The sequence below is a fragment of the Oryzias latipes genome, chromosome 10 (genome assembly GCF_002234675.1).
Source record: "Oryzias latipes chromosome 10, ASM223467v1".
In the NCBI taxonomy this organism is placed as follows: domain Eukaryota; kingdom Metazoa; phylum Chordata; class Actinopteri; order Beloniformes; family Adrianichthyidae; genus Oryzias; species Oryzias latipes.
The window spans coordinates 20407611-20479699 of NC_019868.2; the positions used below are offsets into that span (position 1 = coordinate 20407611).

Consider the following 72089-nt stretch of genomic DNA (forward strand, 5'->3'; position numbering starts at 1 on the left):
ATGGCTACATGTTTAGAGGTTTAGCTCAAATATTAACTCAGGTCTTAATTGGTTACAATGGTTTTGTGTGAAGTTTTTGGGTTTCCTGTTCATGCTTCCTCGTGCTCTCACCTGTTTTCAGTTTTTCTACAATCTCAGTCAATTGTTCATGGTTTCAACTGCTTCTTAGTCAAATATAGTTTTTACTGACGTATGTCTGTTTGGTTACATTTTAGTTAATTTACTAAATCAAATGTAATAAAACAAACAAACAAAAAAAAAATCACCTCGATTAACCTCTTTCCTGACTCCTTTATCCAACAACAGGCCACCTCTGCCACGCCTGTTATTTTAATCCAACTCTGGATCCAAAGTTGCCTTAACATTTTTAATGTTGTAAATATATAGGTATTAGTGCCAATATTAAAATAATATGTATTAAAATTATTAGGAAAAACAAAATATTGCAGCAGTGTTTATATTTTGCTTCTGCTTTACAGTAGCATTATGGTGTTATTGTCTTTTGAAAGTGAATTCCTCTTTTCTTCTCAAATATAGTGTCAATGGATAATAATTAACAGACAGTTATGATGGTGATGCCTGTAATGTTTACCTTGTGACAAAAAGGGAAGACACTCATGTCATAATATAACAGGTTCTTTGCAAGTGAATGCCAATACAAAATTAGGCTGGCATAGAGAGGAAAACTGTTAGCTAGGTCAACTTTCCTGTACCAAACCAAAGCAAAATAATGAAAGGGAAAAATAGGTGTAAGCAGTTTAATATTATGATGTTAATCAACTTTTTTTTGTAGGAAATTTGAGATTGAAGAAATCAGTTTTAAGTGGTTAAACATGCTGAGAGCAGGTTGAAAAGAGTCTGGTATTTGCAGCAGCAGTTAAAAATTACTTATGTATGTGATTCATAAAAATAAAGATACAAATGAGGATGAAATACGAAATATGATTTTTTTAAATCATATTCTAGATATGAATTTATTGGAAAAGAAAGTGATAATAGTGTAAAATGTGATGTATTTACTTTGTGATATGTAATTGCATCTTTTCCTGCCAGCTGTCCTTAACATGATAACATTTCCTTTCAGAATGGAGGACAATTTTTTGTGTTTTTTTAAACACATTTCTTCAGAACTGACAGTGATATGCCTACAAATTGCTGTTCTCCAGTGTTTCTTTGATAACATTGCTGTGAATTAAACCAAGAGGCCAGCCTTCTGCGACCCAGCGTTAGAGCTAAAGCACTGCCGGCAATGTAAATGAATTGTGTGGGAGTAAAGGCTAGCTGGCTGCCCTCAGTGGTTCTGGCTCTTGGCAGAGCAGAAAAGGATAATGGGATTGTTTCATTCTTTAAAAAGCCTTAAAGTTACATCAACTAGAAAAACATCTTGTTTTCAGTTTAAAAAAAAAATGGAAACATACTACATCGAAAAAAATAGTAATGCAAAGTCTTGAAAATAGAATTTGCAATTTGCAATAGAATTGTATTTCAATTAAATTTAGGTAAATGAATAGATTTTTTTCAATCTTTTTCTTGTTTAAAATATTCACTGTAATTATTATCCATTATTATCCATTATTATCCAATTATTATCCATCCATCCAAGCATTTGTGATTCAGGATCAGCCTTTTGCTGATAACAAAACTTGAGAGTAGTTGTGTTTAATGATGTCACTTCTAAGTGCATTTCTATGCAATGACATCCAGGTGCAACCCATTGACTGTATAAAAAACTGGACCAAGTGACTCTTAGATAATGGCATCCTTCTGGCTCTAACAAAATCAAGTCAATTCAGTTGCCTTTTTTTGTATGGACGCTGCCATGTTGGAATCAGATATCATCTGTGAGCAGTGCTTGATCCAAGTCGGTCTAAGGCAACATTTGGATGGAAACCACTCTCACCAATCAGGAGTGAGTTTGTTTGAAGGCCACAGCCCTACCACCTGAAAGCGGTCTTGGGAGAATCTGTCAATCAAACGTTTGACATGGGGACCAGCGGGTACCACATACTTTTTATTGAGGCATCTGATTGGCTAGTTAATAACTTGAAAAAAAATATCGTGAAAAAAATAAATGATTTTAGCAAGAAAACATTTGAAAAGGTATTAGAGCAAGAATGCATACTCTGACAAAAATAATGACTGAGTAATAGCTGTTTATTTCTCGATAGAAGTCTATAGGATTTCGGCTTCTTGGAACCAGCAGCTACTTCCAGTTTGGAATATGAGGAGGAAGGGGTGACTCAGTCCAGTTCCCATGTACAAATAATGTTTCAGCCCTATGAAAAGAAGGGAATCCAATGAATAACTGACTTTTAGAGACTACTGCAGGCAAAACCCATCCAACTGCTTTTATATAAGGATTGTTTGTTGTGTTGGATGTGAAATGCTGAATCACAGAGTTACACTGTAATCTGTGAAACCTTCTGCTGACTCACATTATAACCAAGACTCATGTGACACTACAGTTTGAAAATTTTCCCCAATGAGATAAAACAATTCAATTCTTACTCATCTAGGTTTGCACTGTAACGAAAGGACCGTCGTTCTTTTTATGAAGGTCTTTTCACCCATATTTTAAATACTAAACATGACCAGACCTTGTTAAAAAGCAATAAAACACGAAGGTGAATCTATAATCAGCCAGTTGCAAATTAGATCAAAGGTTGAACAGCGTCTTCAATGGGGGCGATGCCTGATGCAGTCGGGCTCCCTGTTTAGCTGAAGAGACGTGCTTTCTGGCAGAGACGGCTCACAGTGGAGAGCGTGCAATTAATGATGCCAGTGTTGATGTTCGTGCTGGTAGGATGCCCCTTAGGTGAATTGGGATGATGCTAATGCTTATCAGCTAGCCCAGTCTCTTTAGGAGGACAACATCATCAGCAGGAACTGACAGAGAAACAGATGCAAGAAAACTAGGAGATAGTTGTTCCCTAAACATGGGCTTAAAATAGACGTCGGCTGCTGTTTGCCTGGCCTGAGCGAGCCAGTAAACAGTGCTGACTGTGTGAGAACTTGAAATGACGATTATGCGTGCTGAAGCTTGTCTGGGCAGCGTTTATGCTCTTTGAAAACGTTGAACTGTTATAGTTTATGGTTCTGGCAGCACTTGTGTTACAACTACTCCTTAAAATTTACTAAAATATTTGAATAAAACTCACAAATACATCACTGGGAATGTGTTCTTTTGCATCATCATTGAGCATCATAGCTCAATTTTTGAACAAAACAATTACACAATGGAGTGTTTTGTGTCGTCATGTGATTAGAAATAAAATATCATCCATTTAAACATGATGTCACGCCCTACTTTTATCTTTGTCTTGTTTAATTTCAGTTTAAAGTTATCACAAAAAGCCTTTTGCATTTTTTTTGTAAAAAAAAAAAAGCTGATTGGAAATACTGTGGCCTGAAATTTTATGAGAATAAAAAAAATGTTTTCTTTACTTATCCTTTTTTTTATAGGACAGTAAAACCAACTTCTTATTTTATTTACTGACATAAAAGCTATATATAAAACCATAAATAGCCCATCATGTCTATAAAACCTCACAGTGCCATTTTCTCCAAAAAGAACCCAATACTTTTTGACTTTTTCTGGTTGTTTCTATGTTGTCCAAAGTAGAATTAGGAACCTTCGGCTATCAGGCTGCTCTCTAGTGGAACCAATTCCCCATTCCATCAGCTTGGAAGGTCGACACCATCTCTGTCTCTAAAACTTCAAGATGAAGCTTAAAGTTGCCCCGTGTCACTCCAAGAAAAATCTTTATTCCTTCTACTAGACAGTTATTTTCAGTCAAATTTAAATTATTTGCATTGAAATAACAGTCTTGTAGAGTAGTTTGTAGTGTATTCACGTAACATGCATGATGGGTCTGAGGAGCAAAAAAGATAAATCTGGCCAATTTTTTGGCATCCCTAAACGAACAAAACAAACCGATTAGACCTCTCTGTGTGATTCTATCAAAATGTAGTTTTCAGTTGGTCTGGAAATATGTGGTAGGGTAAAGTTCTGTTTGAGCAAATCTACTTTCAATTTCAAAAGCCCTTACTTTTCTTGTAGTGTAAACTGAAGCAGCCCATCTTGTCACCTGCTGTCTTGAGAGTCAACGCACAGTGTGCTCCGACTGTCAAGCTGGAGGTGGGAGCTGGTCTCCCTTTGCTTCACATGCACCAAATTACCCACAAAACTAGGAGCATTAGGCTAAAGTTTAGTAATGTATGACTTTAGCAAACAATAAACAATCAAAGTTAATCCTTTGAATAATTCAGCAGGGTCAATTCTATTGAAAATGGGCTAAAAATGATCACTTCTACATTTAAAAGATGCATTTACAATGCACTAAAGTACAATGTAAAAGTCAAAATATATAAAAACTGTAAAAACTAAATTATGTCCTGGTTTTCTTTGAGTTAATTTAATTGGATTCCTTACAAAGGTAAATTATATTTAATATAAATAATGTTGTAATCTTCTATATCTAAGAAAAACTTTGCTCTCGACAAAAAATTAAACAAAAAAATTAATCATTGGTTGACCCAGAATCACAGATTAATTATATATTCAGCTGAAAATAAAGAATGCTGAGGTTACAAAAAAGCTACACCAACTGATGGCAGAAAGAAAGGTGTAAACGGCTGATTTCTTTCTTATGTTTCTCTCTGCACATTGGAAAATAGGATTAACGGAGCAGGAGGCCAGCGCAGAGGACCACTCGAGACAGTGACAAGCTGAACAAACATCCCCAGCAGAGACAGAAAGAACATGAGACAAGAGTGGGGAGGGAGATAAGGATGATGGGATGGAGAAAAAGTCTGCTTGACTTTACAGACAAACTGAGCAGACTGTGACCAAAAGAAATGAGACTTTGAAGCTGCTGCATGCTTCTATCTGCTGGCAGGAACGCAAGGAAACGCTTGTTTTGGCCGTATGTGCTGCCACGATAATAAGAATTCATGGGAACTTAAGTGTATTAGCACCTTTAGATATTTTTGAGAAGTAAAGTGGTTTGTGTTTAATGAAAACAATGGTTTTGGCAAAACTGGGTTATTCTTAGTTTTTATCAATCTATGTGAGATGTGCAAAAAGCAGATGAAAAATGATGAGGATGGGCTAAGAAAGTTCACAATGAATATGATTTGGTCTATTTTTGGAGGAACCTGTCAAACAGGACCACAGCAGAAGCCTCTTCTCTAGAAAGTTCAGCTGGGACCACAGGAACTTGCACAAATGAGCTCTCGCACACATGATGCACACAGGGGAGATCACGGGGCTTAAGCCTTTCATGTGAGACTCCAAAAAACACATTAGCAGTTTCAAATTACTGTTATCGTCAGCCTAACACTCAAACGCTTAGAACAGGTATTCCTCCTACTTTCCCTGACATGAATTAAATGAGAGAGTAAAAATAAAAATTGCATTTTGTCCCTGGACGACTCTTCTTGGTGGCTAAAGAGCAAAACAGACACACGTTACGATGCAGATGTCAATTTACTGAACTTTCAAACAGTTGCTCCATTAAAAAAAAAACATAACGTAATATGGTTAGAAATACACTTCAGCATGTAAGACCCCACTGTGTACAATTTTGCAAGCAGCTGCTCCATATTTTCTATGCTGAACTTTTTACCATCAGCCACCATAATGTATTCATTCGGGGACAAATGTCTCTCCCCAGATGCATTGTTGTGTCATGTTACAGCATTTTTGGTCTCTACTTTTGTACCAGTCTGGTACAAAAGAGTTTGCAAGAGTTCAAATTTCTTCACTATCATTCCAAAGAGGAGTAGCTGTGTACTGTGTGTTTCCAAAAACCTCATTACTTTTCTAGCAACATTTACTTTTTTCCATCTAAACTCTCGTATCTTAAAAATGACTAGTTTTTGGGTTATCCGGGCCCATGGAGGGTTGTAGACACGTGAGCGCATGTGTGTCTTGTAGTTCCCTCGAGGTTCATCCGGCCACCTTAAGGTAGAGGGACTTACGATTGTTGTGAAGTATTGTAAGGATAATGTAGGGTACATGCACTTTTGACATACAGGTGATGCTGTCGTACAGTGTCCTTATGCTGAACTCTTGCCTCTAGTAAGGTGCGCGTACTAGCTCCTTACCCACAAATGCTGCACCCACGGAGTCTGCAAGTGATGGATGCATAGGTGCCCATAAGATGCTTGTAGGATGCTGACACAAACTACGCTCTGATTTTCTAACTTCCTGCACGTACGCAACAAGCAAGGGGCTTGTACTTATCACTTGAACACTACAACCAGGCCCCATGCACAGTGTTCAGGGTTCAAGGGCATTGAAAAAGTGAAAAATCCGTACATACCCTTAAGTGTTAAGTGTTTATGACCTGTCGCCTGCAAGAAAATAAAATAGGGCTAACTGACAGCCTGCATCTTCCAATAAGCGCAGTTGTGACTAAGGCATAAGCTATGCTAGCTTGTGACTAGTTGGTGGCATAAAATTGCAAGAAAATAGACCAACCTGCAAACATTTTCCACCTAGATTAACTCAACGACAATCTGCCACAGTTTTGTGAACATGTATGAAATTCCAGTGACACAAGTAATAATTATTTATGCAAGGAAATAATGAAGCTTATGAATCTACATCCTAGTAGAGCAGGGTAGATCTGCTTTTCTTTTTAGTGTTTGGAAACTTATCATCCTTTCAAATGACCAAAATAGAAATCATTTGACCAAAAAGTGAACTGCTAAAACAATTAACTCAAGTCAGGCTGCTAAATTGGAAACCAGTGTTTTGAGGTAAAATACTTTTTCAATACAAAATGTATATTTAGTTAAAAAGAAGGTCACTATTATTATTTTCAACTCAAATATAATGTACCACAACAATCCTTCAAATTTGATAAGCAGTCATCTTGAGTCATGTTTCAATTGGTTGTCAAAAACATTACAATTCTCATTGGCCTTTGGAAATAATGTCACCTTTTTCTGAGCCGTGGGGAGACGGAAGGTCTGACAGGAAGTCAACCTGGGAGGTTTTTCCGAGGACCATATTAATCTTCTTTAATTTTTCTAAATGGAAGTGTGCTTTTTGCCCCGACCTCCCACTGTTCATTAGAAGTTCAATATTTGACACATCACAGGCACAAAGCATGATGGGATGCATTACATGCCTCACATGACTGACCATTGAAGGAAAGATTTTCTTCATATTTAACCGCTCTACATGTTTCATTAGAATACAAGGAGGAAAAAAACGCTAAGTATCCTGTACAGATGCTTATATGTCTATAAAGTTTGCTATTGTGATAAGTGCAATAAATTATTTCTTTCCTCCAGACAATCTGGAAAAAAGACATTTTTCAAGTATTGTTTTTAGAAAATAAATCAATTTTAATCAATGTTTACTTTTTATATGCCCCTTTTATAGGCTGCTATCTATACCATTTCTGTAGCTTTCGTTAAAAGAATAACAACAAACTTTACAGATAAACCCAGTTATGAGTTTGATTGAAAGTTATGACCCCTAATAAAAACAGAAATGTCATCGCATACAAACAAAAATGAGTTATTTTTCAGATCGGCTGGTGTGTATCCAAACACACATAATATCTCGCGTCAGCAAGTGTGTTATTAAAATACCAGAAAGAGTCGAGCGATCTGGCTCTTTTAGTGGAGGGGGGGGGGGGGGGGGAAGCCGCGGGGAAGATAATTGAGTCATTGGATCTCAGTAGACCGCGCAGACCTGTGAAGAAATGCACACAGTGGAGAGGCCTAAAGATGCACTGCTCTGAAAAGGATAGGACATGGGGTATTACCCTGCCAGAGTACAATGTATGGATGTCACTGCCAGGAGCTAACTCAGCTGACACTGATGTGTTTGAGCTAAAGAGTTAGTTTGTAGGATTGTAGGATTTAAGCCGATCAAGGCAAGCCCAGAGTACATTGTTACAAACTGGAATAAAATAAAATTAAAACAACATAATTTGATGCTCTTTAGTTTAAATAACAACAGGACTGAGATGTGCTCCTCCGCCTCAAAGGAGCGCCGGAGCTTCCGTGCATGTCAGTGGAAAACAGCACCAGACTGTTGCTTTGTACAGCAAGTGATGTTCCCAGGAGAAATAGGGGGGAAAAAAGAAAATGTGGAGAGACAACAACAACAAAAGAAGTGAGAATGGACTAGTTTTAAACTTTAGACATAAAAAAAAAGTCATTTCTCTCCAACATCCTCAGGTTGAAGCGTTCAGAGCCACAGATTGTCATTATGAAAGGGAAAAAGCTGTAACCCAAGAGAAGCTTTCATTCACCCAACCTCTAAGCCAAAGCTTTTAGGTGTGTCTTTTTATGTTTAAATAGGTCACGTTGTTTGGCCCACAGGCTTGAGGGAAATGTCTCTTGAAAACCGACTGAAAGACAAAAAAAGACAAAAGACAAAGGAGGATAACACAAAGTATGTCCATGTGTGTGAATATATTTGAGAATGGATTTTATGAAACGTCAAGCTTTTATTTCCAGATTTCTGTAAAATTGTTAAAGTAATTGTAGTGAAATATTATCTTCTTTCAGGTTTCTAATCTTCCGCTATAATAGACAAGAAATTAAAGTTCTATGTGTACCGGTAATTATAATAAAAGAAATAAAATCTTTTTCTATGTTTTTTTACACCTGAAAATCCTACTAATAATTTGTGAAATTAAGATAAAACCAGCTGGGATGAACAGGAATTAGGGGATAAAGAACCAAAGAAAAATGCATAGAAACCAGAGAACAGAGCTGCGTTTGTTTCTGGGGAAATACACCTGCCTGTCAGCTTTGAAGACAAGATGAAAGCAGATATTTCTTTATACTTACAGCACTATGAACAATAGGTCATTGTCCCTGAGTGCTCAATAAAAAAAGAGTAAACAGAAACTAACAGAAAAGAAATGACATAATACTTGTTAGCAACAGAATCACCAAGAGGAAAAAAATGAATTTTAGACTAAAGTTGTCAAAAATAACAAATGTTTCCTATCACAGTAGCAGTTAAAGCTACTTGCAGCTTTACAGCTGAGGTGCTATTGTTTAAGAAAAACCTAGTCTTCCTCATCCTTTATCTCACACTGCTACCTCCTTGGGGGAAGCAATGCTTGAATTGTTCTTTTTTTTTTGTGTGGTGTGCATTGAACCGCATAGGGCAGGGGTGTCAAACTTATTTTCACCGAGGGCCACATCAGCATAGTGGTTGTCCTCAAAGGGCCAGTCATAACTTATACATGAAACTAAATGTACTGAAAAATAAGTGTAACTCCTTAATGGTAAATAACTCATTATTTATTTACTATTACTTTTTAAAGTGACAATTACAGTTGCATAGAAAACATGTTTGCTTGTTACTCTAGCATAAATCCTTTTAAATTGGATTCTGTCAGGTTAGGTTATACGGACAGTGTTTGAGTCCCAATGTATAGTTGCCCAATCTGATATTTCAAGTCCAATTCCCCCTAAATATTAATAAATACACGTCAATTTTTATTTTTTATTTTAAGAAATTAAAAACTTTTATGCTTTTATTAACTGTGGCGGGCCACATTTGGCCCGTGGGCCTTGAGTTTGACACATGTGTTATAAGGAATTTTAGCTTATCTGGAAGCAGTTGGATGCAGAAATGTTTCAGAGTATCTCGTTTTTCTACCTCACAGACTGGGACAGGAGATGAGACAAGCAGGGAGGAATCCCAGTCTGCATTTCTTTGCTTTCAACTCTGATAAGCAAAGTACATGCAACTTTAAAACTACAAAACTGTTTGTTTTCTTTCTTAAACACTTTTTTTTTTTAAAACGACATGCAGTCCTTTCATATATTCAGCCCTTTAGGAGCAAATTTGAAGCATCCTTTCAATGATGCATGCATAAAAATCTAACAGCTTCTTTTCCTGCAACACTGAACATTAGAAATCCCCCAAATCCCAAACCTCCTCCCATGTACCACTGGCGCCGCAAAACAACATCAAGAGTGTCATCTTTAATTCACAGGTTACTCATGACAATTTAAACAGACATTATCTAACAGCCTTGAAGTCCAAACTAGCAGATATGTTGGCTTTATCTGTACTATTTTCTTGCCGAAAGTATTGCGACAATTTCTTTTTTTTTTTTAAATATGAAAAAGTGAATGACTGTGCAGCAGTACAGCAATCCATCAATCAATCAATCAAACTTTATTTATAAAATAGCGCTTATCATGCATTTCGTGCAGCTCGAAGCGCTTTAACATTAAAAACAAAAAACACACAACATTACAGTAAAAACCCCAACCCACCCTACACCCTTCCCACTCCTCTCCATTAAAGCACATGACCCACGACAATGAATGTTGACTACCAATACAAGTTAAAATAAATAAATAAATAAATAAATAAATAAATGAATAAATAAATAAATGAATAAATAAATAAAAAAGCAAGCAAACAAACAAACAAACAAGGCTTGGCTCTGCTGTGAGGAAACGGCATTTGGGAATCTCCTCATACCAGGAGCCAGCCCGCCCACGGGAGCATGGCCACAGCGCCAACCCAGACCGGGACAACACCAGGGTCCACTTCACAGCCGTGAGGCTGCAAAATTAAACCCCAGCCGCCCCAGCAAGGGCAAGAACTCCAACAACAGCCACCGGGCAAGCCGGCAACCCTGGCAGAAAAGACTCCCACAAGAAACACTGGGGCTAAAATCACAATAAGATACTAAAATTATAAGATTTATTAAAAAATAAATAAATAAATAAATAAATAAATAAAATAAAATAAAAAAACTGAGAATAAGATGCATAAAATGAAATGAAGTATAGTATAGAATATAGCCTATATTAAAACTAATAGAATAATTTAGCAGTTAAAATCAACTGAAAGCTAAATTATAAAGGTGGGTCTTGAGCCTCTTCTTAAAAACCTCTACAGTCTCTGCGGCCCTGAGGCCCTCTGGCAGGCCGTTCCACAGGCGAGGACCGTAATGGCAGAACGAAGCCTCACCATAAGTTTTGGTCCTCACCTTGGGAACAACTAAGAGGCCAGCACCGGAGGACCTCAGGGTCCGCGAGGGCTCATATTTTAAAAGAATATCATTCAAATAAGAAGGCCCAAGACCATAAAAACACTTATAAACCATTAAAAGAATTTTAAAATCAATCCTAAAACGCACAGGGAGCCAATGCAGCGATTTTAAAATCGGTGTAATGTGTTCCCGCCCTCTGGTTCTCGTCAGAACTCGTGCTGCTGAGTTCTGCAATAGCTGTAGATTTGAAATAGACTTTTTGGGTAAACCAGAGAGCAGGGCATTACAGTAATCTAAACGACTGAAAATAAAAGCATGCATTAGCACTTCTGTGCTGGCAAGAGAGAGGAACGGGCGGACTCTGGCAATGTTTTTAAGATGATAAAATCCTGTCTTAACGACATTTTTAATGTGTGGGATAAAATTTAGCTCAGAGTCAAAAAGTACGCCCAGGTTTCTCACACATTGAGAAGGTTTAAAATTATGAAGATGTGGTAAAATCATCTCTCTCTTGTCTTCAGGACCGATGATTAATACTTCAGTTTTGTCCTGGTTGAGCTGTAAAAAGTTTTCTGCCATCCACAACTTTATATCTAAAATGCAGTTTAAAAGAGTGTTGACAGGTTCAAGGTCATCAGGAGATACGGCGATGTAAAGCTGTGTATCATCAGCATAGCTGTGAAAGTCAACGCCGTGAATCCATAGGAAGCTGCTACACCTAGTGGATTGTGGGTATAACTGCACAAATTGTTGGTCTTGGAATTTGTTTTGGTATCGGAAAAATTATTTTAGAAACTGGCCATACAGGTCTTATGAAAAAATTGAATGACAACATACAAACAGCTATCTATTGGTAATTATACTTTTTCAGCTGTTTATTTTTTATTTCCCTGCTCCTCAATTTAGATTACAAATGTTATCTTTGAAAACACAGTAAGGTGTGACTCAGCAAAAATCATAAATTCTCATTACTAAATTCAAGATAGCTTGTTTGCACATAAATAGGAGACCAGGGTATTTTCCATCCTCTTCACGATTAAATGCAATTTCAAAAGAAACGTCAGCCTGAGTGGAGTGGAAGAATAATTATTGCAGCCAAAAGCTGTTTCCAGATACAGGCAATGACTGCTATAGATAAAGCTGGGAGGGAATAATAAATTTAAAGCATTCTTTAGGCCTCAGAGATGACATTCCTCTGTGTTTCCTTAAAAAAAAAAAGAAAATTAAGTGACCAAAAACTTATAAAAGTTGCATATTTGTACATTTAAAAGATTCAAGAACTTAAATGAGTTTCCTATTTGCTATTAGCCACAGTAACAAATTTACAAACTAGAGCAGCTTCTGTCTGTATTGTGCTTATAGTCTCTTGGATTTGTTCATTCAACCGATGTAATGAGATGCTTTTAATCATGTTCCCACGTACATTCAGTACATTGTGAAAGCTGTGTAATGCAAACACTTGTTAGTCATTGAGGCTGCAACACTGAAGGAAAATGTATTGAAGGTTTGTATTTGTCTTTTAGGGATTTCTAGCTGATTTGTCTTCCTCAATGAAAACATCTGAAACTGAGACTCCAGTTATTGGGCTCTCAAAGCCATTAAGGACCTCGCTATCAGCTAAATGTAGTGTTTAATTTCAAAATAAAGAGGAGGAAATGGACCGTAAAATATTTGCTAATGGTAACAAGCTTTCTTGGGACTTACAGAAACCATATAATGCCCTTTATGCGCAATCACGGAGTGTTTGCATGATTTCTTAGTGTTGACGTCTGGGAGAGGGACTATAAAAGCAGCAACTCACAAAACGATGAACAGTCTGGTAGATTACTGCGTCAACATGTTCAGAGACAAACTTACTTTCTTTAAAGCATTAAGTTCAGAGTCCATTCCAAATAAATAAATAACGGAATTAGAGAATTGGAAGATGTTCAGAAAACACTGTTGGCGACATGGAGTTAGAACATAACAGCATCAATTTGAGTTCTCGTGACACTGATTTTTTCAGGTTAATGAGTATTAACAAGAGCATTCCTACTTTTGGCATAGTGGTAACTGCACAACACTGTTGCGTGTTACCTGTGCTACTGTGTCAAAATGCACCACAATTAATTTCTCAAAAAAAAAATGAATCACTCTCGCAAACTATTCCTTTTTCTCCGACTCCACTCTCAACCACATACCAGCTGAGAGCATTCGCCACATTTATTCAGACACACCCACATCAATAAACCCATCACACCTGGATAAGACACAAACAGGAAATCATAAAAAAAAAATTCAAAATAAAATGCACACATAAATGTAAAACAGAAATTGAGATCACATTTCAACACCTTCAACACCCATCCTTCGTCGTGTTTTAAATGGGATACTGTGTTGGCCATTCTTCTTTTTCCGGACTTTGCTGAATGAACAAACTAATGTTTTTCATCTGTTATATCAGTTATATTTCTGCAGCCACAGACTTCAGGGGCAAGCGACAAAGGGGAATTTCATTGCATTCAATCAATGTAGGAATCAGAAAGCTTACTTTTCCATCTAAAGACTAGAATGTAAGCACGGGCTCTGTGGCCCGGTGTTTCTGCATCTCTAGCACGTTTTAGTGAGCATATAGAAAAGGCTGCTCCAATCACTGCCTTGTTTCTGACCATCAGGGAAACCCTTGACAAGCAAAATCTTCTAGCGTTTTTTTTTTTTTACCAAAGAACTCATTTCCACAAAAATCTACATCTGGTATTTCCTCCCTGCTATGCTCTTGTGAAAGAGGTTTGCAGTAGCTGACATGAGTTTTGCAGTGGACCAGAATGACGAGTACCCAGGTGTTTATCACACTCTGTACACTTGAGAGTAGTGTTGCAGTTAATCTGTGGTGAATCTAAATTATAGTTGCAGGGTATTTTCGCCAAGAATATTTTTCCTGTCTTCAAAAAGGCATTCTTCAGACTGCTCCTCACTTCTTTAGCTGCTGAGGCCTGTGATGGTTAGTCAAGCTACCTCTAGCTTAGTCAGTATCTCTTTGCTTGACTGTGTAGAAACATCTGAGATGGTAACAGAAACCAAATGTCTTGAGATGATGGTTCTTTCTTTGTTGTAAGATGACCCTTTAGTGGCTTCCTTTCTTCTTTTTAGTGAAGGCTGCTCTGACTTTTGCAGCATGTGTCTTTGTGTGTGTTTGGGCTGCTGCCGTACTTACTCAGGTGGATACTGAGGACCTTACAAATGATCTTATAGTCCATCTTCTGGGGAATGGCCAGGCGTTAAAGTTTGCTGGGAGTAATTCAGTCACGTATTTGTCAGTTTGTTTTCCATTCTGACAGCTGGACCTGTGAAACTTCCAGTCCAAAAAAAAGTGCTGCTATTTTACTGCCGTTCCAACCCGACATTGACTCCAGTATTAGGTGCTCCCAGCAAAGTAAAATCGTCCTTATGCAAAAAACTCTGACCAAGTTTGCATTTGGACATTTCAACATGAATACGTGTGAATGAGAAAATATTTTACAAACTGTTCAGTGAAATCCAAAAATAAAGCTGTGTTTTTACTTGTATAAACACTAGTTAACATAAATCTCTTCTAAACTGCAGTCCTCTATCACCAAGGAATATTTGCCAAAGTCACCAATATTCTCCCAGCATCAACTATGAATCACTAAAGTAAATTGTAGTTATTGGAATTACACTTGGCTGGCTACAAACAATAGATTGAAATGGTTTTAAAAGTAATTTGGGTGATAACACATATGTATTCACCGGTGACCCCTGCTGGGAGATGTTGGAAAGCACGCCACTTCCTGTCACAGGTACGTACTTGAACATAACAGGAGGGGAAGCACATGTCATTTTTGACAATCCACAACTCTTGCTGACAAAAGACAACATTTAAATCTGATTAAACCAATAATGAATACAAGTTTATTGAAATTCTGTTCCTATGAGTGAAGGAATGATACACCCTAAACTGTTCAGAAGGCCGTGGAAGGGCCACACAAACACAGACAACCACCCACTCACTTGAATTGTTCAATCAAAAAATTATGTTTGATTGATTCTGTTTAAGAGTTCTGGACTTGTCAGCAGGTGGTTTGGCTCCACTAACAAATGAGTTATGGAGCCTTTAGGACAGAAACACGAATGGGTTTGTGTGTTGCTGCACAACTAGAGCCAAAGCTCATATTACATTCCAATAACCCGAAGTCTGCTTTAAACAGAATCAAATCATATTTTACTTTATGATTCATAACGAATCCGTAAAGTATACGTATTTAGTTCAAGGATATCATAGAAATAGAACCCAAAGAATTCACTTATCTTTGTTTACTGCAAACCAGCGAGATACATGTTGAATCATTGTCTAACAAGAGTTGGTTATAAGCTTTATCTTAAGTCTCTCGTTTGGACTTGCAACATTAAAAAAATTATCTTTAGTCATTCAAGGCATGACAGAGCAGAACGGTATCTTTCTACAACAGATTTCACGTGAGAAAGGTGACATTTCCCAGCTTGGATTTGTTGATGAGTCACCTCATAGTTTGCGGGTGAAGCTTGCATGACCACATGTGCAGCTGGAAAGCTCTGCTTGCCTTTGTATGAGCGGTACAGTCTGCAGATCCCTGCTGAGCCACCCTGCTGGCTCGCAATACAGGGGACAGCTATGCAGGAAAAGCCAGAGTACAGAATGGTACTGGAATTTGTCCTGCTTTGCTTCCTGAGGCCTCTTGGCTTTAGCTCGTCAGTTCTGAAAACCAGATCTTGACATGGGTCTCGGACAGTGAAAGAGAGAGGATGAGAACTCAGCCCTCTCCACGAAGGACAGGTACTGCCTCTAAATAAACGTCCTCTCCAGGGCGAGGATCTGCATCGTGGTGAATGGCGTGCGGGGCTTGCGGTTCGTTTTGTACTCCTTCAAAGAGCACACTGCCTGATGTGTCTTGTGGTTAACACGGGAGAAAAAAATCCCCACTAAACTCGTGACTTTGACATATCAAACATTGGTAAATTATTCAATCAGTTAACTAAATAGAATTAAATAAAAACTATTATTCTTGTATGTAAAACAAGAAAACTAAATGTTCTGCTTTTCTTAACATTTATTTGAAATCACTTTCTTTTCCTAAATATAATTGTAATTACTAATTCAACCTGTTATTGAAACGTATATTTTCTTTTCGTTTAAATAAAAAAAGTTCTATTTTTAAAAGAATAAAAAATAGACAAAAAATACTAATAAAACATTCAGAACTTACAGTAAAACCAAAGATTTTTCTCATTTAAAAACAGACTTAAGAGTTAATTTTAAAGTAGCGGTTTTATAACTAAAGTTTTCCTCTGATCACCTCAAGATGTAAACGTTTTCACAAAAATTGGGAGAATTCTCCTTAAAATTGTTTGGTCACCTTACGAGTTGGTGAGAACATTTTCACGTTGTGGTTTTCCTTGGATATCTTAAGTTTAAACGATGCAGATTTCTCAGGCCTTCTTTCTCCATTTCCACAAGACTTTTGACTGTTCGCCACAGAAGGGGGCCTTCTGTCCGATATCAGAGCTTCAATGCTTCACGTCTTCTGTGCAAAAGTCCTGCATCAAGTCTCCAGAGGGAGACATTCTTTACATAGCATCCGGTTTGGCATGTGTTTACTCGTCTATGATGAAGGGGAAACTTTGAGTCCAGAATCTGGGTGAAAACTTGTGATTGCATTTGGAGCCCTCTCCACAGCCTGCTTCCAGACAGTGGGTCAGCACGGCATGAATTACTGTTGGCTTAAAAGCAGCAAATGACGCTTTATCACCTACTATTTATGCTGATAGGATTAACACATTTCCAGTGGAGGAGGACGATGAGCATGATAGGTTGGTTTAAGACCAAAAACCCCTGGATGGTTTCAAAACTATCCAGAATATTATTGGTAGTAGATCAGATCTAACTCCATCCTTCTCACGATAAGCCCTGACTCAGCTCCTTAAACCAAGCCCCACCTGCAAACTCTACAAACTCAGTAAACAACAATAAAAATTATTCAAATTCATTCTGTGTTTAAATGCATCAGTGTGCAGCAACTGGATACTTAGATGTGAGAGTCGACTGGAAGATGGATGATGGTGACTGTCATTACATTGTAAGTATTAACACCTAGTAATTATGTCCTTGGAATCCAGTTCTTTTGAGCAGGATATAGCTGTAATGATCGAAAATTGCTGCTTTCCCGAGGCGTATGGCGCCCGCTGCCATTTTGTCCCAGTCTGTGCTCTGTCGACAGAGACAGAGGTGTCTCCTGTCTGTTTGAGGCTAGTTTAGAACCTTCATGAGAAGAACCGAAGGCTGTAGGAAACATTAACCGAGGTTAACAAATGTACAAAATGGGTTTCGATTTCAAAAAGGAGTGTTTTGGTGTGATATAGGTTTATGTGGTTCAGGGTACACAGCTCCTTGTTTGCTTCAGGACTCTTAAGGTGGTCTAGCTCCTGCAGTCTTTCCATGCAGAGATTGGTTATGGGGTGGCTGGGCTGTGCTGTCCGGAACTGTGTTTATCAGCTCTCAGACAGAAATGCAATCAACTGTGTGGAGGCTGCAGACCAGCAGACTCTGTGATGCTAAAGAAACGGTAGGAGCTGTGACCTCACTTGGAAAAAAAAAAAAAACTTTAGAAGGCACCAGATTAGCCACTAGTAATAAAAAAAAATGCAACAATTAAAGGCAGACGTGTTTGTGTAAATTCAAACCTTCATGCTAAAAAGCTCAGAAATCTGCAATGAGTCCTAATTTTTTATTTTTTATTTGTCATTATAACAAGAATGCAAATGTTTTACCCTCCAAAAAGTGCTGTGTTCCTTACCTGGTTAATTTATTTTTCACTTTTTAACTTGATGATCAACTATTACAGTGATAGTTTCATGTTTTCAAGAGCAGAGCTGTAAGAGAAAGCTATTATTTTAGACTAGGATTTGATATAATTTATTTATATATCTAATATTTTTTTTTAAATCCTCACAAAATAAAAGATTATTGTAGTACTGTAGGCAAACTTTATCTGTGGATTCTAGCCAATATATATTAGACATATGCATCACATTATAGCCTTTAGGGAGCTGAGAAGATAACTGAATTTAAGCTGATAGTTTTAGATCAAGTTACAAAAATGGCTGCTGAAAACTTGCTGCAAACAAGAGAACTACATTAACTGGTTTGTAATTAATCAGAATTTGGTATCTCCTGTGGTAAAACAGTAAATTATTTCTTATCAAGAAAAGCAGAACTGAGTCAGATCTGTTGCTGCTAAATTGAGACTTTGCCCTTCAAAGAAGGCAACATCTGAATGTGATGTTTGACCAAAAATATCTCTACTGAATCTAAACACATATTTGTCTTCGTTTCGTAATGTTTATGTCTTTGTTTGTCTAAACCTTGAATGCATCAGGGGCTTTGGGACCAGTTCAGGATCCCACTGATCGAGAAGACGGGCGGTAAATTTTGGAGTTGAGTCTGTCAATCTGGTAGTCCTCGCAAACCACAGCTCTGCAGGATTTTTAGTCTGATCACTAAAAATAAAACTAATTGGTTTTCTTCGATTGCCTTGTAAGAGATAACTTTGGCGCTATCTAGTGGATGCATTGAGATCACTTTTCTCAACAAATGAAATATAAATTAAAGAGAAATTCTTATTTGATATAACTTTTATTATAACTGAGTCGTTTTACAGACTGCTGAAATGTTTAAATTCTACTCAGCAATGGAAAAACGATTTTAATTCTGCAGCTACAATGAAAACCCACAAAGAACAAATGTTTTAGACATATCACTGTGTTAAACTGCATTCATGTCGGCTTTCCAACATGTTTGAACACTTGTAACGCCAGAAGCTTATTATAATGACTCAATCACCCTCAATTAAGCTTAAATATTTGAACATTTGTAAATAAAATTAAATATATATTAAACTTAATAAATAAATAAACATGCTTATCTATTTTGAACCTCTCAGCTTTCCTGCAGATTAAAGCAGTCAGTGCTTCTGAAACTAAAACGGTTAGAACGTTTTGTAAGAATAACCCGTTTTTGTAATGAGCAACCAAGCTCATCTGGCCTGGCTGAGGACTTCAAGTCTCCTCCTGATGAGCAGGTTCTCCTCCAGCATCCTGGAGATGGTCCTGAGAACCGACAGTCTGGCCTAACCATCCACAGCAAGAAAAGAAAGGTAAAGAAGAAAACAAATCCTTCGTATTAAAAGGGCTTTTCACCATAAAAACAAGAAAATGATGTAGTGTCAGATAAATATAAACTGTTTCATTCAAATTACACAGGAAGTGTTTTTTTTTAATTATTTATACATATCAATACCAGTATAGCAAATCTATGAGCAAACACAACTGAGACTCATGGTTCGATATCTCATGTTTGGCGTGTTTTTGAGGAAATGTTCTATTACTTTGGGTTTTCGTGTTTATTTTGGAGTTTAGTACAATTACAAATGCTTCATTTCGGTCTTTGAGACATACAACTAAACCAAAAACAATAATAAATCTAATTGGGTAATGCAGTTACTGATACCTTGTCCTTCTCGTTTGTAGTTTTGGTCTGGGATGCTGGAGAGAAAAGGAAAACGTCCCTATCGACGAGAGCAGGAGAGGTACCAGAACCTGTCCAAAAAAAAAAAAGGAAGTGACAACGATGATTACCACATCTTTGTCGTAATGAAAACAACAAATGTTACCATGTGGAATCTGTTAATACGTTTTCAAAAGAAAATGTGTTTTTTTTCCTTAAAGCTGAAAATGTAGATGAAGTTTCTGCAGATAAAAAAATGCGTCCTAAATCATTTATAGGAGGTCTTCGGCTCAGCTCGGTGGTCAGCAGTGGTCTCTTTATTTATGTTATGCTGTTTAAAGCCAAAATCAAAAATACCCTGTGTCACAGAGCTGGGCAATATGGCCAAAAAATAACATCTCTGATTTTTTTCATTCCAAATTCCATTTTAATAGAGTTTTTTTCTCCCTGCTTTTACTTTCTTTAACAAAAATAACAAATGATAGAAAATATTTACCCAAAACTATTTTACTTTAACATCTCTTGGCTCTAACACAGAGTTCAACTAAATACAAGCTGTAAAGATGTTTGCAGAACAATGCAAACGACGACAAAACTCATGAACAAATAGAAAAACAACCAAAAATATGGTGTCAAAATAGAGCCTAAAGTATTGCGCATCAAAACAGTAAAACCGCGCATCAAAACCCCAAATCTGCGAATCAAAATGCATAAATTGAGAACCAAAACCCACAATTTGCAACCAAAAGCCTTTCCCCAAAGCACAATCCTATTTCTCAGCTGCCGATTTGTTTTCTCGCCATTCTGAAATCCTGTTTTTGAGTTGCAGTTTTATTTTGAAACTGTCTTTTTGAGTTGCGCTTTTATTTTTTGAGTTGCGCTTTTATTTTTTGCGGTTTTGATTCTAAAACCTGTCGACACGTAAAAACAGTGACATGTCAGTCAAGGGGAGGGAAGGCGGGACATCCCTGATATCCAGAAGCTCATTGGCTACCGAATAAGACCGAGTCTTACGTCAACAGACCAGTTTAGAATGTGCCGGTAAGTTTCTCATGTTTTTCATATCTTTTACTATATTAAAAGATCAAAATTGTACTTTATTTAACCAGAGGACGCCAGCACATTCAGATGAGGAGCTCCCCCAGTAGCTGCTAGTGAAAAAAGATGTTAGAAAGTTAGATGTTGCATGACAAACTATCAGCATTGTTCTCCTGTGTTAGCATGCTAGCTAGCTCAATGCTAGCGGGGTTTCCAGCTCTTTTCATGACTTTTGTGGATTAAACAAAGTACATTTTTTACCACAGTGTCAGGATCGGTCATGTAAACCTGGGAATAATTGTCCGTGAATTGTCACTAGGGTTAATCAAATATGTTATAACCTATAAGGTTTCTCAATATTTTTCAGGGTTTACAGACAGAGGGAATTATTGAACAGAGAAACAATATTGCTGTGCCATATTATTCAAAATGTATGCGTCTGCACTATGCAGACTGGCAGAAGTCCGGTATTCGAGTGAACCAGAGCAGAGTAAATTGTAGCAGACCAGCAAAAACGTGTTTTATTCCACTTAAAATTATTCCAGTATTAGACATCAATAGAATTATTAGTATATTTAATTGGGTGGTGGTTTTAAAATTGACTATTGCTGTATGTCTGTTGTTTTCTATAAGGGCCGTTGTTATGCATACCATAACAAAAAAGGCAGGAATACTGAGGCAGCTACGACGTGGATGTCTACATCTTCTTTAAGGTAATGAAAAAAAATTTAATCTTAATTTTTCTCTTCTTTTTTTGGTTAATTAACTTTGCTGTTTTTGTTTCTTTCCAGATGCAGGCCCCAAAGACGTCCCAGTGTGATGCAAAGGCTGTCCAGCAGGCTCACAGACATCTCCTGTCAACTGAAAGAGAAGCCTTTAAGATAGTTGTCCATTTCGACCACACTGTCTGCTTCCCATTTCTTAGTGCCTGTACGAAAACAGTGACTTTTCCACCTCAAGTCTTTTAAGGAGTTTTAAAAACAGTTATTTTAATTTCTCTGAATTGTGGTTCAGAATTTCACAGAACCTAATGCACTTGACTCTGTGTTTCAAAGATCTTTGCAAAACCATCAGTCTTTTGTACAAAACACATTTAATGGTCAAACATTAAAAAATGAAGCTTTACAAAATACCAGTGGTGATTATTAGCCATTTATTTTCTTAAGGGGGGCAGTATTTTGTAAGGCAGATGAGATCTGTTCACATTGTTAGTTTTTGTTACATCCTGCTGTGATGACATGCATAGATCAGTACATAAATGTTAATGTCTTGGCCATGGTTTTCTGATGTCCCACAAGGGTTGAACAGGTCTGAGAGGAGAGAGGACAGCCACAGAGGGAACAACAACTCCAACAGTTTCCTGCTCTGCCTGGTTTAAGTTAGTCTGTCGTCCAATGTCCACAGCATCCTGCACACAAAGAAAAATGTATTTAAGACAGTTAAAATGAGTGTGTGTGTGTGTGTGTGTGTGTATATATTTATATATATACACACACACACACACACACACACACACACCTTAATTGCTACTCAGTAGCTGCATATTGTGAAAGGTAACTTCCTGTTAACCTGCAATCTTTAAGGTTGAGAAAATTATTTTGGAATACAGTTCAGAATCAGAAAAACTTTATTGATCCCACCTGTGGGAAATTTGCTCTGGTACTTCAAATAAAAATTGTGTTTCTTTTATTTATTTATTTTAAATAGGGATTAACTTGATCCCAAACTAGGAAAGGTGTCACTTTCTTGCAGCAATATGTTGCTTTGTTGTTCAATCCATCTGTGTAATCCCTAAGGAAATATTGAAAAACCTTATATATACACATGAATGTACTTCTTAAAAAACTATTTGAATAACCATAGTGACAATCCACGGGCAATTATTCCCAGGTTGACATGACTGATCCTGACACTGTGGTAAAAAATGTACTTTGTTTAATCCACAAAAGTCATGAAAAGAGCTGGAAACCCCGCTAGCATTGAGCTAGCTAGCATGCTAACACAGGAGAACAATGCTGATAGTTTGTCATGCAACATCTAACTTTCTAACATCTTTTTTCACTAGCAGCTACTGGGGGAGCTCCTCATCTGAATGTGCTGGCGTCCTCTGGTTAAATAAAGTACAATTTTGATCTTTTAATATAGTAAAATATATGAAAAACATGAGAAACTTACCGGCACATTCTAAACTGGTCTGTTGACGTAAGACTCGGTCTTATTCGGTAGCCAATGAGCTTCTGGATATCAGGGATGTCCCGCCTTCCCTCCCCTTGACTGACATGTCACTGTTTTTACGTGTCGACAGGTTTTAGAATCAAAACCGCAAAAAATAAAAGCACAACTCAAAAAATAAAAGCGCAACTCAAAAAGACAGTTTCAAAATAAAACTGCAACTCAAAAACAGGATTTCAGAATGGCGAGAAAACAAATCGGCAGCTGAGAAATAGGATTGTGCTTTGGGGAAAGGCTTTTGGTTGCAAATTGTGGGTTTTGGTTCTCAATTTATGCATTTTGATTCGCAGATTTGGGGTTTTGATGCGCGGTTTTACTGTTTTGATGCGCAATACTTTAGGCTCTATTTTGACACCATACAAAAACACCATTTCCATTTTACTGCAACAGTTTAATTGAAATAAGAGTCAACAGACACCGCAAATGGATCATGGAGGTGGTGGAGATCCTAAAGCGAGCCCACACTTCCATGAACCGGGATGGGGGGGGGGGCCTTCCTGCTCTCTCATACCTGGAGCAACATCCTCCAGCAGAAAACGGACATCGAGGGGCGGAGTCACCTGTCAAGCTTTGACAGGTGACTCCGCCTCAGTCATAATCATTTGTTTTTATACAAGTCACTCACAACCATCTGATTAGGACTCTGACAACGTCTGTCAAAACATGTCATGTATGTCAAAACACAACCCATGTAAAACCTACACTCAAAATGACCCTAAATGACATTAAAGGGCTCCATCCCATTGGTCAAATGCATAAAGAGATTTATTTCATTCCTTAACTACTTCAAGCTGCCATAAGATTGTTTAAACACATTTAAGGTTACCATTTATCGCAATTTTCGCAGACTTTCACGATATGCGTATTGCACAGCTTGATATTGCGATAACAATACATTTGCGATTTATTGTGCAGGCCTAGTCCAATTCAAACAGAGAGGAAGTCACAAAATAATGAAAACATCTGATAAAAACTGGTGGGGTTTTTTTCTCCTGTATTGATTTCTAATCAATCTTTGCTCTCTGCTTTTGGCATTTTCACGCCGCCAATGAAACGTTTGATTTTCAGTCAGAAATGAGTTGTTTGTGTTTTTTCTTTTCTGAAAAACGCCCTCATGAGAAGAGCGCTTTCATTCAGTCACCTGTAGTCTGAACCAACTGTAAAATCAAATTCAATGCTGCTGAGAGAACAAGGACAGATTTACTAAAGGGGAGCAGATTGACAGAAAAAAACACTTTTCCCCCCTGATTCTGCCTCAAGTTGGTTCATTTTTAAATGGAATCATAACAAAAAACTAAAAACATGATCATGTTTTGGATTCTTGCCATTGACAGTAAAGCATGGAGCCTTTTAGCCCGCCCAGTGTAGCTTTTACATCACAAATTGCATCTCTTTCAAACTGCGTTTTTTTTGTCTCTTCACAAAGATTTGAATGAAGAAATTCTCTGAAATGCATTAAGCTTAATTTTCTTCTATATGTCCTACGTCATAAGAAAAACGCTACAAAGAACATTTTTAAAAGAGCAAAAACACCATTTTCATTGAAATGGGGTCTCTAACACATTAAGACTTTTGATTTCTTTTAAGGTGGATTTTTTTTGGTTAAATTACTTTTCCTAGGAGAATACTAGACTTTACCCAGTACAGGCCTTAAGAACTATAATCCAACATACATCGTTATTAATCATTTTTATTTAATTATTGTGTTTGTAAACCAAGAAGAGGGAAAAAAAATATGTCAAGCTAACCTTACTTTCAACAAATTAGCAAGTCGTTAGCTTAGCTTGTGTAAAAAAAAACGTTAATATAATTACACTTTTGTAAATAATTAGAGCGCTGTTTTTGTTTATTTGTTTACTTTTACCTTGGTTAATATTAGTCTTGGGTGTCGTAGGCTCCAAGGTCAATCTTCTTCTCGATGTTTTCGGGATCGCTGGCGAGTTTGGACTAACTTTTGCTAATTTTACCTTCAAAGCTGAGGGATTTGCTTTTTTTCTTCTACTTTTGGCTCGCTTGTCCTCGCTTTTTTCGCTCTGAGGCCGACATGGCTGCTCGGTTCGGTCCAGTTGTGGTTCATTTCTTTGTCGGGAATTCAGTGGAGACCTAAAGGAGGGAAAAGACACCGTTTTCCTGGGCAGCATCCTCTGTCACTGTCAACAGGCTGGATGTTAGTGTCATTTACAAGATCAGCCAGCAGGGGGCGTCGTTGCTCAGTTAATTATAAAGCTAAAGCTTACCCAGCATCTCAATTCCAGAAAATACTTACCGGTAATTTTTACATATTTAAAAAATTCTTGAGACAGATACAAATTTTAACAAAAGTAATCATTTTAATTAACCTTTTTTGCTGATATTTTTTCTTCTTCATGTATGTGTCATAAAACAGATTTTTAAGAAATAATTAATATTTCAAGTAAATCTTTTAGGGTTTGAACCACTCAGTGAGGTTGTACGGTACACTATGTAAAACAAACCCCAGAAATGGGAAAGAAAACATAATTTGTTTATAAAAACAACTTGTTATGAAGCATAAGCCCCATAGCTAGCGGGTACAAACATTTTTCTCATCTGTAAAGTAATTCCCCTTTTTTCAATATTAGACTTCTAGCAGACTACTTCAAATATTTTTTAAAAAACACTTGAATTATTTGTTTTCCCTTTTTTGAGGCGTACTTTTCAGCTTCCATTTTGAAAACACTCCATAAAAAAGAAAACCTCCATTTCAGAAATGTGTAGTTTTCTTCATAAACACAGGAATACTGCGGAAACCACGTTACGAACTAAAAAGTAATATTTTAATAAGACCCTCATTATGTTTTCATGTGCAGTTGATCTTTTTAAATGCAGATCTCCTCTTTAAAAAGCCATGTTCATCTTAAACTGGATGGGGGCAAAGACTGGAGCTGTGTGTGAGCTAAATAACCTCCACTAAGACCAAAAATAAGCCTTAGCCTATATATAGCTCTGACCTGATTTAGCTCACCAGATGTGCAAAAAAACTGACACAGAGGTTTTAGGTCCACATTTTAAATGACTAAAACCTATTCAGTAAGGTGGCAAAGACTTTCCTAAACTGAAAAAATAAAATCAAAAAAATGAAGTTAATTTTCTTTTTCTCACATCTGTTTTATTCATTCAACATCTTACATTACAAATACTTCAAATGTATGCATACAGGTTACCAACAGTTGGCAGCAAATGAAAACGTGACGTTAGATTTCCATTTTACTTCAGTACTACAAACTGACTATAAAAACTGATGTCTGTATTGTAGCGTAAATAAATCAGGGAGAAAAAAATATATATATAAAAATTCAAACTTACATATAAATGTGAAATGACTTGATAAAAATCAAAATTTTAGGTAAAAAAAAAAAAAGTCAATAAATATAACCTTTCCCAGCATTCAAGTAAAAACTATTGAAATTTTGCAATGAAGCAATACTAACAGATTATTTTGTTTTTCATTTGAGAATGAGGAGCACATTACAGCAATTAGAAAAAACTAGACACGTTACCAAGTTAAACACATCACCCAAAAAAATATAACAAAGGTTCTGATCAAAATAATAGTTATACATCTCAATTGAAAATATAGCAAATGATACATACGTTATCGACCTAGTATATACAATGTTTTCAATCACAGTAGCATGGTAGTAGCAAAATAAGTAAATAAGCACAAAACTAATGTTAAAAAATAAATTCAGATATTTTTTTTCCTCTTTTTGAGAGACATCAGTATAAACGACAGGAAAACAAGTGTCCAAGACTGCATGATTTCTATGGATCAAATGACTTACACTGCGGAGAGCTGTTTCTGGAAAGAAGAAGTATTGCACATAATGGCTCAAAGTTAACTTGCAACATTAAATCACATTCAGGTTATGTCCCAAAGCATGCCACATCACAAATGGGGTCAAAAGTGATCAAGTTGCCTCAACTTGTTCCTACAGAGTGTCCTCTACGTTACAAAACACATCCAAAGTGTTGCCACGGTGTATATTGCATAAACATCAAGTCTGTGTGAGAAAGGCAGACTCCATCGGGTGAGGAGAGGCTACAAGAGAGGTGATCTCGAAGTGATAAGGAAATTCAAACAAAAAAGAACAAAACAAAAAAAAGGAGATCTAGTGCATTACATTAGGTCCTGCATTATCACTAGTCTTGTTATCTCTTATGCATGCCAAGAATAAGTAGAAGTTACAGGCAGTCTCAGAAAGAGGATCTAAATATTCAAACAGCGGATATTCACTCCAATCAGAGAGAGGAAGATTTCACATTGACCAAAGCCAACACCCTAATCTTATTAAACACAACTATAGGAGCAGAGTCGGGTTATATTCTCAAGACTACCAAAAAAAAAAAAAAATTACTTTAGAAAGGTCTCGTTATGCCTTAGGATCCTGTGATTATGTTTATTAGTAGAGGATAATCCATATATGACCATTTCTTTTTTTTTTTATTTCACAGAATCACACCAATGCACCAGACAATTTTTAGATTTACCAGAACTTAGATATATATAAAAGCTAATTAAAAATTATATTAATCTCTTTTTTTCTTTTAAATTAAGCTTACCATAAATGCAGATCTTTTAGTAACAAAGGTACAAAATTATTTTTCATCAAGTGAAAAAAAATGAGGTATTGCAAAAGGAGTTCTCCCATTTGTGAAAAATGTGCCTAAAATGACTATTGAAAAAAATATTTAGAAAAAGTAGTGCATAATAAATGTTTATATGTTCATGACAAAATAATCAGCTATAAAACACTTTACAAAAAACAGCAGGCCATGTATAAAATAATATTTTTATCTCTGTGACAGCAAATTTTTGCTACTACCATATCCAACCACAAGACTTGTGATAGAAGCTCCAGTCACAGTAGAGCGTGCAGTGGTACACTATGAGGACAGCTCAGGGAAACTAGACTGTGCATTCCCATTAGGTTAGTACTACGTTAGCATGTTAGCCTCCAGTGCCAATATCCCTGACAATATAAAATGAATAAATACTACTGCCAATACCTGAGCCCTGAGGGCTGTGTCTTTAATCACTGAAACCCACAAACCAAAACTCCAGCCTTTCCTCCGACTGTTACATGAGGACATCATCCTTAAACCCTCAGATGAGTGACCGTTTTTGTGTGTGTTTAGGCCAATCTTTGGTTTGCCCTTTCTGGTTACAAAGAATTTAAATAAACCAAAAAAAAAAAATTGTTCATGCCAAAAAGAAAATCTACAAGTGTGTGCCAAACTGAAGGGAGAATATCTTTTTTTTTTTTTCCTCCACCTTTGTCAACATTAGGTTGTTTGAAAAGCTCATCCATTAGAAACCATTTGCACTCAATGTTTGGTAAATTGGTAAAGATTTTCTCCAATCCTGCAAGAAAAAAAAATAGGTAAGAAAAAGCCACCCCGACTTTCAAAACGTTTGTATACTGATGTAGATATAATGCATCTCACTTCGATTTTATGTCACTCTTGACAAAAAAACAAAAACAAAACAAAAGCAGCTCAGCCAGCTAACACTAAAAACAAAAAAGTACAGTCAAGTAAAGAAAGAGAAAACATCAAAACCCAAAAAGCAATGCATCCATAAATGCTCATGCACACCTAAAGTCAAAACATAAATGGGATTTCACTCTTCTTTGTATTTACTTCATTTAGAAGTCCCAATTTAAAAGGTAAAAAATAAAAATAAATTAATATTTTTTTTAACTTAAAGGAAAAGTGCATGTTTTTTTTTTTTTCATATCATAGCCCAAATTCCTTCCCAAATTTCTTGGTCCCTCCCCCTTATCGTGCGGCGGCTCTTTTCGCCTCAGTTCCAGCGGAAAGAGATGTGTCGCGGCCGGTCCCCGCCCTCCTTCACCAGCGGCTTGTGGAATTCCCGTCCGGCCCGAGAATGGATGGCCGCCCAGCAGTACTCACAGTAGTACTGCAGACAGGTCACGTTGGCGCAAAAGAAAGGAGCGAACTTCCCCCCACAGCGAGTGCCCTGACATTCATCACACAGCTGGTCATCCAGGACATATGGCTTCACTTCCACCTGGAGGAGGAAGGAAATTGAGAACAGAACCATAAAAAAAATGGGTTAGCAAATAAAACAGACAAAATACAATAACCTGTAATGGCAGAAAATTCATAATTTATGAGCATTCACTCGTATTGCAGAGCGGAGCTGTAGGCATCAGATCAGCTTACCCGTTTATCAATCTCCCCGTGTTGCAGTTGCACAAATCGGGCACTAATGGCTGCAATGTAGCTTTGCTGATTAGAGAAGGCGACTCTCCCTGCGCCTTTTGGATACTTGAGTTCAGGGTCTGTATCAATCCCGGCGTAGCAGACTCCCCCATACAGACGGTCCATGATCATGGCAAGCTCAACTAAAAGAAGAATTAAAGACAGATGGGGGTGAGGCAATGTCAAGAGGAAACGCATTAAAAACGTCAAGAGCCACCATTTTGGATACCTGCACGTAGGGGGCGAGGAACACCCCCGACAAAGATGGTCTTCCTTGGGTCTAAAGGCTGAGATCCATCCATCACAAAATCACTGTCATTCAGGTTCCAGGGCCGGATCTGGACCTACAAAACCAAGACTGGATTTGAGACTTTCGTGAATAAAGTTTTTGACACTTGAATCAAATATAATATTGTACCCGTTTAAGCATGAAAGACAGAATAAACAAACACACTCACAGGTTTGTCTTTGATGGTGGGGCTTGAGACACACAGGTACAGTTTGCCGTCCTCTTGAATGCAGGCGTCGATCAGGGCCTGAACAGAGCTCTCATCTTGGAACAACAGGAATGCGTACCCTGCAAAGGATTTGCAGTCAGAACCATGAGTGAACACAGCGATCCAAACTAAAAACAACAAAATGCTCCTCTTACCTTTTGGTGGAAAGTAAGACTTGCTCTCTGCTTTGTGGGGCCAATCTACAAATAGATGACCAAATCGACGGAAACTGGCAGTAATTTCATCTGAGGAAAAAGAAAAATGTATATATATATATATATATATTTTTTTTTTACAGATCAACATCAATTCTCCAAAGGAGAACAACAATAAAGTAGAGAAAACAATCCTTGCAATTCCGATGAAAACATCAAATGAGACTGAAAAGCTTCTTTTTCTTCACCTTCATCTATATCTGGGGGCAACCCTCCGACAAACACCTTGCGGGAATACCGCTCCACTCGTTCACCGTTAAGGTGAGGGAAGCAGTGGGCTGAAACGAGTCCAGCAAGCCCCTGATCAACCGACTCATCCTCTGCAAACGAACGCTCGTCCTCCACAGGGAACAGGGATGAATTGCCTGATGAGGAAAACAAGCAGAAAAACGTCCATCATTCTGATAAGAAATAGAGAAAAGGTAGGTAGAGTGAAATTCAATTTAATTAATTTTATTCAGTTTTAAGACATTTTGTAAAACTAAGTTACTAGCTGTGACAAACATTTCAAGAAATATTTTTAAGACAAACTTTACCTCGTCTTCTGCCATAACTTCTTGCTGCATGTGGAAAAAGTCAAAATGTTATTAAAGTTTTATCTTTTTAAAGATGTAAAAAGAAAAATAGTGTGCAAAAAAACCTCCAGGGATTGAAATGAATCATCTAATTTATCAGCAGGAAGGAAGAATTCAAAAAAGCATTCATGTCTAAACTTGATTTTATTTGTAGTGCATTTTTTTGTATAAACAAACCTGCATCGCGGAGAAAAAGAATAATTTTGATCCTGGAAAATGGTTTTAAACTTAAAGTGACAAGAAAGCCTGATTTCAAGTCAAAGAAGAGAAAAACACAAACATTGTACCTGATTTGTAACCAAGATTTTTGCCACTTTTAATCAGAAGTATGCAATCTAAGCTCCTCTGCAGTTTCTAGGTAGTCACATGGCACCCATGTAGATCTTGATTGGTTTTATTTTTTTTACATATTTCTTTTCTTTTTTTTTTTTTTTTTAAATCAAAGCCAGCAAATATGCTTTTCACAAGGAAAAAAACATTTCCATGTGTGAGACAATCATTTCAAGACCTGGACTGAACTACAGTCCTGCCCTAAACGTTACATACCGTTCATAGGTAGAGGCCCATCTCCACCCTGGTGAGAGAAGCTGTAGCGACCTGATGGATATGAGGGGGAAAAAAGCTAACAGATTACAATTTTGGCATAAATGGATGCTTAACTTTACCGTTTTACAGTTATTCCCCTTTGTCAACTACCAAACATAGCAATTGCTCATTAAGGTTACTTTAAAATTTTAGAGTAGAACAGAAAACCGGAACAGAAAAACTGCTTGGTTCTAACCTGATAACAGCTATTAAGTATTCCCCGTCATGCTTAAGTTTAAACAGTTGTGTGATAGCGAGCGCAATTTATTCCTATTGAGATTACAAAAATTCTGAAAAATAAAGGGTGAACAGTTCATTAAAAATAATCATAGAATGACATAAAAGAGAAGAATATAGCAAACAGCATCAAGCTAGTGGACAGCAGGTAGAACAAAGCCGTTCTTTGGTAATTACATCACTTCTGCTCAATAAGCTGCTCCTCAAAGCTCAGCCATTTTGGGCTCTCATAACCTTTTAGACTCGAGTTGTGATTTTTGATGGAGTCGCTGCAATAACTGGATTTTTGGCCTGTTAGCCGACTTTGTTGGACTGCTTGGGATCAATGTTAGATAGAGGATTGAATATTTAATTCCACAACATGGTTTCCCCCCAAACAGTGATTTTAAAAACAAGCCTGAGTCATTACACTTCCACCACTGTGCTTGACACAAAACTTCTATTTAGTTCGCTTTTATTTTTATTTAAAATCCTTCAATAATCCAGATTCTAGCAGCAAAATATGAACAAAAACTATTAAATAAGTGAAGTTTCCAGAAAACTGCAGACGTACATTAACAAAAACAAACCCGAGTGGTTTGTGGATCACAGATTGCATCATTTTTTCAATTCCCAACGCAATTAATTGAATATACTACTTGCAAATTGTAGTGCAAATAAACTCTGTACGCACAGTTGCAGTCATCCCTGCTATTTAAAGGAACATCGGGGGTTCAGGTTCTTGTCCAAGAACACTTTGATACTGTGCCAGCACTGGGGAATCAATCCTTAGATCACTCACCCAATTAGGAAACCCTTGGTGACGATCAATTACACCAAGTCCGTTCGATCACCAGTGAAGGGGCAAATACCTGCCCCCATAGTAAAAGTGGAGCCAGTAGGAAGCTTTTCTCAAACACTACAACATTTTGATCTGGTTTGCTTTAAATCACGACATGTAAATTATGTTTACCATCAATATACCTAATTATTAAATGGGCTTAAGATTAGATGTTTTGGGTGTATAAATCCCTTCTGACATACAGTCACACAGACAGTCACAATACAGCACTAGTTTAAATAGTTAATCAGCTGTTTGGGAGGAGTGCCAGAGATAAACAGTACTATCCCCATTCTGTTGTTTTGTCTACAACAAAGGTTGAAGCATTTGGGACTTTTTTTCCCCCCAAAAGCTGCCCATTATCCCTTAATGTACTTGATATTTTCACTTACTCACACCTTCAACCATTTTAGTTTAAACCCCAAACATTGCTTTTTTTTTTTCTTTAAAAAAAAACAAATTCAAAGAAATGTGGGATAGGCAAAAAATTTACCTTCATTCACTCTACCTTTTTCATAAAAAGACATTTCAGTCGAAAACAAAGGGGATAATATTTTTGAGCTTTACCACTTATTTGCTGGTCTGGATGTAGGCAGTAACAATTTTACAGAATAAAACTGTTAGGAAATACATTTTGTCCACATTTTCTGCATAAATAACTGAAGAAATCAGTCCAATAATGATGTATATTGATGTTCTTAAGGACTAACGGTCTAAAGTTAGTTTACCTAAAGCAAAGCAAAGTGAAATCTGATGATTCTTTGGAAACTAACTTCTTAGAATTCCAGATGCTCTTTTCTGTAGACGTTGGTTCTCCTAAAAGCCTTTTCTGGAAATCATGAAATACCGCACTGAGAGTAAGATAAGATGCTGATAAAATGCAACTGGGTTTTTTTTTTTACCCAGTCTGCCCTGCTAATCAAGCACTATTTACACAATAAGAGTATATAAAAAATACTGTCGTTTTTTTGCTTAAATCAATTGTAGAGTTAGAATTCTCCATAACAAATTTTGTATTTTACAAGCATCTTACATTCCAAATCTAAGAAATGTGTTACATGTGAGATCCATATTCCGAACCATTAGGAGTTTCCTGCATCTGTATTCATTCTTCCCTAAAACAATAGATACTGTGACTGTATTCATTCATGTCCTTTTTTTTGACCCACTTTGATCCTTTTTTGAGCTTTTCCCTGTGGGTTTTTGTTAACTATGATTATGGCATTTTAGCCAGAATTCCAAAACTTTTAGGACAGTTTCTGCAGAGTCACAGAAATTAATTAAAATGTGCGACTTTGTCGGCTTTGAGTCCCTGTTTATTATCGTGCCTTTAGCAGTTACAAAACCTGTTGATGTGCTTGTGAAAAACAAAGATATTAAAGCCAAAAACATTATCAACTGCTTGTTTATCACATATACTTTCCAGCAGATAAAGAGGAAAGTGTGCAAAAATGTCACCTTCCAATTCTTTAAAGAGCAAACCAACCTTTTAAGGAATCCTGTTCAGCCCTCATAATATCAATCAGAGAGTTCTCCAGAGAGACCATGCTGAAACCATCAAAAGGTCGAGTTCTATCAGGCTGAAAAACAGAAAGAACACCATTAGCTTAACTGGTTATGTTTTCCTCCTGAGGAAAAACCCCAGTGAAAACCTCTGGAGAAACAGTTTCAGGACTCCCACAACTGCAAATGGAGAAAAGTATAGTCTTAAGTTTGTTACATAACCAAAACAATTCCAACAATTTAAATAAATGGAAAAAAATCTTCAAAGTAGGATTTTTCAACTTAATGTTTAAACACTAAAGAAAGAAACCAAAATTGCAGAGTAAATCCTAACTTTTCTTCAAGCAATAGAAGTATAATTAAACTATTGAGGGTCTGGGGGACTGGGCCATGAAAAGCCACAGAGGAGCACAAGACTTCTTAAATCAGAACAAAAGGGAACATGTGATGAGACCAGATGATAAGACTGCCTCCATTCAACCAAACCATCTAGATGTGACTCCAACAAATAAACACAATTATCAATTCATTCATTAAGTAGGCAGAACTGCAAGTATCCTGTTCTAGTAAAAGGCATATTTGTTTCATTTGACACAGATATGCATATTTAACTGAATTATAATCATTTGGCCCAACGCACTGAATTTTTAACATAAGAGCTCTGATTATTTTTACCAAATTCACATGAAATCTAAATGTAGAAACTAGATTTTCTTTTTTGCACTTGTGTTATTTTGTTGGCAATGAATGTATTATTGTATGCGTTCTCTCACCTGAAAGGGATAAACATTGTCGTTGCGGTTCATGTTGTCCTCTACCCAGCCCTTCTGATTGATGCCAGAATTATTTCGGAGGAACTTCTGTGAAGGAAGCTGTATATATATATATATATATATTTTTTTTTTTAATCAGTTTATTGGCATTTCAAAGATAGGATGCCATAAATTATGAACGTTTAAGTCTCTACCTGGTTGTTGGGAAAAGACTTTTTCATGGGAGATATCGAATTATGGCCAGTCATCCCTCCACCTACGCCTCGCCTGCAATCTCGGACGCCCTGTGTGCCTCCCCAGCCCCCATAACCGCCTGGATTCCAAGAGGTGGATGTGGGGGTGGAGGGGCTTTGGTAGCTTCCCCAGGGGGAGTGGGATTTGTTCTGGGAAGTAGCGAGGTGGGGAAGCTGGCTGAATGGTCCAGCGCGATGGGGATGTTGAGAGAAGGAGGTTTGGGGTTGATGGGGACTAGCTGGAGAGTGTCGGTGCTGCTGGACCCCGGGACTGTGTGGGTGGTAGTGCTGAGAATGAGGTGTGGGTGGATGGTGCTGCGAGACTGGTCCGATCTGAGGAGAGAAACTACCTCCAAAGCCAGGGGAGGGATGGGGAGAGAAGTTCTGGAAGAGTAAAGGAGGTCCGTTGGCATTTGTGCCAGCTGGACCTAGGAATCCACCAACATCCTCACCAACCACAGGAGACTGGGTGGATGGAACAGCAGGGGACCAGTTATTAAAGCTGATCAGGGAAGATGAGGAAGAAGTGGACTGTGCACAGCTTGTGCCCATTCCCAGGCTGTCTTGGTAGTCGAAGCTGCTCAGAACTGGGGACTCCATCCTCAGCTTCTCTTTTCCACCGCTGTTCTCCATGGAACCTTTCTCCAAGGAGCCATCTTCTGCCAGCGCCCCTTCAATCTCGGTTAGGCCTCCGCCAGACTCTGGCTGACCTGGAGACAAGGTTTGAGAGTGTGCCTGGACCTGGGGCTTTTCTGGCACATCCTGGAGGTCCAAAGCCTTGGACTTGTCTGGCTCCAGAATCTCATCTTGCATGTTAGTGTGCTGGGCTACAGGAGGGAACAGCCAGGCACTGCCCCCATTGGTGGAGCAGCTGTTGTTTATGAAGGAAGGGGGGCTGGGAGGGTTTGAGGGGAGATGAGACTGAAGGTGAGGAGGGATCCTCACAGGAAAAGCAGGTTTATTGCTACTGCCACTCTTCACCAGCACTCCAAAGCCGTAGTCCCCCATTAGAACCCCCAGTAAATGTTCAGTTTTGCCTTTGGCTTACACCGATGACTTTCACCTAAAATTTAAATAGAAAAGAATTCACTGACAATCTGACAAGGAATTAAACTGATTTCTAGCCAACTTGATTAAAGGGTTGTAAAAGAAAATGCCAGCAGCAATATTCATGAGATTTGCACCACTTGGACATTTGACATGAAGCCTCTTTCAGCTGTAGGTAGCGGACATGCGCTAGTAAAAAGAAGAAGCCACCCCTCCCTGCTTGTCCCGTGTGAACACCATTGGTGAAAGGCGCATTCAAAAATTGCAGAGTGTGTACGCAGACTAAGAGGTTTACTGAAACAAAACATGTTGGGTAATTAAAAACTCACTGTGGTCATCTTTGAATTGATTTTCAAAGCATTCCCAGTGGTTTTTTAAGTATGATTTAGCCAAAATAATTAAAAAAAAAAAAAACCTTTGCAGAGCTGCAGTAATTCATTACAAATTGGCACCTGTGGGCGGGACCATTGGCACAGATGCTCTCCTGCCATCTTACAGCCACTCACACTGCAAACCTAACACGACCTACGCAACAAAAATGGCGAGCCACGTTGGAGCTATCCAGCTGTACAGTTTAGTGAGATGCCAGCTCGCACGAGGAAAACAAAGACGTCGTCTACAAGTGGATGCATAGGAATGGAGCGCAGCAGGGAGCGTGGCCCTCCGATTGTAGATTTTGCGCAACAACTACAACCTTTTTCAAACAACATTTTTCGGTCTGTTCCTTATTTACCACAATTTGGATAAAGAAATTTTCAGAAATGCAATTCTAATGTTATTTATATATACCTTCCATCATGAGAAAAATGCTACAAAAACACGTCAACACAATTTTCGTTGAAGTGGGTCTGTTAAAATGTGTAAAAAAACAAACAAAAAAACCTTAGAGACAGACATAACACTTGCTGTTTGTAATTATTATACAGCAAAGTGAAAATTAAAAGGTTAAACCCAACTCTTTAACCACAAATATTTAATAATAACTCTCTTGGAGAGACCTCCAACAGAGGAAGACAGGTTTTTTTTTTTAACTTATAATTTAGCAAAGGATTTGTTGAACTAAATAGTGACTTTATTTAAAATATATTTCAAAGTCTGGATATATACACATATTCTCCATTTTAGACTGTAAATTCTATGCTTAAATTGTTTTTTTAAACGAAAACCAAAACAGTAAATACCTCAGTAATATTATTTTTGAAGTAACGCGAGTACAATATTTGGATACTTTACCCAGCTCTGCTCGAGATAAGCTTCCCCAAAAGAGTGAATGTGCTTGAGCTGCACCCTGCCTGGTCTTGTGATGCAATCAATGAGATTAAATCATTGACTGGCTTAGCCATGGGAGGCCTGGGTGAAATATAACACTAGCAGTCAGGCAACGACGGAAAACACCCAACCTAACCAGAACAGAGCAAATAAAAAGGTTCTGGGTGACGCCTGAAAAGGTCATTTCACAGCTAGCAGCAAGCTAACAGCTGCTCCGTCACCTTCCATGTGCCTTTTTAAATAACCACACAACTGTTAAATATGAAGTGTTTTACATCGAGACATTTAAGCGTCCTGACGGGTGAAGGCACCAACATATACAGACTTATTTCTCAATCCCCCCCCGGCCTAATCTCCTCATAAGCATTTAAATACAGGGAAATGTTGATGACGTCTCATGTCTGTTCTAAATCTAGGGTAGTTCCCTTCACCGAGGCGCTAGGCTAGGAGACTAGCCGACACACGCAGAGACGGTTTTCTAGCACATTTGCCAACTCATCTCCTTCAAAGTCTAGGTGTCGCGAGCGCCGAGCACCATTATCGGCAGCGTAACATTATCCGTACCGTGACAAGTTCGAAATAGCGCATGGCTCTTTAAACGACCTCGTCTGTTTCGCGTCCTGTACGTTCAATGTCACACACAGAGCATACGAATCCTTGTCATCATTTTTCACATCTCGAAATAACGCGACGCAGACTCAGCTAGTCCCTCGCAAGCCGAAGCGCGCGCGCGTTCGGTTGTATGTGCGCTGTAGGTACCTTTAGTTCGGCGTCATGACCTTATCGTTCAGATGTTACCACATTTTAGCATTTTGCCCTTTTTTTCTGCATTTCTCTAACCAGCCGGTGTAAATGGTCTCTTCTCTCTTCTGGATGACAGCTGGGCCAGTCGGGAAACACTTCCGTCTACAAGCCCCGCCTTCACCGACAACCACCAGCCACTGCGCGCAAGGATTTCCCTGTGACACCCCGCCCACCCTAATCAGAATCCGATATCTGATTGGATAATTGTCGTGGAGGTTGTCCTACAGCGATCCTTCTCAATGAATGGCAGATTCATTTGCTCCCCAATAAGGACGCTACGAAATCATCAGTACTAAGAATATATATCCTTTTATGGCATGACTCAGTGAGTCTAAACCCATTCCGTCCCTTAAAACATACTAATCATAATCATTAAAAAATAAACAAAACTTGAACGTTTTGAGTGCCACGTTTCAATTCTGCAACCATTCATTCGGAAAACAGAAGAATTAATTTGCCTAAACAAATGTTAACCTCACCCTGTGTGACAGACTGAAGGACACATTTGGCCCAAAATCAATGACAAAGACTGCATAGCTATTCCATTCAAAATATATGCCACCATTTTTAGAGAATTAATGAACTATTCATTTCATGCTGGTTACATTTGTGCTGTGATATCACCATGAAATTCCTTGGCAAAAGGTAGTCCATTTAATAGTACTACAAGTATACTTAGTCTATATACTAAAAGTGAGGCAGTCTACTTTAAGTTTATTCTTTATATACTATTTTTAGCCAATTTCATAGACTTAAAATGTTCAAATTTAGTTAAAAGAGTTAGTATACCCCTACACATGTACATGGCCTATACTTGCTATATTCAGACTTATACTTAAGTATACATTGTATACAAAAAACGTGTACTACGTTTTGCTAAGGGATGATTAAAATCTCATTTTTTTGAAATCCTCTTTTTTTGGTTCTGCAGAATCAAGATTAAAATATGCAATGTTTTTTTTATTGCTATTTGTTTTAAGTCATTAACTTTGTGGGACTTTGCAAAAATATACATTTATTATACCATCAGGAGTACCATTGGCAAAAAGTAGTACACTTGAAGTGTATTTTATTATGGATACTTGAGTATAAGTATGAGAATAGCCCATGTACGTATAGTAAAAAGTAGTCTATTTAAGTGTACTGCAAGCATACTTAGTCTATGCTAAAAGTGAGGCAGCACTTGAAGTTTACTTTTTATATGCTAATTTGTAAACTTAATATATTGCAATTTAGCTTGAAAAGTATTCAGCACACATCCTACACTACATGTACATGGTCTACACTTGCTCTATTCATACTTATATTCAAGTATACTTCATAAAATTAACTTTAATGGTACTGCATTTTGCTAAAGGATGATTACAAGGCCAAAAAATGACATATTTGAAAATAATGCCTCTTTATAGTTTCAGTAGAATCAAGATAAAACCTACAATGATTTTTTATTTTATTTTAACTAATTTAGTATTAACTTTGTGTGACTCTACTTAAATATAAATGTAATATATCATTAAAAGTAACTTTAGCAAAAAGTGGTACACTTAAGGTTTATTTTGTTAAGGATACTTGAGTTTCAGTATGAGTGTTGCCCAAGTACGTGTAGTGTAAGAAGTGAATACTTCTTGGAATATTTAAATTTTACAATATTATAGATAGTATATAAAAAGTAAACTTTAAGTATCTTGCCTCACCTTTAGTATACGCTAAAAGTGTAGAACACTTAAATAGACAACTTTTTGATTGGGGTAATTCTGCAAATTTCCTGGAATCAGGTGAGATCAAACTAACACATTCACAGGTTGAACTGACACCCACCCAACTTAGCTGGTCCAAAGAAGACTCATTTGAAATCAATCTAAAACATTGCATCTTAATGGCTGTGCCCTGTTGTCTTCAGAATGATTGTTCCAAACACGCTGAACAAATACTTAGCAGCAGACAAACTGTTTTTTAGAAACCATTCAAAAGTAAGAGTGGCTTGCGCTCATCTTGGTTTGACTTACCACTAACATAGTCTTTGGATTATGGTTTGCTCTTTGCACAGTGACTCAGAGTCATTAACGCAGTGTGTTTCAGTTTCTCAAACCAGATGCTGCCTTCATTTGTAGTCATGGAGCAGTGCGCATCACCCCACCCAGTTCTCTGCAAGGCCTGTTGGGGTGGTTTAACAACACAACAGTGGATCTGGACTTTCAGGTTTCTTCATAGAGGTAACAAGCAGCTGGTCATGATGTTAAATATTCAACGCCAGCATCTCCCAAGTGAGTCAGAAAGCTTTGGCACGGTGTCATTCATGCGCTCTATGGTTTGTTCCATCCTCTCGGTTTATGTATGCCATAAGCTTTCCAAGGTGAGTCAGCATTTTCCTTTCCTAAAAGCAATTCACTCTGTATTCCCCAGTGAAAGCAGCTGCACTGCAGAGGTTCAATTTGTTTGAGAGATAAGCGGGTAGATTTAGGATTTCAAAGCACATGATACAGAAACACTTCGAACAGGATGTAGTTCGCCCAAATGTAGGACATCTGTCTTTTTGAGGTCTTCCAGGAGACAAAAAGTGGGGTGAACATATTCTCCCCAAATGGTTCTTCAATGATTCATCCATGTAACTGAGGCACTCAGTCATTAATTCATTAGTTCACTCTAGAGCACAGGACAGACATTCACAGAGTGCCTGAGGCCAGATATCTCAGGTTTCTCTGCAGATGCACAGCTTCTCTGTGCTGTTCAGCCTTTCTCCATGTTGTCAGACCTCCACTGTCGTGTCTGCACAAGCTGGGAGACCAACCAACTAATGTCATGTTGTTTTTTGTTTTTGCTCATCTCAGATCAAAGTAATTTTTTAGTTTCACAAAGCATTGTCTTTTCCAACGGATAGTGATCTGACCTGAGAGCTGCCGAAGAAAAATTTCAATGTACTTGTCTTACATGTAAAAATGGCAAATAAAAAAAAACAACTTAAAGCGTAATCCCACACAGGTTTTTGGGCATTTGTTTTTGTATTTTCAGATTTAGAATCAGCAGATGATGCCTATTCTTAACAAAAAATAAATAAAACAGGAAAAGTGTTCAATCAGCTTTAGATTTTGTAAAACCAATCGTCTTTTGATCTTATTTCATAGCATTCTCTGTGGTCTCTTAATTTTTGTCATTTTTAGCCCAAATGAAAAATCCTGTGTCGTTTTCTAGGACATAGTTTCTGCGGAGCTACAGTAATTCCTTCAAAATTTGCCTCCGAGTTCTGGACGGCACTGACGGCATGGAGTAAGCCGCCCCTTCCCATCATCTATCTATTTACACTCTCTTCCGCTAGCTTACAGCCCCCAACCAAACATTAAAGATGCAACAAAAATGTGAAGCAATGTTGTAGCTATCAGTCGTACAGTTTTGAGCCAGCTCAGACGATAAGAACAAAGACGAACATGAACGTCACCTACAAGTGGATGCATCAGAATGGGGCAGACCGGGGACCTTGTGGCTTGCCGTAGTAACTTTTACATCATAATTACAAACTTTTTCCAACTCCATTTTTCATCTGCTCCTGATTTACAACGAAATGAATAAAGATATACTCAGAAATGCAATTTTGAGTTGAATTTTCTTAATACGTGTTCTACGAAATGGGAAAAAGGCCAAAAGAACATGTAAAAAAAAGACCACAAAAACATGAATTTTATCGGGGTGGGTCTTTTAAAATCTGTTTAAAGCTACAGGATGGAATTAATCAAAATTGATGGGGAAAGTTTGTCCTATGGGGAATTCTGTCCTCATGTTACTTTAACTTACAAATCAGAAAGCAATATTTAACTTTGTAGACCTCTGCATTTATAAATAAGAAAAGGAACATTTACAGCCATTGCATACACGCTTTCTGAGAGCTCAGTGAGACCAACATCCGACCATCACACTTTTCCATATAGTTTTACTAATAATCTTACACTGGAGTACCACTGGAAAAGAAAGATCTCATGAAACAGGACTGCACATTCTGCAAAGGGACATACCTCCCAGAAAGGCATGCAGATTTTGATGGGTTAGAAGAAGATAGCTATTCATGCTTTTTGTAGTTCTTATAAGATGGTTGGAGCTCACTGTGTTGAATATCTTCTCTGTCAGTAGTTTGGTCAGAGGTTTTAATCCTTGGCTAGACCACCAGTGTGTCCTTCGGCAAGATCCTTAAACTGCCCTTGATTAGAAAAGTAATCTGTAATTTCAATGTAATAAGACGACATAGCATACTTACTTTTAAAAATATGCTGCACCTTGAAGCAAAACACTGCTCTCATAACTTATACCCATAGCTCCAGATACAACAGCACTGTATCTCAAGGACAAAATTGCTATCAAGTAGCACATCTTAATTTCTCCAGAGAAATATGTCAGCAGCAGGGATAAACAATATTCCCCTGAACAGGATAAATACCATGTGGTAGACAGAAAAGTAGCATTTAGTCTTGGAGCCATAGTGAATGTAAATCCAAAGCAGAGAAGCAGGGATACTTACCCAAGGACTGTCTCTCTATACACAAAACATGGAGCGCACCTGATGTTCAGCAAAAGCAACAGAATTTTTATTATTTTTTATTCCACACTCCCTTTTTTCAGGTTTGAACAATCAGGTAAGAAGTCACCAAATGACACTGTTATGTCCTACATATTGTCATTCAAGCCTACGTGGATTTAAATCTAAGAGTTTTATTTTTTACAATTTTATTTATTTTGGTGAATCTTGTTTAAATAGAACAAAATGAACATTTACAATTACTCTAATGCTGTGGTCACCTCTGCATCTGGCTGTCGAGGTAAAGTCTGCGCTTCTGGATAGCTCAATTGTCCAGAGGTAATTAAAATAATAAAATTATACAGTTTCTAAAACACACACTTACTTAAAGTAAGTTTGCATGTTGAAGCAGCTGCAGTTTCATGGGTTTGTGAAACTAAGATGCAGTTCACATATTTTCATCACTTGCTCTGAAAGCTATCGCTTTATCTGCACAATTCAAACATCCTATTCGTCCACCAGTACAAACCAGATTTGGCTGACTTCTTAGGATCCAAAAAGCATACGTTTATCCATTGGGGAGCCACAGATGTCTTCATTGGAACACGTTGTGATAAAAAACAATAAACACTGATTGAGCACAGTTTATTAGATAGAAGAGCCAGCATCTACAGGGAAATGATCTTTGTTCCCCACAGAGTTATCAAATGCTTTTGTTCCATATGCTTCCTATAATTATAGGAACAATAAGGAATACAACTATATCTATTAACATCTGGAGCATAGATTTTAAATTCTCTTTTAGCTTCTGTACATATATTTTTGAGAGTCAACCTGCTTGCATCGCCTACTATTTTTGAAGATTTGTCGCCTCTCAGTGGTTATTTCTCATCATTGCAAACTCAGGGATGATTTGTTGGATTGTGATACATGACGCAAAGCAGGACTGCACACTCAGAGGCAGTGTGGTATGCCACGATGACATGTTGTGTACATTTCCTTTCAATATGTAGACCTTGAAAAAAATTCAAATAAATAAAATGCAAAAGTGATTTTGTGTGACAAGCCCCCCACAAATGGCTCACGAGTGTGACTTTTTGTACCTAACCTGTCTCAGTATTGACTTTGAGACCCCAAACTCCAGCTGGAAGCTTCCCTTTCAAAGCAGAGCACAGATTTAATGTCCTGTGAGGCAATGAACACTGTTGGGACAACTCATAAAAACTGACACCCACAACCCACCTCCCGCATTGCATACAATCCAGAGCTGCTGACGTAAAGGTTGAGGCCTCTCAATCGGCAGGATATTTCTAGTCCTTGAAACTTTAAACACAGCCTGTTCCTCGCTGTCAGGGAGGAACGTTAAGTGAGAATACGGTGTCTTTTAACCAGCGTGTACACCTGAGACACGGCGGCTGCCTTTCTCTGAGCTGTGTTAAGGTTTTGCCTCCTTAAGAAGTCTGTTCACTCGAAAATAAAAACCATCTTGTAGGACACAACATATTTTATGACAAAATATTTTAATAGTAAGCAGACACATCTGAACTTAAGAGGCCAAACATGTAATTGGGTGATATACCCAATAATGTCTTCTTACTGAGTTTCAAATGTCCAGACAATCAGAGATTGAGTTTTCAGAGAAAAAACAAAACAAAAACACACAACTAAAATAACAATTAAGCACTAGGAATACAGGGTTAGTTTTATTTATCTCTGAACCCATACAGAAAAGCTATTCAAGCTACTTTTTTTTTTTACAAAAAGACACGTTAATCTTTATGACAGAGAGCTGAACAGATTGTCACTTTACACTCATACAGTACATTCTCAAGAGAATTAGCTTATGTCTTGTGTTGGGATATCCCAACGTCCACAAAAGAATTATAAAAAAAAGACAAGATAAGCCTGAAAGTCTAACATGTAATATTTTCTAAATGTCTGAGTAAAAAAAAAAAAAAAAAAAAAAAAAAAAAAATCAGCTGGACATTACTACATCTGAAAAAGAGAAGAAACACTTTCAACTTTTGTCTGCCTTTTGCACCAAGCACACCTAAGCAAAAGGTGTAATAAACTCAGACACTGAACGTCTACAGCTAAAGCATGTCACGGACCGGAAAAGGTCCAAAACGTGTGATTCTGACTTAAAAGATGAAGAAAAGAAGAAGTACCATTAGAAGAAAGAGTGAATGATCACGTAAAAAAAAAACTAAGGATGTTGAGCGGGTCCCTCTCCCTCTTGCTCCTCTCCTCCAACTCCCTGCATATTGGTTCTTGGCTGTGACCCAGAGGAATTCTCTGGTGGCCTCGGTAAATATAACATTTAGAATAACAGTGCCAGAGCCCCCGTGTGTGGACGTAACCCAGTTCCTGGGCTCTCGCTGTGTTGCCTGTAGCTCTAACAAATAACAGGCCTTCACATTGGGACCCAAGTAAGAGACTAGAGAGAAACAGGGACCAATTTAAAGACAGCCAGAGATCTGGAAGGTTTCTTTCAAACCTATTTCCTGTCCGCTGGGGCACCAGGCGTGGGTAACATGGCTCGATTACAGAAAGGGGCTCAATCTGGTCCTAAGGAGCCATGCAGGACATAGTGCTGTCAGTGATAAGGAAAGCCAGGTTGCTCAGGGAGGGTGAATACACTGGTAATCTGGTCGTTTTCCTCAGATTGCAGCAGTCCATCACAAACTGACAATAATCCAAAGTGCAAAATCTAAGACTTGTGGCTCAACACCATCATAAAAATAGCTCAACAGTAAATCTCCCCATAATAAAGTATCACCCCTTTACTTAATTCACAGAGAAGCGGTCACTGTGGACAAAGTTTAGGCACCTTTATGTTTGTGATTTTTTTTTCCATTTGAATTCAAAACAGCCTTTGTTGGCTGCCTCTAACTGGTAGCTTACAGATAAATGGAAAACCAGCTCAAAGAGAATGCATTACGTCGGTTCAGTTACTGTGTGAGAACAGAAGCATCATCTCCTGAAAACAAGCACGTACAAATGACCTGTAATGCCTCAGAGACAGTTCCTAAAGCTCTATAAACAATGTCAAAGATGGGTGCAATCATTTTTGCATTAAAGTGACACATTTCAAAGTGTATGAAACAACAGAGTCCCAAAAAACTACATTTGCTTTGTTACATACTTTTTCCAATTCACATGATCTTACCTTTTTTTTTTAAAGAGCCTATCAATGCGTACAGCTGTGAAAATGACTCTTCGTAGTATTACATTTTCATCTTCTTTAAAGTGGACTTTCACTTTAAGAATGCACAAGTTTGTTGGCTTAACAGCCGTCATGCACTAAAATTCCTATGTGCCAGAACTGGACAAAACCTGCACAATTTGTTTTTAAATCGTCAAGTATCTATAGCTATAATACACATTCTCACTTTTGTGCATCTTACATATCTACAAACCAACAAGTGATGGGTGGAATACTGTGGAGAGAACATGTTCCATGTCATCTATTCTAAATCCATCCATCCCTTTCTATACCCGCTTCATTCTGCTCAGGGTTTATTTGGGGGGGTGGGGTTGCTGGAGCCTATCCCAGCTGTCATGTAGTGGGAGGCAGGATGCCAGTCCATCACAGGGCCACCTATCCTATATCAATATTGCAAGTTGAAGCTATATTTATACATGATTATATAAATATAGAAATGTTTATTTCTATTTACATTTTGATATTTTAACATTGCATAAAGAATAAAAAATAAATAATACAAATATAATCAAATTTTACAGTAAGTGTGAGAAATGCAATATTAGAGCCAAAATAGTCCTAACAGTTGATCTGATCATGACAATTACATTTGTTATTCATTATAAGAATAAACAGAAACTGCGCCCTAGAGTCTGGCGTAACAGTATGAGCTATACCCCAATTACCCTGATAGTTTACCGTGTGGGGCTGCTGGAATGACTGGAGAGGCGGAAGAAGGACTGGAAAGGTTGGCGCTTGTTTCCTCCTGCTCAGTCTGTCTGCATGTATATGTGATATATGTGTGAGCAAATGTATGTGTGAGGTGTGCACAAGTCTGCAAGTGTGGCTTTCAAATGTTGTTGAGCTTCAGGTATTCTCTTGAATTTTCACCTCCGGATGTCGGTGGCCTTGGGGTCTTCCTGCTCAGCCACCAGTCCAGCTTCCAAATTTTGACGTCGGGATCCCTGACTGCGATTACGTGGGTGAGTGCCAAAGCCCGCCTTACCGACTTTCTCTTTGTCTTGCCGTGGAGGGCGAGCGTGCTCCGGCTCGAGGTGAGAAGGCAAGGGGTGGCGGTGATGTCCAACAGCTGTGCTGGCAGGAGGCGACTCAAAGGAGGAGCAGAGGCTGAGGCTGTCGCACAGAGCCCCCCAGTTCTGCTCGCACTGTAGGCGGACGCTCCTCGTCAGCGCCTCCTTCACTTCCTCCCCACAGCTCAGGAGTATATTCACCAGCTCCACATATGGACTGGGCAGAGAGAGGCGGGTTACATACATGAATCCTGTGATTTAATGTTGGGAAGTAAAATACGTTAAGGCCTGGGAGATGAACAAGAATAAATGGGATGGTGTGTGTGTGGGGGGGGGGGGGGGGACTTGAAAAAGCAGAGGAATCCTGCTAGCATGAGAGCCAAACTCACCCTTTAGGGAAAAGATCCTGGAAATGGATCATCTCCACCATTACGGCCACATTTTCCTTTGCAGCAGAGCACAGGTTGTGTTTGATGTAGCACTCTCTCTGAAGCTGGAACACCATCTCTTTTATGGACACACACTTTCTGCTGATGCAGCTGAATTTGTGCCGTAGGCCATTTGCCATACATTTCAGAGCGTCTTTGATAAAGGACTTCCCCTAAGAACACACAGAGACAAAGTTACTGGAAGGTTTTTGCGTTGTTGCATCATTTCAAGAACCTAAAAATAACTGTCCCAGATTGCTGTGGGAATTCCTTTTACTTCGTCGTGATTGTTTTGGTACGTTTAGAAGTTTCTGACTACATTTTGAAGACATAATTACCACTTAAACCGTGTACTTCTAATGCAAAGAGTTCTAGTCATTCAAAGATGTAAATTCCTAGTATGTGACCATATAGGCATATTAACACCCCAGTCGAGCCTGTCTTGGCAGAATGTCAGCTTCCGCTATGTATGAAAAGAGAGCTAACTGGGCTTCATTCCAGCTGGCTCGTGACCCCTGGTCTAACAGGACACATTTCAGGCCACTGAAAGCCAAGTTTACCTCCAAATAATGGGGGAAAAAATTCAACTTATGTGTGTACAAACTTCTAAAAATTGAAAGATACGATTTGAGGAAAATGCATCATGAGTGCAGAGCAGTCGAGCATGGAAAAGGAAGAGGAATTTTGCCCCTGGTTACACCTTGTGTGAGGAAAAAAAAAACCCAAACAGGCAGACCATCTTAGTACCTGAGAGTCAAATTTGCCAGCGTTGTGCAGGAACGTCATGCAGATTTCCTGAAGCCCTCGTATCTCACAGGAGTTATTCTCAAAGCACTCAAACACACCGCAACCGACGTCGCCGGCATTCACCAGGCAATGCTGGATCTCAGCTGGAAATAGAGAATAGGTTAAGCAAGGAAACTTATCTCTCACTAGCAGAAACCCTGATTGTTTTTGGAAAGCACTCCACTTGAGAGGTTATGTGGCACGTACTAGTCACTCAGCTGGGACTCTTCTTGACTCACGAGTAAAAGAGAGGGAAAAAAAGGATGGAAGTGTATGTGGGGTCTTATTTCCCAGGATTAGGGGCTTCTGCAGTATAACACTCGGTGACAGATATTCCAAAGTCACTCTGCACCACAGTTCATCTGCACTGCCTAGCATTGAGATGGGATGGTGCATTGCAGATACAGCCTTTACTACTACAAATCCAGTTAATTCCTGTTCACTAGATGTGCATGAACATGTCCCTCGTGCTGTGCATTGTCTGGGGCTGTATTAGGGGTGCAACAGCAGCAACAGAGAAAAAAAAAGCGTAAAAGGAAAAAAAATCCGGAAATATGTAAGTACATGTGAATACGTGATCTCCTGCACGCGGGCTAATCCCTCTAGTGACATCACTTACTTAATAATTAATGCCCATTACTCACAATGAGTGTTATAGGAGCAAAGGCTGCAAAAGGAAAGTTGATTCTACACATTTAATATCATGTGGCAGGAACTGGAGAGGTGCCAAAGCTGCTGCTGCTCACCCCGCTTCTGCAATCCTCAACTGTTCTCATTTCAATAGGAAGAGTTAAAAAGAACTTATGATTAGACTTAACACCAACAGGTCATCAATAGTTGCTTATTTAAAAATGTAGTAAAAAAAGACGGAAGGCTTTTTGATCTGATGGCAGCGCAAACGTTTGCGGAATTGCGCACCGGTTGCGTAAAAGGAGTTTAATCTTGAAGTAATAATTCAAGGATTAAATATGACCAAGAAATCTTTGCTTGTCAACAAAGGGGCTCTGTTGGGGGGGGGGGGGGGTGTAATTTGGGGGTTTGTATGCACGTAGCTGAACTTTAGTGCGCAGGAAAAGTGAGCCGCTGTCAGCAATGCTTGTTTTGGCATCACGGGAATGTGCTTGGATCGTACGAGCTCGGCCGCAACGCGCATTAAATTACACAGTTGTGTTACTGGGGTCTCTGCTGCGAAACCTGCTTTGGTGTAGTGTCCCCATTTCGTTAATTCCTCCCACCAGAATGATTTAAAAAATCCAGACAGATTGGTCGCTGTCTGTCTATAGGGATAAAACACATGGCAGGCCGAAATCAAATCCAGTTTTCTGCTGGAAAGGCTGCGCTCCCGCGTAATGTTAGTGTCAATTAGACAAATCACACCTGTCCCTGTGGTCTTACGCGCAGCCTCGTGAAGAAAGGTGAAATGAATCACCTCCACCATCACCATAGTTATACCGGTTACTGCTAACCTGCCGAACCTGCAGACAACCCAATACCAGTTGAAGAAGATCATTTTAGTGGAATCAATCAAGGAATAAATCATTTTGGTTTTGGATAATGGACCTATAAGGTGCGCGCACAGCGTCACCAGCGCGCACGCTCACCTAGATGTGCTGCCGTGTGCAAAGCCTTTTTACCTTGTGCCTTTCTATTAATAGTTTACGAACGTATTGGATTTCTGTCTGCGAGTATTGACAAAATATCCCCTTTCGTTGGAACTAGAAAAGCGTCGCCCTGTGAAGAAACGTGTGTATTCAAGTAAAAAAAATGGTGCGTTTCGTGGATTGTCCGAACGTACCCTCCTTGCAAGCTTTAATTTGCAGCCACAGAAACACGTGTCCGGACAAACCCCACTCACAGATCCCACAGCAGCTGAGCTGCAGCAACCATTCCACACGCGGTGATGACACTATTACCTGTGTTCTGCAGAGAGAGGCGCCCTTTCTGGCTCACCGGCTTCTCGGGAGGACTGTCGTGAAAATCAATATTATCCAATCCTACTACTTGCTCCAGCACGGACAGGACCAGCAGCGCCACAGCCAGCTTGACCAACATCTCGCCTCTATTCCCAGCAAGGATCCGGCGGTGTGAGCGTGCGAGGGTTCACCCCGGATCTGTGGTGGGCGCAGCAGCGACTCTGTGTCTTATGGGGCAGCTGTGGGACTGAATGCATGAGCTGGAAGGGATGTTGCCTATATTCCTCAGAGCCCCGGGTGTCAATTTGGATGAAGGAGTTAAGCAGGTGTTGTCGGTTGAGGATTCGCAGCCAATCAGAGGCGCAGAAATCCGCGTCCAAGGTTTTAGGGGAGTGTCCACCAAAAGTCCCCCTTTTGCCATAAAACTGGCCTCGTAAAGGGATATTTATGAGCACGTTTTACGTGACAGCGCTGCAGGGATTCACAAACCAGAGCTGTGAAAGTCAATATAATATCAAATCACCCAGAACCTGTGGATCTGCAGTGTCATATTCGCAGGATGAAGGGAATTCGTTGGCAGCTGGGTGGAATACATTTTTGCTGTGATAAAAAAGAACAAAACTGTATTATTATTAATCACTTATATAGGACACATATATGAGCACAGAATCTTCTAAGTCCAACTAAATGCTATAACTTTATAACATCATTATTTGTTGGATCATGTTATAAAAAAGTAGACAAGACAAGAGCAGATAGAATTTGGTGGAAAATCTACAACAAATGGGACATTTTTCAAATCAAGGAATACTCTAACATTTTAATGGTGAAACAATTCTGCTTCCACAAGGAGCCAATCATGAATTGAGGGCATTGGGGAGAGGAGACGGTTGGGGAATCCTTTTCAAAAGGAACACTTAAAGATGACATGTGACACCACCAGCTCGTGTTGCTGATTTGTATAAAGGCTCCACTTGAAGCTGATGGGGCTAAGAAAATGACCACATGGATGCATTGAACAAAGCTGCACTAATGTCTGAAGCCTCTAGGGGGCCTGCTGACACTAATTCTTTCATCATTTCCTTTGATTGCAACACACCTCTGCAGCACAGCTTCTCCATAATGAACATCCCCATTGTAAATCAGAGGCCAACCCCACGCAGGCAAAATGAATTCATTTTGTACTTTTCATTCTCCGCTTCACCAAAGATGATTGTCTTTGAATTGTGGGCGCCCGTCAAGGAAACCAATGTTGACACGACATGCAAACTCTCTAAACCACAGCTGGTGGTTTACTGCTAAAACTCTCAGGTGTGAAACGCACTTCGGCCTCCATCACTCGACAGCAGAATAACAAGGAGCAGTGAGGTGGTTTAGTGTCTGTGTGTGACCCAGACCCCAAAACAAATGCATTACGCCACTGCTCAGGCGCCCCATAAACCAACGTGGGGAAACCATTGGCAGCTGTGTGTGTGTGAAAAAGAGCCCAACAAGGCTCAGTGACCAGTACCAGTACAGTGACTGAAATCTGTTTATCATAACATTTCAACTGCTTTCATTAAAAAATTGTATATTTAAACTCTGGCTTGGTATGCTGGAAAAGTTTTAAAATTAGTGCTATATTTAGGTTGTCAATAAAACGGACCATTTCTCTGACCAAAATGACGATCACTCACATCCATAAATACAGATAATTGTTATGTGGGACTGAAGTATCTTTCGTTTTAATTTAGGTTAAAGCACAGTTGTGCTGAAGTCGCCACTGTGCAGAAAGAAGAAGTATTTTGGTTGGGAGATGGTGGAACACACAAAACCTCAAAATTTTATTACCCTTGTTGTGCTCCTATGGTAAATGTAGCAGACTCTTTTGTGACACCAATTTATGATTTTCTTGTCCTCAGAGTCTTACCCCCCAGCCCCCTAAAAAGAATGGGAAAGTTGTTCATTTTTCTGTGTGACAAATTAGCCTAAGCTTGACAGGAGTATGCGGTCCACTGGATTTCCATCGAGCTCACAGAGGGGGGTGCAGCCCGCTGTGGCACAAGGGTGGAGATGAACTTGGTCTCCAGTTAAGCCTACACCCCAAACTGGAATCTCCTACTCAATTGGTGTTTGTTAACCATTGCCCACACTGTCTACACACCCTCAATGTGGCCCAATGAGTGTGTTGCATGAGCGTGTCTCACCACCGCCTGCTTAAGCTGCATTCAGGCCTTGTGGGAAAAACTGCTGGAGACCTTCAGTGCAAGCCTTGGAGGGATTCAGTTCCTTTGGTTGTTAACAACCAACTTTAACATCTCTGTTAGAATTCGGTTAGACTTTCCAACAAACTAAGAAATGAAATTGTGCTCTCTCTGTTTCACATTTCCTGGAACTTCAGAGTAAGATAGAACTAACTCTTAAAGACTTTGAGCAGGCAAACATTATACAGATGTAAAGCTACATAATTTGGTCTTCAAGGTTGCATCTTTCTGGGCAATTTGTTTAGCCTGTGAACTGATCTCCCACATAATTTCTGAATGAAACATATTTAAAACTTCAATTTATATTTTAAATCTCCCATCCCAAAGTAAGGAATTACATTATTTATTAACCCTTTAACACTGGAGAAGTTGCAGACGACACCTGAAGAACACACACTCTTTGGCCAATTACTAGAGTAACATGGATTACCTGTTTCTGACAAGGACAAAAGTAGGTTTCATATCAGCTTTGCACACTTTTTACATTAGCAAAACTTTAGTAAAGTACGTTAGATACATTAGTTATGTTTTTGTAATGTTTACGCAAGGAATGGGTAGCATAACGGTGCAAAGCCATATTAAAGTGAATCAGGTGATTCAGATCTGGTGAAAAGTGGCTTTTTATTTTCACTCTGCACCACACTTTATGTCAGTAAAGTATTAGTAAAGTTAGTTGACTGTTTAAACTGTTCAATTCAAAGAACATCCAGGGTTAAAAATAGATTGCATTTTATAGAAGCTGTTTTTTAGATATCCTACATAAATCCAATTGATTTATTCACCAGACATCTGTGCACAACACTGCAGAACCAGAGTGCACATCTCAAGGATGTGCACTCTTGGAAATGGCCATCAACAACTGTTGAAGTTGCCGTTCACGTTTGTGTTTTGTTTGCCTCAAACAAGCCTTTTTTATTCCTACATTTATGAAGACTATATGTCAGTTTATGTCATGTTTATACCAAACAAAGGCATTGTCTTCTCACAGTGACACTGTCCAGAGAGAAGAGACAAGTATGCTTTGACAGTGGAACGTTCATTCACTTTGACTGCTGTACTGTAAACATACAGAAAACAGACATGTGTTCCGAGTTGGGACCCTGGGGCCCTGGCAAGTGACCGACCAATGAAACCACAACAGAGAGGCCAGGCCAAGGGATGGAGGGATGGAGGGGGGATGTTATGCTGGGAGGGAGGCTTCTGTAACAGGAATCAATGTTACTACTTTACAGATTCTTTAAAGCACTTTATGGGAAGCATGTGGATGTAATTTGGTTAACTAGTTAATGCTTTGTGGTGGTAACCAGCTGGACAACAATGCCTAAGTGACCCCACAGAGAATTCAAAAACCTCTCATCCACTGGTGCTGTTGTCAAAGGATAAAAATGACCAAGATGGGAGAGATAATTAAATAGCTTTTTAACATTTAGTCTGAGCCAATCTCTGGTTTTTAATCTCTAAAATATATACTTCAGTTTGAATATTAGTCAACATGTCTGAAGCAGGACAAACAGAGAGGATGTCCTGTTTAAAAGAAAAATGTTCAGGACTCCTCGTTTATCTTTGTACTTTCTTTCCACCTGCTTAGTGGTTTCTTTGGCCAACAGATGCATAAATATAATTTTAGACATCAAACTACTGAGGCTGTTCCAAAAAAAAAGTTCCTGCTTTAAAACTTAGCTATAAACAAACACAACATGATGGTGTTTACGCCAATGTGGCCAATGTCCCACTCCAATACTGTGATGACGGATGACCTCCATCACTTCTGCAACTTTACTTAAGCACGACAGGTGTTTAATTCCCATAATATTTGCACGATGGGGCCATCTCAAATAAGGGTTTCAAGTGGTGTTTTTTTTTAAGGATTAAAACATTATGTGAAAATTTCAGAAGAAATCTGAGTGTTGAATCACTGCTGAGTTTGAGGTCTGGTTGTGTAAACGTTCTGTAAATGTGAAAGTCATGCAGAGGAGAGGGTGCATGAAAGGGGCCGAGGTGCTGGGCAGTGTGCAGAAGAAGCTGTGAAATATCAAATACCAAAGTCTTCGAGGAACCTAAAGATGATATCTGAGTTTCTAAATTTGGCTCTGTTTAGTGCCGTGTGCAGTGCGTGCATGCTTGTGTTGTTGTGGAACATTTACTTGATCATCTTTATAGCTAGGAGCTTTAGAAACACATTTTTTCTATGTATGAGTGCATGCTGCAACAGAAAAATGCTGAAAGACGCGTGTGTGCGCTCAAGCGTTAATGCACTCTGGTGTGTGAACTCACCTGACTTGTGAAAAGAAAGGTTTTACTGGCCAATCTCAGCAGGCCGACTCTGGGCACTGATTCCAACCAGTGTGAAAGCTCCATATCTTAAACTTAAACTCGTCTCAAACAATGTGCTATCATAGAGTTTACTCCGTATGGGTTATATTGCTAGAACCCTGGCAGATTATAAAGTGTTTCGTCTCATTACTGTCCACATAAACCCGCAGGCCTGGTTAGGACAAAGGAGTTATTGAGTGATAAGGGGAAAGAGATGGGCCTTAGATGCCCATGAGAGCCCTCACCTTGGCTGCATGAGCCTCAGCGAGGGGCTAAGCTGATGTCATCCTCCGTATGGACTCAGAGGTCGACTCCTCCGATAGGTGGGCACCCTGGGACAAACGAGAGTAGCTGGAGCACAAAGGCCCCATTTAATGAGAGTGAGACATGAGGCCAGTGTGTACTCCGTGGGTGGCACATAGTGTCATAGCTATTGAAAAGACTGGTGAGCAATTATGCATCTGATTGGAGAATTGGGCAAAGGGCTCATTATGTAAGGTCACGATTGACATCATCAGTGAGGCAAGGGGAGCATTTTGGGTTATGCCTCTATGTGATCACCCTGCTCTTCCAATTTTTTTCTTGATCCAATAATATTGGACCTAGGGATGCTAAATTTATCATGATGAACAGGTCCAACAATTGTTCAGCTTAATATGACACACTTACCCCTCATTAGAGATGAAGGGTTCTTTGTGGCAGCCTGACAATCATTAAAACTTCTCCCCTGGCTTGGCTTGTTTACTCTCTGGTAATTACCAGGTGATTGTGTAGCCTCTGACCCATATTCAGAGGCAGGTCAGCCTCGACATGGGGGATAATTGACAATATTCAGAGAAGTGCACGTAGAGAAAGAGTGTTAGAGTGGATAGACATTTGTTCCTGCCTCATTAGACTGTGTTAGAAGACAAGCTGGCTCACAGTATTCTTGTAGTGGAACAATAAATCTTTCCATTGTAACACCAAAATCTTGGCTTTGGTGTGTTGAAATGTTTGTGGAGACATATAGCCTCATTTAACAATGTATACATTCAGTTTTCACTTATTGGTAATGTGTAAATATGTCAACATAAAAACTGTGATTGTTTTTAAAATAAGATGATGCCATTCTGGTTTGAGTTTGTGCATCACGACTGTAATGTAACCCTTTACATTTGGCCATGTAGAGTATGTTTTTCATTTAAGGGATTTAAAAATTGTAGGGAATTTATTAGCACAAAATTAGTTTTTCATGCTTGGCTGCAATAATAAGTTCTTGTCAAAAGAGTTCGTACAAAGCAAAAACTGAGTTTTTATAAAGTATCTTTTTAAGAAATAATGTCCTATGTTATGTCTTGGAAGAAAAATAATTTGATCAAGAATAGCAAAATAATCTTAGTTCAAGAAACACAAGTCTAAGCAACCAGAATTTTTTTTCTTAACAAAAATCTTGGTAAGAAAATTTTTCTTACCCTATTGACAGATGATTTTGCTTTTTAAAGGAAATGTTCAAATGTTGAGAAATTTTTGACTTATGTCAAGGGGTCTGCTTTTCACAATCACAATTGACATTATCTAGACTTTAGCTCAAATTTCTGTGGTTTGAGGTGTTATTGTCCTATTTAAACATGATTTGATGATCACATATGATTAAAATCTGAGCTAAAATCTAGTTTGCTAGCATTTGTGGTGCAGTTTTTATTACAAACATACAGTTATTTTACAGTTCTATTGGAAGGGTAACTGATAATTAGACGACATGACTGACTAAACCGTATTTTTTTATGATAAAAACTTTAAAGCAAAAAAGTACTGATGTAAAGAACCATCTCTTAAAAATATTATGCAAAGATGATACAAAACAAATTATTTAACCCCCCCCCCCAAAAAAAAATCACAAAAATCTGAATTCATTTTGCCTCAGTTTCTTGTGGCTTCTTTTTTGCCTCAGTTTCTTGTGGCTTCTTTGAATCATTGGTATGTTAGCAGACGAAGTAGGATTCAGACTTTTATTTGACTCTTTGATGAGCTCCACATAAACATTTTGGACCATGCATGACTATACATTGCTAAGCACTTTTGGTGAGCAGCTCATTAGAAAAGTGTAGTTTGACAAAACTTCATTAGAGAGAATTGTTTCCATGTTGGCACCTGTGCAACACAGTTACATTGGGTTTATACAGGACTACCTGATTGTAGAGAAAGTCTAAAACGGAACATATTTAGCACTTTTTCTTGTTTAGAAAACAGAAACACCAGGGAAAGAGCTATTTTCTGTTAGTGGTATAAATAAGCACACGATATATTTAGAATAGTTGAGGTCAATTAGCCAGCTCATGAATTAGTGGTTGGGTCCAGATCAAACCAACATGCCACAGATGCTTGTCAACCTCAGTGCCATGAGGTAACAATTGAAGGATGTTTTGGGATGTTTGTTGTTTACAATGTGTGTTCAACAGTTAGAGGTAATTGATTGCTGTGATGGTGTGTGTTGGAACATGTTGTATTTTTCCATAAGGCCAGAGGCTTAGTGGGGGTTGGGTGGATGCAACACATGAAAAGAAAAAAGAAAAAAGACTGTCTAAACTTCCCAGGAATGTCCAGAATTCCACTTCCTAATTATGACATTCAAAGAAACGAGGCTCCAGCACCACCATCGCCATTACAAACCTGCATGTGTGCACATGTACGAGTGCATGGGCATGTGCACACATGCCAAAAACTGCTCTGATGGCATCATCTGCGACAGATGATGTGGAAGTGGTGGGAAAAGTTTCAGAACAAAAAGAAAAAGATAAAATATCATAAGACCTAGTTTTGCTTGTTGTGTTTGCATTCATGCTTAACAATCCAATGCTAGTCTTTATACCCAACGTTTTTGAGCAATGGAAGTTAGCTTTTGTGATACAGTTTGGGCTGTGTTTCACCAGGCTTCTAGAACATAGAATATTTTTAGTCAATTCCCTGAGTTGAATAACCTTGAAGTTGTGTTCAATGTGTTTTAAACATTAAAAGAACAACCTTTCCTCTAATAAATTAACGTTGACCCTAAGAAGTCAAAAGAAAAAAAAACATTCATGAAATGTCAATTATGTGTTACTACCTAAAGTTGAGTGACATACAGTAATCCCCCGCCCATACGCGGTTTAATATTCGCGCCCCGCCCATTCGCGGGTGGCCGCAGATGACGTGACGTCACAAGCGTGAGGCGCAGAACAGCGCTCATTCCGCGAATTTTGAAAAACGATTTACTCTGTACTTTCCTGTAAAGTATTGTTTACGCGTTTAAGATGCCATCCAAACGCCCTGCATCATCTCCAGCTTCTGGAAATGAACCCAAACGGCAGAAAAAGGTTCTGACTCTGCAGAGGCTCAGGCTCTGGGAGTTTTAAAACAGCGTCAATTATTCGCGGTTTTCGTTATTCGCAGGGGGGGGGGGGGGGGACGTAACCCCCACGAATACGGGGGGATTACTGTACTTATTTCTAGCTCCCTCAAACGCTCAATTCATTTTACAGCGTCAGTCGAATTCACCTATGCACAAACACTTTGACACCCTGGCTGCTCCACTGCTCCACTGAACACTGGAGCCAGCCTATAACAACCAAGAACAATGTGGGGTTCAGTGTCTTGCCCAAGGACACTTGGACACATGGGCAGGCACAGCGGGCCGAGAACCAAACCCATGATCTTCCAATCAGATGTCGACCGTTTTACCTCTGCGCCATGGCCACAGTCTTGCTCCTTTTTATCAACACAAGAATTGTTTGGAATAAAGCTTTTTTTTCCTCTTCATGTCTACACAGGTTCCAGTTAACAGCAGCTCAATCCCACCTCAGTTCAGCCATAGATCATGTGCTTAAGACCCCACAGTATAGCTGACACTGGTTAAATATGCCATTAACCACTGCAGTGTAACAGAAACTTAACCCTAAAGGCCGTACACACCGGGACGAATATTCGACAGGCGTTATTCCCCAGCGTTTTTCGCCACGTTTTTTGTGTTCACACCCAGGCGATTTTCGCTGACGATGAGCCGAGCGAACATGCAATTTCATTCCCTGACATTAGATGGCACAACAGAAATACTCCTGTACACAAGGTGGCGCTGCACAACTTTACCCTTCTTAAAGTACCTTTCCCCTCAGAAGAAGAGAGGAAGTATTTACGCGCTTGTCAGAATCATACAAAGAAAACATGAATATTTCAAGCACCAGTTGCTCCAACTGGTGCTTGGTTCGGGGATATTTTAGAATGTCCGTCATTATTTCTTCGCGGCAGTGTAGATGCAACTCGGCGTCTATCTTCTTCGCTGGTATGTGTGCTCAGCAAGGCAGTTTTGTGTTTGAGCGCCCCCAAGTTGTGTTTTACTGTAACTTCAGAAGCTCCAGACACGTGTGCATAAGCGCCATTCTCATTGGTCGTATAGTTTTCGACGCGGTGCGTCGAACCAAAAAAACGAACCCGAGGCGTTTTTTAAAAAGTGACGCTTTGACGCGTGGCGTTTTTTCGCGTCGGTGTGGACACTCACGTTGGTGCCCTTTGTTTAGTCACGAGGCGTTAAACGTCGGCGAAAATCGCGGGCGAAATTCGTCCCGGTGTGTCCGGCCTTAAGTCACTAAAATAGTCAGTATTTGTCTTTTTGGGGGAAAGTAAAATGCCTACGGGATAAACGGCTTTGTAAGTAAATAAATGGCATCGACTTATATACATTCGCACACTGGTGGCGGATCCGCTGCCGAACACTGGCGCCAACCTATCACCAGAGGCAAGGTGGGGTTCAGTGTCTTGCCCAAGGACACTTTGACACATGGGTGTGCAGGGCGGGAATCGAACCTGCAATATTACAATCATAGGTCGGCCGCTCCCCGTAGAGCAGCATAACTGTTCACTTCATCTGAAGCAAGCTTCTACGTAGACCAGGAGCTTCTGAAGTGACCAGTGCCTTCACACCTCATCAAAATGTGTCAGGGATTGGTGGTGTAAGATCCAAAATCCAAAGGACCAAGCTTGGTAACAGAAACTTAAACATTAAATAAATTAACCAGAACATAACCAAAAAGAAAAAACCATGGCAGAAACAAATGGGACAAACCAGTGCAGAACAGAAGGGCAAAGAAGGGAAAACTGAAAAAACAAGACACTTATAGCCTGAGGGTAATTAACTAAAATGAAGACAGCTGTGGATCATGATTAACCTGAAACAGGTGAGACTGACAGGGGAAACAGAACGTGACAAAAATCCAAGGCCAGAATCCTCACAAAATGACTTTAACTTAAAATGCCAACTCTTCTTGATGTGTTTAAAGGTTTTCCACACTGAATCCAAAAATTGCTGAGCAATATCAAGTTATTTTGGTTGTTTACTGGTAATTGATGAGAACATTTTAATCAAGATATAGGTTTTCACCTTTCTTAAGCGCATGCTTAGTTTTCAGTTTCTGTAAATAAGATTATCTCTTAATTTAAAAGTGTCCTCTTTGAAACTGGAAACTGAGGACTCCATGGCAAGGGATTTAATCATTAAAGACCATTGAAAAGTGTGTATGTGGTATTTTTAACGCGTTCTTGTAGCATTCTTCTCATGGAGAACATATAAAATGAAAATAAGCTCTAATTTGCTTTTTGAGTATTTCTTTATTCAGACTGTGAATCAGGAGCAGACGAAAATGACATTTGAAAAAGAGTATTTGTGACAAAAAAGACTTTCATAATAAACCATTAAGAGACTTACTTACATAGATTTGTTTATATTTCAGTGATGGTATAATTTCAATTTTCTTTTACAAATATTCATTGAAGATTACGAGGTGACATCCACCATAATTCCACTGAATCACATGTTTGATGATAAGACTTTCATGAAAAAATAGGAATAAATATCTTCATGTTTTCATAACGTTTTTAGGAAAGCGGATGTTTGCATTATGATTGTGAAATAGTGCATATTTGAAAAACGCACATTTCCAATTTGCTTGAGTTGGTGAACGGCTGCTTTGCTGTTTTGCAAGCCTTGGTCCACGTGCAGCCTCTTCATGTCATGTGCCAGAAATGTTTTAGCACACAGACTCTTTGGTGTACGTTGTGGGAGGTCAGAACTGAACTTGGGTGTTTCTGTTTGCTCTGTACATGTTGTTCTTTGGGGAAATCTCACTGATTAAGAGCTACTATTTTGACAATGTGTCAACTCACTGGGAAAGAGGATGAATTTATGCACTTGGCTGTTCTGTAAACAGCATTACTGACCAACATATTCCTGTGTCAGGCCTGGTTATTTTAGTTTTCAATTCATCAAACTGCAAGTTTCTTTTTTTTTTCTCTTAAATTAACATCTGAACATTAGATTGAGTATCACTGAGTCAGCAATATTCTTGGAAATTGTACCACTTCTGAAATACATATATTAATGTTTTCATTTCTTGGCCCTGGCAAAAGCAACCTGTGAGTCAATGGGGGAATAAAAAGCCTCTTTATTAAAGATTGCACACAGGGGTCCTTTATAAAACCTATACTGGCATTTTATAACATGTCATAAGCATTTGTCAGTGCACTTACCTGTGCTTGTGGTTCTACCACTGCTGCATGGCTTAGAAACTCCAGCCTCATGGGCAGCAAGTTTTATTATTATTATTATTATTATTTTTTACCTCTTTCCACTGCTTTTCAAAAAAAGAAAGAAACAAAGAGAGCTAGAGAGAAGAAATAGGAAAAACAGAGGACAACAAAAAAGAAAGAGTAGGGAGGAGAAAAATGTAGTGATGCTGGAACAAAATCAAACAAAAGGACTTGGACAAACTCCATGAACTTCAAATAAAAAGTTCTCTAGAAAGTCTTTGGGCTGAGAAAAGCTTATCATATATTATTCAGTTTATTGTGAGCCATTGCTATGTTGACCTACATCAGAAGTGCTGAGTAACTTGATTATTTGCACCACAAAACAAAGCTGAAACGATGCACTTATAAGTCCTGTATGATTAGGTGGAATGGTAACTTTTTGTGTGCCTTACTAAAAGTCTACAAAGTTTGTGGTTAAACTGACTTTACACATAAAAATCTATAGATCAGGAAAGGTAGGAATTTAAAATGTGCAGTGATTCCTACATGTGACCATATAGATATGTATTTTATTTATACATTACATGGGACTGCTGAACTATTTGTGACATCACTTTGGAACCATTCACAAATCCTAATGTGAAATAGAAGAAGAATTTTTTTTTTAATTTTATGACCGCTTCTTTCCTGGAAAACAAATGTGGACATCCAATGTTGTCTACCCATGATGGAAAATGGTTTATAAAGTGGGTGCAACCTTGAGTGACAGCAAAGAGACACAACTTTTACATTACATTCGTTTTGCCAATAAACATGCAAACTGTTAGAGACTGAAAACACATGTGCAGAGCTAAAAAAAGAAAAGATTAAGTAAAATGATGGTCCTTACAGGATTTCCCAACAGAATGCTGCACCTATTGGGTTGCCGTTGGAGGGTAGTGTCTTAATCCATACACACATTTAGATCAGTTAAACTAAAAATGTATATATTCTGACTGATATTTTCTCAAATTAAAAAAGGGGGAAAAGTGTTTGAACATTTGATTAATTAAAGGATCCCACGTCTGCAAGTTTTTTATTTGGGTTGTTGAACTGCAAATGGTGTTTTAAGCCCACATAAACAAAGGAATTTAACAAACAAAAAATACAATCCTGACCTTTACCAATATTATTTATTTAATGTGCTTTAAATTCAAAGCATGTTCCTGCTAAAGAGCACCTCAAAGTGATTTATAATATAACATAAATAATAGTAAAAAATACTTAAAAAAATTAAAAATAGCAATCATAATATAAACAAAAACCAAAAAAAAAACTTGACACATATACATATCTCACAAAAACAATCAATAAATAAAATCAAATAAAAACATGTGAACTACTTAAAAGTTTTAATAAAAATATGAGTAATGCCAACGTTTCATTTATGCACACTCATTTAATAATATCTTGTGATTAACCAATGAAAGACCTGATGAAACTTTTCAATTTGCCCGTGAAAAACGTTGCAAATTTCTGCTCCATGCTGACAACAGAGAGAAGTAGCCAAAGAGTGATATGTTTTCTCGGGACATAAAATAGTTGCTAACTTACATTGCAGGTTAGCTAAGGGGTCTCACTGTCTTAATTACATTAACAAAAAGGTTATGGGTCAATGTAAAAAGGAAAAACGAACATGGAAATCTATATGAAATTCAACCTTCTCTGTTTATGAGAAGCAAACAGCGGCCTCTACTTTCCCTGAAACATCTAGTGAGACCCCTGAGAGCTTTTATTTTGGATCTACTTTAACATGCTTTCTTCTGACAGATTGCATTCTGTGATAAAATTACATTTACAGACCATTTAGGACAGTGTGTGCATAGTGTTTATTTTTTCCTGATGAGGCTGAATCTCTAACTTTAGCCAATGTCATATAGGTCAAGAATGTTGGATAATCAGCAACTAGTTTGCATTTCATGCTTGAGTGTTTGTATCCATATGTGTGAACATTCCTGGCATGAGAAAGCATCAGAGCTGAGTGCACAGAGGGGGATCAGTACTTGTAGACCAACTCAATGAACCCTGGAAGGTTTGCTCATCTGTTATCATTACCTTGTGCTGAAAGATCGCAGTGAGAGGGATGGAGAACCTGCTGCTTTCAGTTAGTTGTGCACAAGCTGAATTTTAGATTGAAATTCATTATTTATCCACTGACCTCTTACTTTTTCCATTGCCAGCCAGCATCTGTTTATGACAATGGCTGGTTAGCTGTCAAAGCCAGAAACCAGTAGACTTGGCTAGTGTAATTTCAATAACTTTCTGACAGCTGTCAATCTCACAGTGTTTCAGTGGTGTTTTTATCAACAGCAAAGCAGCACATTGTGCTCTAAAGTACCTGCTGTCTATGTAGATTTATTGATTACACAGATTATTTTTGACAAATCCACACTGACCTTGTTTGCATTTTCCAAAACCACAGTCTTTTAACCCAGAGACTGAGAACTGTAATGTAAACAATATGTTCTTTTGCAAAAAGTTGAAAATAGACTGGAAACATAAATGATTGTTGTAATGTTGATGTTTTCCTCCAGCGTGGACCTCCCTATTGGCCCTGAAATGACTATTTGGGGGGAGAAGACATAGCAGAATGAGGTCCAGGGAGTTTTGCTGAGGTGTTGTTTAATTTTCTGATGTTGCAGTGGTGGGCGCCACTCATCTTCATGGTTGTGGATTCCAACCCCCCAATCAAATGATTATGCTGTCTTGGCCATTCCGGCCTATTGGATCATACCTGTGGGTTGGTTGGGAGATGCAGACAGCTTGCGAATTCAGCATTTATGGTGTGAGAAGTAGCCCTGGGTTTGAGAGTGGTCTTAGTGGAGCCTGTCATGGTAGGTTTGGTAAGCGAGGCAGACAATGGCTTTTCTGGTGCTTCTGCGGTTACAGCCTTAAGCGGTCATTACTTGTCCTAAGAGCAATACCACATGATTAGAGTTATTTTAAACCTATATGTCTTTGGGCTAATGCCTTTGGTTGATAGCTTAAGAGACTATATGTGCTGTGGCTTGCGATAGTTGCTAAGCCAAAGTCCTGCTCGTATTTATGATTGGACCTGGAAGAAGCTACAGCGAAGGCTGGTTTAATGGGTTTGGATTACAGTGAGCCGCCTGAGGAGCGGAGGATGCAGCAGACATGTACACTGACATGAACGCTGGTGGGAAGTATGTGGAAATTATTGCGTTCAGGACTGCAATCTTTCAACTCCATCCTTGCAGATATTTACTGTTCCAGCATTCGTCCTGCTGAGTTAGTGGATAGTTTTCAGTTTGTACTGAATATTTGTGGGTGTTTTTGTGAGTGCATGTGTGTGTTTGTGCTGAATGTATGCCTTCATTACACAATGCGACGCATATGGGGCGCAAACCAGATTCACAGCCTGGGGGCATCTTCCGTTGTTGCAATTTACTGTCCAATTCCTCCTTGTCTCACTCTGTTTCTGCTTTTTTTTCACCCATGGTTTACATCCCATTTACAGATTCAATTTGTCTTTTGGAGTTATTTACATTTTTTAGAGACACAGTTATTCACTGAATATACAAATATAACTCAATCTGTTTATACGTTGAGTATATGTTAGATTCCTGCCATTCCCTCTGTAACCTTGTGCAAAGAAGTAGATGTTTCTTGTGCCTTTCAATTGAGAATTGCTTTAAGCTAGAAAAAAGCAAATAAAACAAAAGTGACATTTAATAAACACAGTCACTTGCTTTGCTGAGTTGTTTTTCATTGTAAACACTGGAAAAAGAAAAACGTATTTACCCAAGAGGGAAAAGGTTGAATGACAATGACAACTCCAGGTTAGGAATAAACCAGTGTTTTGGGTGAAGACGTTTACATATCTGTGTTTACAAGTGATAGAAGAATTGAACGTTTGAAAGGCTATAGAATTGGAGTGGCATGAGCCTTACTCAGAGCATTTGTAGTGGTCTGTTGTGGTTAAGAGAGAGGTAAATCAAAAGAGAAACCTCTACATTTACCTATCAATTTATGCTCCTTCCCTCACCAATAGCTATGAGCTATGAGTCGTGGGTTGTAAATTGACAACTAAAGTCCCACCCAGATTGTCTTTTTCTCTGTTTTATAAGTAATTATGATTTTGCTGTTTTTAGCCAAAATCAAAAAAACTGTGTCGTTTTCTAGGACACATTTTTTGCAGAGAGGGAAGGAGAGCGGCCTCTCCTTCCCTTCTCGCTTGCTGAGAGCTCTCTGTTTACACTCTCTCCCGCTACAGCTCCTCACACCCAATATTACCAGTGCAACAAAAATTGCAAGAAGTGTTGGAGTTATCCAGTTGTACAGTTCTGATTCAGATTCACAACTATTTGAAAAAAGAAATACTTTTTTTAGCTTAATTTTCCTAATATGTGTCTTCCATCATCAGAGAAATGCTACAAGAACATGTTAAAAAGACCACATACACAACATTCATCAGAGTGGGTCTTTAAGATATCAGATGCATGCAGCAGTAACAAGTTTCTTTGCAGGGAGTCTAGGATCTCTGTTAGAGATCGGGTGCCAAGCTCGGCTGTTTATACACAGCCTTAACTTTTCCACATCAAGAAGAACCGGTTTAGGTGGTTTGAGCATCTGGCAAAAATGGCAACAGGATGCCTTCCTAGTGAGGCGTTTCAGGCTTGCCGAGAAGAGGCCTAGCTGCAGACCAAAGACAGGATGGAAAAATCTCAGCTCTCTCAGCTGGCCCTGAAACAACTAGGTATCCTCCGAAAAACCTGTTAAAGATCCCTGATAAAGGGAGGTTGAGATCTCCTTAATAAGAAAGGTGCTCCTTTGAGCAGGTGAAGATGGTGAATGAATGGATGAATAGACGGATGGATAAATGAATTGATTATTCATGAAGGACTTTATTTGATTAGAAAAATTGTTGCATCTTACTGAACAGTAACATATAGGCTTTCTAAAGACTAATCTTGACTGAAAGTATCAACAGATAACCCGCTGATCATCATAGCAGCTTTTACGATTGATTGATATTGTTTTTTAAAAGTGTAAAATTTTGAAATGACAGTTTTAAATCTTTTGGGAGGACAACAATCCAAAACACACATTCAGTAGCTGATAGGAATGCTTGAAATCCCAAACATGAGCTATAAATAAGTTGGAGTTCCGACAAACTCTAAACAGTTTGACCAACAGAAGATAAATCTCCTAGCATACTAATGAAAAATGTTGTCAGAGCTGCAAAGTTGATTTTGACAATTGATGGTGGCAAGTGTTGATTCTTTTTTCCTGAATTGGTGGAAGCGTTGGTAAAAAGTTGCCTTAAAAAGACAGTGACAGCAGGATGGCTTTCAGCATCTTCTATCAAACTTCCTCTCTCTAAACAGAGATGCAAGGTCTTCAAGCATAAATCTGTCACTTTCCTTTTATAGTTTCACACAGCTTCATCCTCCATGCAATGTGCCATGATGTCAAGGGAAAAACTTCTGTCTGCAAGCTGCTCTTGGCAGATCACCAGCCAGGTTGGTCGGTAAACAAGGCAGAGGTCCACTGTTGTGTGTTTGATGTTGTACACAAGAAGCAGTGGTCTTGGCTGTTGCAGTGGGACCCTCGAAGAAGGCTGTGTTGTTATAGGAAGGGTCCCAAGCCACGGCATTAGCTCCCATTCCCCACAGCCACTCATGACAACCCAGCAGGCTACATATGTGGCTTTTTTCACTCACACACAAGAGAAGAGTGGCTCAGACTAATATTTTATAGACCTGTAAAAACAGCACCATAAACAGAGACTTTATTAGTAATACTTGGGAGTTCTGTCCTGCATACCAACAACTCATCAAGGCAATGAATTTTCTGTACGTGTGTGCGGCCATTAAAATTCTCATTATGACGCTGGGTGTTTAACCTTCATCTGTAAAATAAGGTGTGTGATTCAGCCCATATGAACTCAGCAGTTTATGTGACATGGTCGTATGTGTTGCATTTTCAAAGCATTCACTCTGTGAGGCTCTGCGTCAGCGACTGCTTCAAATTTTCCTTGAAAGTCTGCATTTCTCATGGTTATAAACCTCATTTGCTGTCTGCGTGTCCCACTGGCTTGACAGCCAACATCACACTTTCCTAAATCAAAAGCTTCCACTGAAATATAGTTCCCTGAAAAATTTTACTGCCGCATTTTCCCAGAATATGCTGTTCCTAGAAAACCTGGGACTCGATCTCTGAATTGCTGCAGAAACCAAAATGTAGGCCGAATGGTTTATGTACAAGTCAACTACACTGACACCAAGATTTTTGGGGGATTTTTTTTTTTTTTTCTGAGGACATTGTGGTGGGAAATGAGATAGGGAAGGATGTCTTAAAACAATCATGGTGCTAATGGTTTCTAACACTGAGAAGACCAAGCCACTGACTTAGCATTCTTCCCTTCAACTTCAGCCGCTATGGATGGTGGGCACGGAGGCCAGCATTGTTTTCGGAGTCACATGTGTGCATGCATGCACACATCCCCTCGCCAAGCCTGAGTGCCACCACACATGAATGGAGATAAATGCACTGAGTGCCTGAGGTTTCCAACACGGCTGTGTTATATGAGTAAATGATTAATCCACATAGTTGGACCCTGTCTCCTGTCTGCAGCGGCATACTCCAAGGCCACACAGCTGGTACCAATTTGCGTTCCCCCGCCACATTTTGATCCAACTGCTTGAGTAGGGACCATGGCTTATCGCAGCAGTAATTCGCTCCCTCCTCTCATGCCAAGGCTATTCTTGGTCTTTGTGCCTCTTTATTTTTAGTCATGGCTACTTCTCTGGGTCATTTAAACGGCCTTGATGTGGTGTGATGCCTGAAAGCAGTGAACTCTGGCTCCTTTACTGTCAAGAATTGCATTTGGGATGCGTGCTTCAAAGCAATTGCAACCTTTTCTGTGCAAAACAAAAACGGCTTCATGTTGCTCTTAAAAGCTGCAGATGTTACCACTCACCTACATGTGGTGGAACCAAGAATGTATCTGTTTTTTTGTTTTTTGTTTTTTCTATTTAATTGAGTTCGGGTGCACATTTACATGTAGTGATTTAGAAACTCCCTGCATCAAGTTGAAACGGTATTAATGCTCATAAAAAATCAGGGTGCCATTAAAACTTTGGTGAATGACAAGACAAACTGATGAAGATAACACAGCATTCACATGCTGGAAGCAGAACCTTAAGACAACTCACAGACGGACAGATGGCCTGCAGGATCCACAATTGATTACCTCATTTACTGGACAGCAGGAAATGAACTTGTCTCTTAGTTTTCAGTGTCTTGGCTCATCTTTAGGTTTCTGAGTAAACTGAGAGCTACAGGGAACATGGAGTGCATCCCAGATTAACATAATGCAGTTAATTGATTAAAAAAGTTCAGACCGGGGACAGTTTTTGCTCTCCCTCCAGTTCTGTTTGTTACTCACTGAGGTCCAGCATTACCTCACTCCATTCATCTCTTTGTACCTGAACCTGAACTCCCAGTTCTCATCAGAAAGCAACAGTAACACATTTGTGCGTGTATTATTTCATTTTTTTAGCCATTGTCAGCCCAAGTGAGCAACGATTGTAGACTAACACTGTTTCCAGTCATTAAAACAAAAATACATTTATATGTATTAAATTTTAACTTTGCATTTGACGAAGCAGTATCATTAATCAATAAAGAAAGTAAGACTGACATTGATTAAATTATTTCATTTTATATTCATTATTTTTCAACTTTACTGACTTTTGTTTCCAAAGGGCTCTTGAAAGCTCATGAAGATAATGGCTGCACACAGGTCAGTTTCGATTAGCTGCGGGCCAACGCTGGGAATGTACCAAGAAGAGGTATCTTCTTTTGATCAGTCCAGTCAAACCATCTCCTGAAGGCAGCCTTTTCATAACAGGGTATATTGTCCCGTTCCAGATGTTACATTCAGTGCCATTGTTATAAAAGAACTTAAGATGTTAGAAATTAATGTGAAGAACACACTAACTGCATTGCAAAGGTGAGCCGCACCCCAGTGGCGGTCCCAAAGGGCGATGCCAGGGATGCAGAGGAAGTGAACTTCCCTCAACAGTACTTTAAGAGTTTTGGGAGTGTCAGATGGACGCTCTGGGCCAGCCCACAAGCTTTTATGAAGGCACAATTTCTGGTCATCCAGCAGTCGAGGTGCAAATCAAAATTTATATCATCATTTAAATGCAGTATGCATCACTCTAAGAACCACCTGGAAAAGGGCACAGAGAAGAAATATCTTCCCCAATGACATTTTAACATGAAGTGGGTTTTGGGATTAATCTGCCTCTTTTCAAACTGAATTCTGTATTTATACAGTATATAAATACCCTCTGAGTCTCTGTTAACCAATGTGTCACAGCTTTTAAAATACAAACACTAAAACTCTAGTTTGAATATTACATTGGCACAATATGGCTTCATCTTTTTAGATGTATCTCAAGACTACTATCACCTCTCATCTTGGTAGTGTCATCTTCCTTATCTTTTGGTTTGGTCAACAAATTTCTCCTTATATTAATAGTGCATACTACTAAAACTGGCCCTGTGACAGACAGGAGACATGTCCAGGGTGTACCCTGTCTTTGCCCAACAGGACAAGCCATCCCCGAAAGGGATTTATTTAGCAGGTTCAGGAAATGAATGAATGGATGGACCACAAAAACTGCTAAAAATCTGGAGACCTAATGCAGAATATTTGCTACCATAAAGAATAAATCAGACATCAGTAAAAGTCTGATTATGGGAATAGATAGAAGGGGGCGGTTGGAGAGAATGAATGAATGAATGAAAGAGGAGAGTGAATGAACAGGAGCAAGGAATCGGTTGGGCAATGAAGTGGGAGTATAGCTAAGAAGTAGATAAATTAAAATGGGTCTTTCTGGGTAAGAGAAAAGAAGGTATGAATGGAAATGAGTGAAAAGGTAGAAAACAAAGGATGAGTGCATGGATGAATAGAGTGTTTGGGCACAGTTTGAAGCAATGCTGAGGAAATACTGATGGGGAGGAGATGGATATTTTAGAAGAGAACATGGGAAAAGGGCAAATGATAAATAGATAAGAGCTGTTGGTTGAGGTCCAAATGAGTAGATGACAGAAGAATACAGTTAATAATGATTAAAAGAATGAATACATTTGAAGTTACTGCATGCATGGGAATACACAAAGCCACATAGAAAGGACCCTGGGCTTTAACCAGGACCTTCTTGATGTGAGGCAAAAATACTAACCAATACACAGCCTTGCTAAAGTTCTCTTAAAATGTTATTGGCAAGTATAAGTAGGGTATTCTTTTTCTAAACAAGTGGTTGTCAGTGGGAAATTTACCTGCAAAGCATACAAAGACATCAAGAGCACAGCTGAATGAAGGAAGGGAAGCTAGTATGATTAAAATGGCAAGTTTTCTTTCTGTTACTTAACATTAAAATTTTCCCCCATCAATTATGATGTGGGTAAGATTTCACACGTAAGACATCGAATTAAAAAAAAAAAAGGAAAAGCAGCCAAAATGGTGTGCAAACTACTTTGTTAACCTTAAAAAAAATAATAAAACCCCAGTACATGTTTCTTTTGCAATTTGGTTTCTTCATACTGATAAAATAAATAACAGCAGACTGCACAAATGATGTGATGTCAGTTGGCCAGAAGTAAAATGATTTGGAACACAACGTTCCTTCTGCTTCAAGCTCATTATATTTCAATTAGACTTCTTCTGACTGGTGAGTCAGCATTTTGTCCCAAATTCTGAAGCAGAACTTTGCAATTTAGAATCAATTGTCCATGTCCTAGGGTGTTTATTTAGCTTTGACTGAGGTTTTTGACCAATCTTATGCCTCAAAACATTCTGTAATTTCCCTTTATTTCAATGCAAGCCAACAAACAACATTCAGACTAAAGGTGACAGAAAAAAGGACATATTTTCTGTACCATTGTAAAGTCCCACTATCTGTCACACACATATGTGTGTGAAATTTGTTCTCCGCCTTTGACCCATCCCCTGGGGGAGCGGTGAGCTGCAGGAGAGCTCGGGAGACAACAGCTGGCTGGGGAGAGCGGGGATCGAACCACCAACCGAAGGGTAAGTAAGTTAACTTACTTACACTACTTACTTACATTGCGTAAGTAAGTAGTGAGGGGGGGTACTAATATAAGTACCGGTACTTACATTGTGTAAGTAAGTTAACTTATTTTTTTTACTTTTTTGCCCCATCAAGTGTCACAAACCTAGATGTGTGAAATTTGTTGACCCATCCCCTAGTGGAGCGGTGAGCTGCAGACACAGCAGCGCTCAGTAACCATTTGGTGCTTTAACCCCCAATCCAACCCCTTAATGCTAAGTTTAAGGAGCATGACTGGGCCATGGATTTGAACTGGACCTTCCAGTTTCAGGGCGGACACATGACCACAAGGCCGCTGAGCTACAAGACTTGCTGCAGAATTTTGGACCAGCTGGGGGGGGATTTGAAAAAGCATTTTTAAGAACTGCACGTCTCCATCAGTCAATCTTTTTTGTTTTGTTTTTTTTTTGTCCCATCAGTGCATTAACAAGCTATACTCTAGAATAGAACTTGCACCACAAGATAACTTATTCATTCATCATTTCATAGAATTCAAAAAAGCTTCCCATTTAACTTTGTGAACTGTCTTTAGATCATCATATTCCCAGTGGTATAGAAAGAGTCTCACCTGAAAAATATAAAACCCAAAGTTTGTAGGTTAAAAAATGTAAATAAGAGAAACTTATATGATTAAAGCCACTGGATGAGATAATATGAGGGGGGTACTAATATAAGTTTTCCCTGGATGCTCTTTTGAATTAAAGTTCCTTCAAACAATACTTTTGGAAAAATAGCAAGAAAGATGATAACATAACATAAACACAAGAGCTTTTGCACCTTAATCACTTTAATAATGTTTTCTTTATCAACTTCTGAGTAACAACTCAGTCTCTTATAAAAAGAAAAGAGTTATTACCTCGAAAAGTCATCAAGTTTATCTTTCAAAGTATATTTTGGTAAAAATATCCACAGTAGCGAGTACAGAATTAGTTTTACAAATTAATGTTGAACAACTACTACTGTACTTGCTACTGCAGATGTATTTACCATTTATTTAGGTGACATACAATCCCTGGCATACTAATCTTTATCAAAACCACGGTTTTGGGAGTTATAGTTGCACTGCTGAAATTACTCTCATCCAATGGCACATGCAAACTTTCCAAATTAGCAGGTTCCACTCTGTTCTGCACAAACTTTCCTCCTCACTTGGCAGCTTAATAGTAAGTGAGGGAACACCACCAGATTCCTGAGAGTCCCTTGACCAATCTGGTTGTTGCTGTGCCTTTCCCTCCCTTTTGCTTGTATTTGATTGAGATCATTCTGTGTTATACCCTGGACACCTAAACATGAAATGACTGATCATCTGATTGAAACACACAGGTCAACAATATAGATAAACATATGGGTGTCTGAATTGGAACTGAGGTACAATAAATAATG

At 38.7% G+C, this 72089-nt stretch overlaps 3 protein-coding genes and 1 long non-coding RNA gene across 7 annotated transcripts; 1 reads left to right on the forward strand and 3 right to left on the reverse strand.

Annotated features, from left to right (window-relative positions):
- Nucleotides 1-18644: 18644 nt before the first annotated feature.
- On the reverse strand, nt 18645-24999 carry LOC111948027. The gene is made up of 3 exons (XM_023959317.1): nt 24668-24999; nt 19537-19625; nt 18645-19156 (listed from the first exon to the last, which is right to left on the reverse strand). The coding sequence occupies exons 1-3, from the start codon at nt 24942-24944 to the stop codon at nt 19064-19066; spliced, it is 459 nt and encodes a 152-aa protein (XP_023815085.1). The 5' UTR covers nt 24945-24999; the 3' UTR covers nt 18645-19063.
- On the forward strand, nt 20526-21701 carry LOC111948028. Its single transcript, XR_002874015.1, has 3 exons — nt 20526-20574; nt 21205-21284; nt 21363-21701. It is a non-coding gene; the product is annotated as an uncharacterized LOC111948028 (long non-coding RNA).
- A 909-nt stretch (nt 25000-25908) lies between the features above and the next one.
- Nucleotides 25909-37707, reverse strand: LOC101160327 (cytoplasmic polyadenylation element-binding protein 4-like). Of its 4 annotated transcripts, XM_023959316.1 has the most exons (13): nt 37563-37706; nt 34449-35550; nt 34255-34353; nt 33465-33558; nt 30883-30933; nt 30298-30321; nt 29950-30126; nt 29702-29791; nt 29508-29626; nt 29279-29393; nt 29011-29192; nt 28738-28855; nt 25909-28186 (listed from the first exon to the last, which is right to left on the reverse strand). In XM_023959316.1, coding segments are annotated over exons 2-13 (2118 nt in total). In that variant the 5' UTR covers nt 35496-35550; nt 37563-37706; the 3' UTR covers nt 25909-28184. The 4 variants fall into 4 exon arrangements, with proteins under 4 accessions (XP_023815084.1, XP_023815083.1, XP_023815081.1 ...); XM_023959315.1 differs by having other exon boundaries at nt 25909-28855; nt 34255-34341; nt 37563-37707; XM_023959313.1 differs by having other exon boundaries at nt 25909-28855.
- Nucleotides 37708-43609: 5902 nt separating this feature from the next.
- stc2 (stanniocalcin 2) lies at nt 43610-49720 on the reverse strand. The gene is made up of 4 exons (XM_023959319.1): nt 49472-49720; nt 47520-47662; nt 46734-46945; nt 43610-46561 (listed from the first exon to the last, which is right to left on the reverse strand). Exons 1-4 carry the CDS (start codon nt 49608-49610, stop codon nt 46201-46203), a joined length of 855 nt encoding a protein of 284 aa, XP_023815087.1. The 5' UTR covers nt 49611-49720; the 3' UTR covers nt 43610-46200.
- Nucleotides 49721-72089: the final 22369 nt, after the last annotated feature.

Excerpts from the sequence above, each read along its gene's own strand:
- LOC101160327 (XM_023959313.1), bottom strand. The coding sequence starts at position 35,495 with ATGGGGGACTACGGCTTTGGAGTGCTGGTGAAGAGTGGCAGTAGCAAT. Across the intron at positions 30,322-30,882 it reads TGGGCCTCTACCTATGAACG|CAAGAAGTTATGGCAGAAGA; the intron begins GTATGTAACGTT and ends TTCCACATGCAG. Across the intron at positions 29,394-29,507 it reads CCACCATCAAAGACAAACCT|GTCCAGATCCGGCCCTGGAA; the intron begins GTGAGTGTGTTT and ends TTGGTTTTGTAG.
- stc2 (XM_023959319.1), bottom strand. The coding sequence starts at position 49,610 with ATGTTGGTCAAGCTGGCTGTGGCGCTGCTGGTCCTGTCCGTGCTGGAG. Across the intron at positions 47,663-49,471 it reads CCTCTCTCTGCAGAACACAG|CTGAGATCCAGCATTGCCTG; the intron begins GTAATAGTGTCA and ends CTCTATTTCCAG. Across the intron at positions 46,562-46,733 it reads CAGGATCTTTTCCCTAAAGG|TCCATATGTGGAGCTGGTGA; the intron begins GTGAGTTTGGCT and ends CTCTCTGCCCAG.
- LOC111948027 (XM_023959317.1), bottom strand. The coding sequence starts at position 24,944 with ATGCTGCCCAGGAAAACGGTGTCTTTTCCCTCCTTTAGGTCTCCACTG. Across the intron at positions 19,626-24,667 it reads CAAGACTAATATTAACCAAG|GTTCTGGTACCTCTCCTGCT; the intron begins GTAAAAGTAAAC and ends TTTTTTGGACAG. Across the intron at positions 19,157-19,536 it reads CTACAAACGAGAAGGACAAG|GCCAGACTGTCGGTTCTCAG; the intron begins GTATCAGTAACT and ends GTGGATGGTTAG.